This window comes from Hyla sarda, chromosome 4 (assembly GCF_029499605.1).
Source record: "Hyla sarda isolate aHylSar1 chromosome 4, aHylSar1.hap1, whole genome shotgun sequence".
Classification (NCBI taxonomy): domain Eukaryota; kingdom Metazoa; phylum Chordata; class Amphibia; order Anura; family Hylidae; genus Hyla; species Hyla sarda.
Window position 1 is genome coordinate 73,435,229 of NC_079192.1, and position 72,089 is coordinate 73,507,317.

Sequence of the window (72,089 nt, forward strand, 5' to 3'; positions counted from 1 at the left end):
GTCTTTTCACATTGTCCAAAACGGACAATGTTAACAGTGCTTCAGCCTTACCAGCCTGGATCCTGTCTGTAGCCCCGCCCCCTAATGACATCATCACTAGGGGGAGTAGCTACATGGACCCGGTGGGGACAGAAACGAGGGATGTAAGTGGACCTCGTTCTGTACACACTATATACAACTATCTATAGATAGTTATATATAGTGTATACTGCCCAAAGGGTTATAGGAGCAGGGAGTCCTGTCAGTCTGGTCACAGGATTCCCAGCTCCTGTATAGTATATATGGGTACACTATGCACCCCTGTATACTATACTGCCGGTGGGAGGTGAGTAGTGATGCTATACATCCCTCCTCATCTCCTTACACTCTGTGGACCGGGCGCTCAGCATCCGACCCACAGAGTGGTACCCAGAAAACTGCCACAGGGTACAAATTTGGCTGTTTCCACACACCAGGAAAAATGACAGAAAAAACACCAGAAAAACTGCCAATATGCAGGAAAAACCTGTGTCAGTTTTAATGGCGTTTTTGCTGGCGTTTTTTCAGGTGTACAAAAAAAAATAAAAAATAAAAAAAACAAGTAGAAACCTAGCCTACCTCTGTTTTTCAGAGTGATAAGGCTTATATAAATTCACAAATTCTCAATGTGTTTGATGATAAAGCCATTCACCCTTTTTTCTGCTATTGAAATTTCAAGTGTTGGAAAAAAAGGTTTCTAGTAAATATGACATTCGTCCTGATTCCCATGTTTTAAAATATCGGCAGAAAACTTAAAAAAATAAAAAAATTGGTGGCAGAAACAGCAGAAAGAATATATGTAAAAAATATTTTGCATATATCCGTAATAAAACTGTTTAAGAAATGTGTGGAATTTGTTATATCGACTGTATCGATTTAACCTGAGTCAAGTATAGGCAACATTTTGTTTTTTGTAACAAATTTATTAAGGTCTAAAGACAGTTTATTTCACTAGAAAGCTGTCATTCAAGTCGTGTAAATCTGGCAAAGACTTTGTAAACCTGTCAAAAGTGCAACATTTTGTCATAAATGTGACATATTTATCAACTTCTGTGCAACATTTTGAGGAATATCACACACTCAATGCCAAGCTATAAACAGTTTTCATTAGCAATAGCAAGAAAAAAATAGACAGATAAATCTGTGTCTCAATTTATCACTCCGTATTCTATACTCTATAATGATCTGTAATAAATGCTACTAGACATTCTGAAGGCATTGGGGTGTACAGTATAATAACAATAACTTGTTTTATCTATAAGTTAATAGAGATTTGTAATGCCACACTATTGGCATCCTGTCATTCTTCCACTTAGCTGCCACAGACACTGTTGCTTTCCTCTTCATGATCATATTACTTTCTTCTAGCCTCCTCAGAGGACATTTTGCCCATCATTCCTTCTATTTAGTGCCCACTAATTCCTGGCTTCTTAAAGCACCTTTGCCTGTCAAAGTTCTACATCCCCAACCAATGTCCCATAACACCATGCTACTCGAGGATCCATATCTGAGCAATAAGGTTCCTAGGTGCCTGTAAAGTGTTAAGACCTTCTACCGACCCAAGCCCAATCCAGCGAACCCGGATTTATTCTGAAATTTTGGATTTTTGCAGCTAGGCGAACACTCAAGCTTTTACCAATTTGGCTTGCACAAGCTGGTAAATAGCGCAAAAAACAGAAAGCTTTTTGGCGGAAGGGAGAAGCAGGGAGGACAGGGAGCAGTGATATTACATCAGTGACATCAGCATATCACATGATAACCCAGGTCTATCATGTGATGTGCTGCTTACTGTGTCAGAAAAAAGCCAATAGGACACAGCAAGGGGGGGGAGGGCATTTTTACACAGATAGAGGGCAGTGACATCACCCACTGCATACAGAGTGCCAAAACTGCTGGATAGATTATGACAGTGATAGAAGAACTAGGGGCAGTTAGTGATTAGAAAGATAGAGATACAGATTAGAAAGAGAGAGAAAGAAAGATAGATAAATAGATAGATAGGCAAATAGATACATATTAGAAAAAGGAGTCAATCCCGATGCAAGAAACCTATAGGGGCTCCTATACAGCAGATGAAGGGACATCCTTCTCACAGTGTTATATCGGCAAATACCTGAATTGAATAGTCTTCCCCAACCAGCTACAGTAGCCAGTGCCGTAATCTGCATCTAGCCTGTACAATATATCATCCACAATAAACAGGATATTTTTTGAGATGCTTGTAAAAATCCATACCATATTCTTCACTTGCTAGACTAAGAACCAGGTGCGACTCCCAAAAAAAGGGATCATTTTTGGAAAGCTTGTAAAAATCCATGTCGTCATCTTTACTTGCTAAACTAAGAACCTGTTGCTACTCCCAAAAAAGGAATAATTTTTGGGACGCTTAGAAAAATCCATATAATCTTTTTCCATTGCTAGACTATGAACCTGTTTCTACTCCCAAAAAGGAGTAATTTTTGTCATGCTGTGATAAAGCCATGCGTCTTCCCATGCCATTGTGTGCATATTAACACCAGCAGGCATCTCCTGACAACCAGGAATACTTCATGCCGTTTTATTTTGGTGTGCAATGGGCAAGCTGTAATTGTTACCATGGGTTACCGCAAGTCACCATAACTGAGCCTTAAAAACACTTTAAAGCTATTTGAATACACTTTTAACAATGTTAGACAGGGGTTTAGAGGTGTTAGGCATTGTTATGTTTAGGGGATTATTTAATTGCTGTTTGAGTCGAACCAAGCTGAACCAAACTGGCGATTTCCCCCAAAAATTTTTGAGTTTGGCGAATCAAACTTTTCAAAATTTTGCTTAACTCCATTCCTGACCTAACTTGTTTCCTCATCTCATCTGTCTGTCTATCACTCGTCCTGACCTCCAGACTGTGTACCATTATAAGAGAAATCCTTATGCTCTGATCTTCTGTCCATCCACTATATGCAAGAGAAATTTACTTGCCCTGACCTTCGGTCTCTATACCATTTGTGAGGGCACTCTACCTGCCTTGGTCTATCTGACTACACTTCTTGCCTTCTCCTTCGGTACCATGCTGAAATCACCTGGCGGTGCTAACATAGACCACTCTGATAGTACAAACCTGGGATTACTTGCAGCAAAGTCTAGATCAGTGTTTCCCAAACGCGGTCCTCAAGCACCCCCAACAGGTCGTGTTTTCTGGATTTCCTTAGTCTTTCACAGGTTATATAACTGTGGTGATGCCTGATTCACTGACCATAATTATATCACCTGTGAAAGACTAAGGAAATCCCGAAAACATGACCTGTTGGGGGTGCTTGAGGACCGCGTTTGGGAAACACTGGTCTAGATCCTTGTACAGGCTATTCGGTCTTGGATAATCACTGCTCAGACTGGGAAGTACAAAATTACAGTGTAGTTTCATATTCCGGGGAGCCGGGCGGCCTGCATCTACTACCGGCCGGCTCGCTACTGCAGCTACAACTCCCAGCATGTCCTCACTGAAAGGACATGCTGGGTGTTGTAGTCCTGTAACAGCTAGTGGCACGGCGGGAGATGACTGGGCAGGGTGGAGATGGGGGGGATGTGCCTCCAGCTGTTGCTAAACTACAAACAAATAAAATGGCTAACGAGGGCTTGTGAGGGAGTGTTTTTTGGAATAAAAGTTTTTAAAAAGTGTTTTTTTTTTTATATATTTTTTATTCCCTTTACAGGCTTAGTAGTGGAAGTTGTCTTATAGATGGAGTCCATTACTAAGCCAGGGCTTAACGTTAGCCCCAAAACAGCTAACACTAACCCTCAATTATTACCCTGATACCCATCGCCACAGGGGTGTCAGGAAGAGCCGGTACCAAAAGGCCCGGAGCATGAATAATGGTGCTCCTGGGCATAGGCGGTAACAGGCTGGCATTATTTCAGCTGGGGAGGGCCAGTAACAATGGTCCTCGCCCACCCTGGTAACGTCAGGCTGTTGCTGCTTAGTTTGTATCTGGCTGATATTGAATATACAAGGAACCCAATTTTTTCTTTTTTTTTTTTTAATAAACTAATAATAAAAAAACTAAAAACTTGTAGGGTTCCTTATTTTCATTCTCAGCCAGATACCAACCAAGCAGCAACAGTCTGACATTACCAGGGTGGGCTAGAATAATTGTTTCTGGCCCTTCCCAGCCTAAATAAGGCCAGCCTGTTACCGCCTAGGCCCAGGAGCACCATTTTGATGCTCTGAACCTGTTGGTAGTGGCTCTTCCTGGCACCCCTGTGGCGGTGAGTACCAGGGTAATAATTGGGGGTCAGCGCTAGCTGTTTTGGTGGCTAACGTAAGCCCTGGCTTAGTAATGGATTCTGTCTATAAGACAATTTCCACTACTAAGCCTGTAAAGTAAAGTAAAAAATAAAAATAAAACACAACACGTTTAAAAAACTTTTATTCCAATGCCAGTTCACACTGGGAAATTACATTCAGAAATTGCTGAGCAGAATCCGCTTGCAACAGCTTCCCATTTTATTTTGATTTAATTGCAAAGTTTAAACTATGGGAATTCTGCAGTGGAATTTCCTTTGTGAATTTGCATTTCACCAAAACAATGAACATGTTCATTCTTTTGGCAGAATTCTGGGTCAACCCCGGGGAATATGCCCTGAGGGATATATTCAGTGTAAATGTCCCATAGGAATACACTAGATTTTTTATCAGTGACTCAGGCTATTGTCTGAAGCTATGTTCATACACTGGAATTTCTGTGCGGAATTCCGCATTGGAATTCTACATGGAGATTCCTCAGCAGCAGAGTCCCTTTGAATTCATAATAATAATAATCATATCCAACCACTGTAAACGTTTAAAGAAATAATGCAGCAACATATGAACCTAATACTGTTTTATACGGAGCAAAAGCTCTAAAAATAGAAAAACAGCTCTAAAATAGAAAATTTTCAAAAAACAAATTGGGAATTTTTAGGATTGATTCATCTTTCTCCCTAAATCAGTGTTTCCCACCAGGCTGCTTCCAGCTGTTCCATAACTACAAAGGTTATCCGTAAATACTGGGAGTTGTAGTCTTACAACAGCTGGAGGCCCACTGGTTGGAAAATGCTGTCCTAAATAATACTTCTTCACCCCTATATCCTAACAGCAGTTACAGTTAGTGGATGATTACTCTAGATCTCTATGTTCTAGTTGAGACAGATGTGTTGTCCGGGCAGTGTGATGAGGTACTAGCGGCCTCTATTGAACGCTGCAATTTGGACAATCTCCATGCTCACTCACGTATGGCATTTCTTACATTTGTTACTGGATTCCATTACTCAAAGTGTTACACTATGGCAGATGAGGTTTAACACTGATAAATGTAAAGTTATTTACATGGGAAGGGAAAATCCAGGACAAGATTACTTACCAGGTAAAACTGACATGGAAAACAATTTAAGAATTTTAGTAGATAGTAAATTTACAATCAGTGTCAGGCTAGGACTCCACTGAGATTTTTGCCCTGCGATTTTTGTTGTTTAAAAACGCCAGAAAAACTGCCACGGTTCTTCCCTGCATTTTGGCATTTTTTCTGGTGTTTCTTCAGGCGTTTTTACCTTTGTGTGGAATTTGCAGTTTTTGGCCCCTTTTGCGTTTTTTTTACAAAATAGTTTGGGTATCAAAAAAAAAAAAAAAAAAAAAGGATACAGTAGGGATGTAAAAATGTATTTAACTAAATGTTTATTTTTTAAAACAAAATTTTTATAATTTTTTTTAATAAAGTGTGTGTGTGTTTAACTTTTTTTTTCTCTTTTGTTTTTCACATTTTTTGTGTAGTACTACTACTACCAGCATGGAACAAGACTGTTCCATGATGGAAGTAGTAGTACCTGTACTATAGACATATCGCCCCGGGTGTCAGTCTGACACCCGATGTGATCGTCCATAATATAGCAGTGATGTGGCTGTATACAGCACTCCCATCTCTGCTCTATTCACATCACTGGCCGTTCATATTTTCCGCCCAGAGCTGTGATTGGCCGGATGGTTGCAGCCAATCACAGCACTGAGGAAAAGATGAATGAATGAACGGCCGGCCCGTAGTACAGAGGAGAGCAGGGATGCAAGCTATGTGTACAGCCGCTCTGCATCTCTGCTATAGACAGGAAGATCATAGTGGGTGTCAGTAGTGACACCCGCTATGATGTGTCCTTTAGCAGGCCTTACTACTCCCAACATGGAGCACACTCTGCTCCATGCTGGGAGCTGTAGTACCTGCATTAATAGACAGATCGCAGCGAGTGTAATTTCTGACACTCGCTGCAATCTGTCTATTAATGCAGGTACTACAGCTCCCAGCATTAAGCAGAGTGTACTCCATGTTGGGAGTAGTAGTACTTGTAATTAAGGAAAGATCACTGCGGGTATCACTCCTGACACCCACTGTGATCCTCCGGTATAATGTATGGATGCAGCGGCCGGCGCTCTCCTATGGTCCCCTGCACGCCGTATATATACATATTCCGATTTCTCACAGAGAGCTGTGATTGGCTGGAACCATCTGGCCAATCACAGCTCTGCGGGAAATATGAATATGTGTATATATACTTGAGTGCAGGGACCATAGAAGAGCGGCCGCCGCATCTATACATTATACAGTAGGATCGCAATGGGCGATCTGTCAATAAGTACAGGTAACTACTACTCCCATCATGGAACAGTGTGTTCCATGCTGGGAGTAGTAGTACTACCTAAAAAATAAAAAATAAATAAAAAAGGAAAAACACACACACACTACATTTTTATTATTGTCGGCTACATTTTTAGCGCTTTACCCACTCACATAAATTGATCCGTGTTTAAAAATTAATAAACATTTCATAATAAAAAAGATACATTTCGTTAGGTACACATTTTTCCATCACTACTGTATCTTTTTTATAAATTTTTTTAATGGTACCCTACGAAATTTTAATAAAAAAGGTATCTCCATAATTTTTTTGGGATCACTAAAGTCCAAAAAAGAATAAAAAACGCCTGCAAAAATGCAAAATTTTCAACCAACATGGCGTTTTTCTTGGCGTTTTTGCTCTCCCATAGACTTCTATGGGACGAAAACACCACGATTTCAGGGCAAAAAAACGCCAAACTAGGTTTTGGCAGGCGTTTTGAAAATCAAGCCTCTGAGCCCGAAATTGCTGAAAAATGCCAAAAAGATTAAAAAAACGCCAAACTGAAAAACGCCAAGTGAATCTGGCATTTTGCAGTTTACTATTCACTTGCAGCTAACATCTGGACGCTGCATTTTTTCACAGAAAAAACGCCGTGCGGGAAAATTGGCGTAATTGACCGTGTTTTTGAAAAAAAAAAAAACCTCAGTGGAGTTCCAGCCTCAGGCAGCTGCTGTTAAGGCAAATAAAATCATGGTCAATATGATAGGAGAAGAAGTGATGGCACTCACAAACGTACAGTATCCAATCGTATATTCCACAGTCAGGTCAGTATACAGGCTGGCCAACGGGTCATTTCTCGCTCACAATAGCGCTTTCCCAAGACCTCTGACTTCCTTCCAAATCCCCACCCTTATATACAACAACTTTATTAACCCCTTACGATATATAACAAAATGTTAAAATCACATTAACTGGGTAGTGAGGATTTTATACCTGCATTTTTTTTCTTTATTCTTCTACTTCACACCATTCACCATTGTGGAGACGATCCGGCACCATCATTAGGCAAAGATGTATTAATACACTAGATGAGAGTTTTGAGACACAGGCTTCAGAATTGGCGGAACAAAGACCTATGTATGAAGAAGATCAAAAAACCTTTCCTTTTTTTTTTTTTCTCACTATAATCCTATGGAAAAAAAACCCTATAAAAACATCTATATATAACAACTGCCACTTAATACAGCAGGATGGGGTTCTGGGAAAATCTGCAACTATAAATAGACCACTTATTTCCTTTAGAAGAAGTAAAAACTTGAGGGATGTGCCTGTAGAAAAAGGAGAAAAAGGAGGATTGGATCCAACAACAATTAATAAGTGGAAACCACAAATGCGGGCAATGTAATTTTTGTTCAAATATGCTAAGTGTAAAATACATTAGGTTGGGGCCAGATATAGTGAGCATTAACCCCTTAAGGACCGAGCCCTTTTTCACCTTAAGGACCAGAGCGTTTTTTGCACATCTGACCACTGTCACTTTAAACATTAATAACTCTGGAATGCTTTTAGATATCATTCTGATTCCGAGATTGTTTTTTTGTGACATATTCTACTTTAAAATAGTGATAAAATTTTGTCGTAACTTGCATCCTTTCTTGGTGAAAAATCCCCAAATTTGATGAAAAAATTGAAAATTTTGCATTTTTCTAATTTTTAAGCTCTCTGCTTGTAAGGAAAATGGATATTCAAATTAAATTTCTTTTTGGGTCACATATACAATATGTCTACTTCATGTTTGCATCATAAAATTGATGAGTTTTTACTTTTGGAAGACATCAGAGGGCTTCAAAGTTCTGCAGCAAATTTCCAATTTTTCACAAAATTTTGAAATTCGATATTTTTCAGGGACCAGTTCAGTTTTGAAGTGGATTTGAAGGGTCATCATATTAGAAATACCCCATAAATGACCCCATTATAAAAACTACACCCCCAAAAGTATTCAAAATGACATTCAGTCAGGGTTTTAACCCTTTAGGTGTTTCACAGGAATAGCAGCAAAGTAAAGGAGAAAATTCAAAATCTTCATTTTTTACACTCGCATGTTCATGTAGACCCAATTTTTGAATTTTTGCAAGGGGTAAAAGGAGAAAATTTTTACAATTATTTGTAACCCAATTTCTCTCAAGTAAGCACATACCTCATATGTCTATGTAAAGTGTTCGGCGGGCGCAGTAGAGGGCTCAGAAGGGAAGGAGCGACAAGGGGATTTTGGAGAAAACATTTTTCTGAAATGGTTTTTGGGGGGTATGTCACCTTTAGGAAGCCCCTAGGGTGCCAAAACAGCAAAAAAAAAAAACACATGGCATACCATTTTGGAAACTAGACCCCTTGGGGAACGTAACAAGGGGTAAAGTGAACCTTAATACCCCACAGGTGTTTCATGACTTTTGCAAATGTAAAAAAAAATAAAAAAAAAATTACCTAAAATGCTTGTTTTCCCAAAAATTTTACATTTTTAAAAAGGGTAATAGCAGAAAATACCCCCCAAAATTTGAAGCCCAATTTCTCCCGATTCAGAAAACACCCCATTTGGGGGTGAAAAGTGCTCTGCTGGCGCACTACAGGTCTCAGAAGAGAAGGAGTCACATTTGGCTTTTTTGAAGGAAATTTTGCTCTGGGGGCATGCCGCATTTAGGAAGCCCTTATGGTGCCAGGACAGCAAAAAAACCTCACATGGCATACCATTTTGGAAACTAGACCCCTTGGGGAACGTAACAAGGGGTAAAGTGAACCTTAATACCCCACAGGGGTTTCACGACTTTTGCATAAGTAAAAAAAAAATAATAATTTTACCTAAAATGCTTGATTTTCCAAAAAAATTACATTTTTACAAAGGGTTAAAGCAGAAAATACCCCCCAAAATTCGAAGCCCAATCTCTCCCGATTCAGAAAACACCCCATATGGGGGTGAAAAGTGCTCTGCTGGCGCACTACAGGTCTCAGAAGAGAAGGAGTCACATTTGGCTTTTTTGAAGGAAATTTTGCTCTGGGTGCATGCCGCATTTAGGAAGCCCTTATGGTGCCAGGACAGCAAAAAAACCTCACATGGCATACCATTTTGGAAACTAGACCCCTTGGGGAACGTAACAAGGGGTGAAGTGAACCTTAATACCCCACAGGGGTTTCACGACTTTTGCATAAGTAAAAATAAAATAAAAAATTTTACCTAAAATGCTTGATTTTCCAAAAAAATTACATTTTTACAAAGGGTTAAAGCAGAAAATACCCCCCAAAATTTGAAGCCCAATCTCTCCCGATTCAGAAAACACCCCATATGGGGGTGAAAAGTGCTCTGCTGGCGCACTACAGGTCTCAGAAGAGAAGGAGTCACATTTGGCTTTTTTGAAGGAAATTTTGCTCTGGGTACATGCCGCATTTAGGAAGCCCTTATGGTGCCAGGACAGCAAAAAAACCTCACATGGCATACCATTTTGGAAACTAGACCCCTTGGGGAACGTAACAAGGGGTAAAGTGAACCTTAATACCCCACAGGGGTTTCATGACTTTTGCATAAGTAAAAATAAAATAAAAATTTTTACCTAAAATGCTTGATTTTCCAAAAAAATTACATTTTTACAAAGGGTTAAAGCAGAAAATACCCCCCAAAATTTGAAGCCCAATCTCTCCCGATTCAGAAAACACCCCATTTGGGGGTGAAAAGTGCTCTGCTGGCGCACTACAGGTCTCAGAAGAGAAGGAGTCACATTTGGCTTTTTTGAAGGAAATTTTGCTCTGGGGGCATGCCGCATTTAGGAAGCCCTTATGGTGCCAGGACAGCAAAAAAACCTCACATGGCATACCATTTTGGAAACTAGACCCCTTGGGGAACGTAACAAGGGGTAAAGTGAACCTTAATACCCCACAGGGGTTTCACGACTTTGCATAAGTAAAAAAAAAATAATAATTTTACCTAAAATGCTTGATTTTCCAAAAAAATTACATTTTTACAAAGGGTTAAAGCAGAAAATACCCCCCAAAATTTGAAGCCCAATCTCTCCCGATTCAGAAAACACCCCATTTGGGCGTGAAAAGTGCTCTGCTGGCGCACTACAGGTCTCAGAAGAGAAGGAGTCACATTTGGCTTTTTTGAAGGAAATTTTGCTCTGGGGGCATGCCGCATTTAGGAAGCCCTTATGGTGCCAGGACAGCAAAAAAACCTCACATGGCATACCATTTTGGAAACTAGACCCCTTGGGGAACGTAACAAGGGGTAAAGTGAACCTTAATACCCCACAAGGGTTTCACGACTTTTGCATAAGTAAAAATAAAATAAAAAATTTTACCTAAAATGCTTGATTTTCCAAAAAAATTACATTTTTACAAAGGGTTAAAGCAGAAAATACCCCCCAAAATTTGAAGCCCAATCTCTCCCGATTCAGAAAACACCCCATTTGGGGGTGAAAAGTGCTCTGCTGGCGCACTACAGGTCTCAGAAGAGAAGGAGTCACATTTGGCTTTTTTGAAGGAAATTTTGCTCTGGGGGCATGCCGCATTTAGGAAGCCCTTATGGTGCCAGGACAGCAAAAAAACCTCACATGGCATACCATTTTGGAAACTAGACCCCTTGGGGAACGTAACAAGGGGTAAAGTGAACCTTAATACCCCACAGGGGTTTCACGACTTTTGCATAAGTAAAAAAAAAATAATAATTTTACCTAAAATGCTTGATTTTCCAAAAAAATTACATTTTTACAAAGGGTTAAAGCAGAAAATACCCCCCAAAATTTGAAGCCCAATCTCTCCCGATTCAGAAAACACCTCATATGGGGGTGAAAAGTGCTCTGCTGGCGTACTACAGGTCTCAGAAGAGAAGGAGTCACATTTGGCTTTTTTGAAGGAAATTTTGCTCTGGGGGCATGCCGCATTTAGGAAGCCCTTATGGTGCCAGGACAGCAAAAAAAACCTCACATGGCATACCATTTTGGAAACTAGACCCCTTGGGGAACGTAACAAGGGGTAAAGTGAACCTTAATACCCCACAGGGGTTTCACGACTTTTGCATAAGTAAAAATAAAATAAAAATTTTTGCCTAAAATGCTTGATTTTCCCAAAAAATTACATTTTTACAAAGGGTTAAAGCAGAAAATACCCCCCAAAATTTGAAGCCCAATCTCTCCCGATTCAGAAAACACCCCATATGGGGGTGAAAAGTGCTCTGCTGGCACACTACAGGTCTCAGAAGAGAAGTAGTCACATTTGGCTTTTTTGAAGGAAATTTTGCTCTGGGGGCATGCCGCATTTAGGAAGCCCGTATGGTGCCAGGACAGCAAAAAAAAAACACATGGCATCACATTTTGGAATCTAGACCCCTCCGGGAAAGTAACAGTTATACAGTGAGTACTTACACCTCACAGGTTTTTTGAACAGTGGGCCGTAAAAGTGAAAAATTTTATTTTTTTTGCACTATATTGATAGTGTTACCCCAAATGTTTCATTTTCACATTGGGTAATAGGGCAAAAGGCCCCCAAAATTTGTAGAACAATTTTGTCTGAGAAAAAAAAATACCCCATATGTGGATGTAAATTGCTCTGTGGACGCACTGCAATCCTCAGAATAGAAGGAGTGAAAATTTTGTTGAAATTGAAGTCGGGGGTCCCGTGCATTTATAAAGCCCCCAAAAGCAAAAATAAACCCACATGTGACACCATTTTAGAAACTACACCCCTCAATGAACGTAACAAGGGGTACAGTGGGAAATAACACCTCACAGGTTTTTTGAAAAGTGGTCCATAAATTGGAAAATTTGATTTTTTTACACTAAAATGCTGGCGTTATCCAATTTTTTACATTTTCACAAGGGTTAATATGAGATATTGGGTTACAAATTTTTGAGGGCTTTTCCACCTGACTATAAAAATACATCCACATATGGGGTAACATGCTGGGCGGGCGCACAACAAGGCTCAGAAGTCATAGAGGTCACTTTGTATTTGTGGCCTATGGCATATCAGTAGCTGACGGTTACATACATTCCGAGGAAAATACAAAAATGAATCACCCACATGTGACACTATTACAGAAAGTACCCACCCTGAGGAATGGGTATAGGGGTAAAGAGGACATTTTTAACGCACAGGTGTTTCCTAAATTTATTTTCCAGGAATGAATGAAGGGTAGCTTTTGAAAATTGCAATTTTCAACCTATGCTCTGCTTCATCTTTCTGGGAACAACTAACATGTGACTCCGAATTGTCGCCTGGAAATACGACAGAGCTCAGCGAGAACTCTTCACATTTGAGGTGGATGTTTGTTACGGACCTAACAGTTACATACATTCAGAGGAGAATACAAGAAAGGAACACCCACATGTGAGAATACTACAAACAGTACACCCCTAGGGAAGGTGTATAGGGTGAAGTGGAGATTTGGAACAGACGGGTGTTCCCTTCATTTATTTTCCAGGAATGGATGAAGAGTACTATGGGGGGAAGAAAATTGCAATTTTAGAACTGATGTGCCAATTATTTTCCCAGAATGATGACCCAGAGTACAGCCAAAAGTAAAAATGATGCCCGCCCCAAATCCTATACTCTGAATCATCATTCTGGGAAGGGAATGTGTGGGGCCGTCCCTATTCTGTTACCTCAAATGCGCAACCCGCTCAGGTGGGGAGAGAGAGCGTTGCACATTTGAGGCAACTGCAAACCTCCAATGCCGTTGACTCTGTGTCCCATAACCCATTTTTTGGGGGACAAAGATGTTATGAGGGGCATTGGGAAAGAGGTTTTGGGTTTGATTTTTTTGTGGGTAGGGTATTTTGGTATAAAATTTGGAAGTCAATGTACCCTGGACTGGTACATTGGAGCCGAATTCTGGGGAATTAAAATCAGGGAAAAGGATTAAAAATTTAGTACTCCATGGAAGTGTGATACTCCCTGAAGCAGTTTTTAACGCAGAGGCCCGGATGATCGGGGCAAGTGTCACATTGAGTGGTGGTGTCCTTCCGAATCCCCCTCCTGTGACACACTCTGCATTTTTTCTGAGATCGTCCCTTCTTTCCAGTGTGGGGGACCTCACCTGGAAAGTGTTGGCCGGGGACGATCCGGGGCACTGAAGTTCCAGAGGTGCTCTGACCCGCTCTTTGGCGGTCACCAAAGATGAGGGCCCTTAGAACTACCTCTTGAAACTCCAGGTATGTCCCTGTGTTGCCAGCGTTCTGGTACAGTATAAAAGAGTTGTACATGGCAACCTGTACCATGTAGACCGCAACCTTTTTATACCATACACGTGTTTTCCGCATGGCATTATATGGCTTGAGGACTTGATCAGCAAGATCAACTCCCCCCATATACCGATTGTAGTCCAGAATACAATCGGGCTTGAGGACCGGTCCCACGGTACCTCGCACAGGGGCAGGGGTGCTGCCATTCCCATGAATTGTGGTGAGCATAAGGACATCCTTCTTGTCCTTATACCGGACCAACAACAGGTTCTCATGGGAAAAGGCACGGGACTCACCCCGGGGGATAGGAGCATGTAGGGGATGGGGCGGAAGGCCTCTTTGATTCTTCCGGACTGTCCCACAAGCGACCGTGGATCTGGCGGCGAGGGATGTGAAAAGAGGGATACTAGTATAAAAGTTATCCACGTAAAGGTGGTAACCTTTATCTAGCAATGGGTGCAAAAGGCCCCAAACGATTTTCCCGCTAACACCCAGAGTGGGGGGGAAATTCTGGGGGTTCAAAACGGGAATCTCGTCCCTCATACACTATAAACTTGCAAGTGTACCCGGAGGTACTCTCGCAAAGTTTATACATCTTCACGCCATACCGCGCTCGCTTGGTCGGGATGTATTGCCGGAAGCTGAGTCTCCCCTTGAAGCTGATGAGCGACTCATCAATAGAGACCTCCCGCCCCGGGACATAGGCCTCCCAAAATCTGGCCCCGAAGTGATTGATGACCGGCCTGATTTTATACAGGCGGTCATACGCGGGATCAGTTCGGGGGGGACATGCCGCATTATCAGCATAATGCAAACATCTCCGAATGGCCTCGAACCGGGAGCGTGCCATGGCCATACTGTAGAGGGGTGTCTGGTAAAAGACGTCCCCAGTCCAATATTGCCTGACACAGGGTTTTTTAACTATACCCATATGCAGCGCGAGGCCCCAAAAGGTCCTCATTTCGGCTGCATCGACTGGAGTCCAGCCGCCGGGTCTAGCTAAAAGTGAGCCCGGGTTAGCGGCGACGAACTGTTGGGCGTACAGATTCGTCTGTGTAACCATTAGATTAACAAAGTCGTCACTGAAAAAATGACCGGAAAAGTCCTTTTCAGTGAACCCGGCGATGTTAATTTTGATTCCTGAGTCGCCAACAAACTCAGGAATCATGGGCTCGTGGTCCGCTGGCTCAGCCCAGTCAAGTTCTCCGGTACGATGTACCAGTGATCTTGGCAGGGGGGCTTCACTAGTATGAGCGCCAGGGGGACTCATACTAGCATGGGGCACAGGGTCAAGGGCAGAGGAGGTTTGCGGCACCGCACGGCGGCGTCTCCGCCGCCTTGGTGGCTCATCATCAGAACTAGATGATGAGGAGGACGATGAAATAAGGAAGGTGGGGTCTTCATCGTCCTCTGAGCCGCTCTCGGTGTCGGAGGCAATTATGGCATATGCCTCCTCCGCCGAAAACGCTCTGCGGGCCATTTCCCTACTCTAATGGGGATACGGGTATGTGTGTGTGTGGGGGGGGAAACTTTATTGGTGTGTGTGCTGCGTGTGGTGTGGTGCGATACTACCTCCCTAACCCGCCCTAACCCGCCCTAGCCTAACCTAACCTAACCTAGCCCGCCCTAACAAAAAAAATATATAAAATAAAAAGGGGATTTTTTTTTTTAAAAAGGGGACTTCTAGCGCAAAAAAGCCCTGCGCCAAAAAAAAGCGTTTATCTATTCAGTGGTGTGCGCACTGATTAGCGCTTGTGGCGGCAGGGGGCGCAGAAGTCAGTGGGGGGTCCAGCCACTCAGCCCAGAACAGTGGCTGGTGGCTTGTTCACAGACCCCCACACAAAAAACCCGAAAAATAAAATAAAAAAACGCTTTACCCCGAAAAAAAATGCACCCACCTGAACCCCAAAAAAACGCTGATCAGTGATAAATCACCGACAGCGGTGGGACAGGCTGCACACACAGGTACGGTCCGTCCACACAGTACACTCCTGCTACTGGTGGCACGGATCGCCTATGGGTGCAAAAAAAAAATACGCGTTAACCGAAAAAAGTGCCTTTACCACAAAAAAAAACGCTGATCAGTGATAAATCACTGACAGCGGTGAGGCACGCCGCACACACAGGTACGGTCCGGCCACACAGTACACGTCTGCTACTGGTGGCACGGACCGCCTATGGGTGCAAAAAAAGCGCTAGAAAACGCGAAAAAAAGCGCCGGCACCACAAAAAAAACGCTGATCAGTACTACGGGACTGATCAGCGGCGGGTGGGCTTTAACAAACGGTGGCGGACCGCTCTTTTATAACTAAGAGGGTCCGCACACACGCTTAGGGAAAAAAAAAAAAAAAAAGATCTGCGCCCAAAAAAAAAGGCTGGCGGCAGACCGCAGCGACCCAGCAGGGCCGGGGTCACGCAGCTAAAGGTGCTACGGACCCACGGACACCCACTGAGGTACGCCGAAAAAAAAATGAAAAAAAAAGGCTTTTTTTTTTTTAACCCTAACCTGTCCCTACCTAATCTAAAGCTAACCCTGTGTGATTTCTGTGCCAAGGGGCCACAGAAAAGGGGGCAAGGGGCACTTTTTTCAACTGAGGGGATGGTGGGCAGCACGGGGCTCCGTCCTGCACACCAGATCTAAGTGGAATGGTGGGCAGAACGGAGCAACGTGCTCCTAGCCCCCACCATCCCCTCCTATTACATTGTGATTGGTGTGGCCACTTTGGCCACCCAATCACAACTGTACTGAGGGGGGTGGCCACAATGCCAGCCCCCAGTACAGTACTGATGGTGATTGGTGGTGTATACTACACCACCAGTCACCATCTATATCCAGGTCACAGGGTCACACGTGACCCTGATGACCCGGAACCGCTGCAGAACGCCGGTAAGTAGTTACCGGCGTCCTGCAGCGATCGCCGGTATAGGAGGTCCTCCGGACCTCCTCCGGCACACTGCCGGGATGTCTGCTGATAGAAATCAGCAGACATCCGGCTCCGATCCCCGCCCGGCGAGCGGCGGGGAACGGAATCGCAGCGCATCGCTCATCTGAATTGATGAGCGATGTGCTGCGATCGCCGACATGGGGGGACATAATGACCCCCCTGGGCGATATGCCGGGATGCCTGCTGAACGATTTCAGCAGGCATCCGGCTCCGGCGCCCCTCCGGCTAGCGGCGGGGGCCGGAAATGCTCAGGGCGTATCCATACGCCCTCGGTCCTTAAGGACTTGGAAACGGGGGCGTATGGATACGCCCTATGTCCTTAAGGGGTTAAAGGGGTACTCTGGTGGAAAACTTTTTTTTTTTTTTTTTTTTTTATCAACTGGTGCCAGAAAGTTAAACAGATTTGTAAATTACTTATTTTAAAAAATCTTAATCTTTCCAGTACTTATTAGCTGCTGAATACTACAGAAGAAATGCTTTTTCCTTTTGGAACACAGAGCTCTCTGCTGACATCATGACCACAGTGTTCTCTGCTGACATATCTGTCCATTTAAAAACTGTCCAGAGTAAGAGAAAATCCCCATAGAAAACATATGCTGCTCTGGATAGTTCCTAAAATGGACAGATATGTCAGCCGAGAGCACTGTGGTCATGAAGTCAGCAGAAAGCACTGTGTTCCAAAAAGAAAACAATTTCCTCTGTAGTATTCAGCAGCTAATAAGTACTGGAAGAATTAAGATTTTTTAATAGAAGTAATTTACAAATCTGTTTAACTTTCTGGCACCAGTTGATTTAAAAAAAAAAAAAAAAAGTTTTCCACTGGAGTACTCCTTTAAGGATTTGATCACATGCAGAACGAAATTTGTGTTTTATACACTGGTCTGTAGCTGTGGATACCATTATATTGGGAAGACGATTCAGCCACTATTCACACAATTAGAGAACACTTGAGATCACTGAGGACAGGAGTAGGCTGTCCTCGAGGGATAGAACACATGAGGATATTTCACAATAATGATGTTAAACAATCAATATTTCTAGGTCTTGCTGTGGTAAGACAACTTGAGATGGGAGAAACAGACACAAAAAATTGCTGCAAAAAGAAACAGAATTGATATTGAAGACGGAAGCACTCGGACCGCTTGGTCTGAATGAGAGGAAAGATTTAGGCGTCTTTCCTTTGGATCCGTAATAGTGATTTGTTAGTAATATGTTAGTAATATAATTGTAACAGCGTGCGCTCCGGATGATTCTCCTGGCCGCGAGCACACTGTCCCTCTCTCCCCTGTTGCTGGCGGGGCTGGGATTCACATCGCGGGATGCGCCCGCATGCGAGTCCCAGCCTGTCACTTACCCCGCTCTCCTGCTTCAGTAACTCAGCTCCGCCGCGGTCGTCCCCGTCTCCTAGGGCGCGCGCCGGAGCTGTGAGATTTAAAGGGCCAGTGCGCCCATAATTAGTATCTGCAACTAACACAACATTTTAAGTTCCTGCACCTCCCACACACCCCTACCGGATCTTCAGTGCCTATTGCCTGAGAGAAAGCGTACCCTTTTGCCAGTTTGCCATACCCATGTACCCAGACCTTCCCTCTACGTTTCTTGACTACAAACTTTTGCCGCCTGCCTTGACCTTCTGCTACGTTGACTACACCACAGCCTCATCCTTCTGTACCTCGCCTTGCCCAGTTACCTGTGTGGTCGAGCCGTGTCAGGGGTAGTGACCTTGTTGTTGCCTGTCGCAGCAAGCCCATCCTGCCTTGCGGGGGGCTCTGGTGAAGATCAGCGGTACCTTAGACTCCGCTTCCCGATACGGTCCGAGTCATCGCCACACAGGTAGAGGATCCACAACCTGTTCCAGACGGCCCGCATTCAAGTGCGTAACAATAATTATAAGGAATCAGCATTACATGTGGTGCTGAATCGACTCCCCAATGGTGAACGGTGTGAAGTAGAAGAAGAAAGAAAAAAATGCAGGTATAAAATATTTACTACCCGATTAATGTGATTTTAGCATTTTGTTATATATCGTAAGGAGTTAATAAAGTTGTTGTATATAAGAGTGGGAATTTGTAAGGAAGTCATAGGTCTTGAGAAAGCGCTATTGTGAGCAAGAAGCGGCCCGTTGGCCAGCCTGTATACTGACCTGACTGTGGAATAAACAATTGGATACTGTACATTCGTGAGTGCATTCACTTCTTTTCCTATCATATTGGACATTGTTGCTTCTTGGATTAAGCACCACGATATAGCAGTGAAGCTGGGATTGAAGGTGTGGAGCTATGAGGTAGGTTCACATTGCATTAAGGCAGTGCCGACTCACTATTTTCCTTTTGGATATTAAATAAAATCATGGGGTGCATCCACAGGGGCATAGATGTCCACGACAAGGAAATAATCCTACCAGAGTACAAATCACTAGTCAGACCACACATGGAACACTGTGTACAGTACTGGGCACCAGTGTACAAGAAATACATAGTGGATCTGGAGAGGGTTCAAAGACGGCAACCAGGACAATACGGGGAATGGGAGGACTACAGTATCCAGAAAGACTATCAGACTTAGGGTTATTTAGTTTAGAAGAAAGGAGGCTTAGGGGCGACCTAATTACTATACATAAATATATCAGGGGGCAGTACAGATATGTCTCCCATCTATTTATCTCTCCCATGATCTATTTATACCCAGAACTGTATATATAACAAGGGGGCATCCACTATGTCTAGAGGAAAGAAGGTTTCTACACCAGCACAGACGGGGGTTCTTTACTGTAACAGCAGTGAGACTATGGAATGCTCTGCCAGAGGAAGTGGTCATGGTGAACACAATACAAGAGTTCAAAAGTGGATGTGTTTCTGGAGAATAATAACAATTCAGGTTAAAGTCACTAGATTTTGCCAAAAGGTTGTTAATCCAGGGATTATTAAAAATTGTCAGATTTGGATTAGGGGAGGATTTTTTTTCCTCTAATTTGTGAAAATGACCTCATGAGATTTATTATAATTTTTTTTGTCATTCTCTGGAACACGCTGTAGGATAACAAACTGAACTGGATGGATACAATTCTTTTGTTAGCTTTATTGTCTTTGTTACTATGTCATCTGACGGTGTTGGTCAACCCACTGCAATTACATTTCATCTGTGAAACACTAATGCGACCTAAGGAGTTTCAGATTGCCTGGGAGAAATCTTAAACCATTACCCAGCTGCCAAACCTCTCCCAAGTTCCAGCTGTACTGTTTCCTCTTGTATACGGAGCAGGAGTTGTTTGCCAGCCTGATTATGCCCCTTAACATTGAATCCCAGCGTCCATGTCTCTCTAAGGATGGCTGTTTTTCTCCACTCACTCCAGTGTTACTTGCCTGGAATATTGAATCCTTCCTTGTTACCGGTTTTGTGATTGTATTTCCGTATTTACCTGCATTTATTCTTGGCTTGTTCCCTGACTACTCTTTTGCTTACACTTTCTGTACTGCGTCACTATCCCTGTTACCATCCGAGCTAGTCTGACATTGCTTATATGTTTAGTTCGTGCTCCACTGTGTATCTCCGGCACTCCATTAGACAGTTCAAAGAGCCTGTTCGATCTCAGGTTCCATGTAGCGGGGAGAGCCACTGCCCTGTTTTAGAGATGAGAGTTGTCCCAGAGGTTGAGCCCTTTAGAGTCATCTTTACTATGGCATTTTGTGGCACTGCACAGTAAACTTTTGTTTGTATTATATGTGGTGGTGGCAAAATAAAACATATTATTAAGACAACTGTGCATAAGTTTTTTAATACAGTTAACCTGTATGACATAGGAAGCTTTATTTTATAGCCTTAATATTTAGACACTGTTTGGGAGGGTTATGTATACACCAGCTGGTCTATTGAACCAAATTCTGTTAAACAGTCCTTATTTATCTTAAAAAAAATATTGATAAATAAACACATTCGTTCAGGTTGAAATTCAGACTCACTCTGCTACAACAGATGTACAAGATAGATTTTTCAGAAATGTAATTTTTTGCTTGAATTTTTGGATGGAAACCAGATGAAATGTTAGTACAGTATACATACTATATACAGGTGTCAGGGGCCCAAGAGCCTAGTTTAATCAAATAGAGACATATACGATCTTTATCATGGATGGATCTATTCGGGGATACAATATAAATATTGTAGCTTATGGAAACAATTAATTTTGTAAAAATGATAAAACGTATGTATTTGCATTGCAACAAATTATGACAAATAGAAAAAAAAAAAGAAAAGAAACAGTAGCCCATTTACTATGATAAACAATATATCATAATCACAACATATCACATCTAATTTGCTAAACTGTAAAGATCAACCGAACACTTTGTAACCATAAAACCGCCACAATATCATTGCTTGTTAGGAGATGTGATAGTCCCATTAAAACTGACCCCATATTAAAATGTTAATAGAGGGGAAAGTGAAACAGCAGCAGTTTCTGATTTTCAATTAGTCTTCTAGGAGCAGTAAAACGAGAAAAAAAAAATATAATAATACATGAAAAGAGTCAATACACTGGAAGAAATTTAGTAAGCAAAATACACCAGAACTGCAATGCAAATGCATATTTATATTGGTAACAAGTACGGTACTTCAACAGTTTTAGAAAAAGTTTGTAGAAAATGGGCACGGCTCGAAAGAATAATACAATTTACTTATTTTATTATTTTATTTTTCCTGTGAAATTTTAACAATTTTCCAACAAGCGAAAAGACATAGAGGAAAGCAAAACATAACAGAACAATATATATATACAGAATATATATACAGAATATATATATATATATATATATATATATATATATATATATATATGTATAAAAAGGATACAGACATAATATATTACTGTATATAACACATCATAGCTGACCAATGAAAATAGAGATTTAGATCACTGTTAAATATTATAAGCATATTTAAAATTATATTATGGAATATAATCCTTAGATAACATATTATCTGAAGTCTTGACATATTATTTCAGAGTCAGTTACGAATAACAAATATATGGAGAAATATAAAAAAACATTATGATAAGGATATGACACGGTCAAAATAGGTATAGAAACAATAAAGAAATGTAAAGGAAAAAGAAAAACAGGTTCGTTACCTAATTTTTTAACCCCTTCAGGGCGCAGCTATTTATGGTCTTTCATTTTAACACCCATAACTTAATATATATATATATATATATTTTTTTTTTTTGTATTGTTGTATTTTTTTATTGCCACCATTTTGTGAGCACATATGACCTATAGCAGTCTTTCCCAATCCATGTGCCTCCAGCTGATGCAAAACAACAACTCCCAGCTGGCTGTCCGGGCATACTGGGAGTTGTAGTTTTGCAACAACAGGAGGCACCCTGGTGAGGAAACACTATCCTAGAGGTATAAATGACATGTAGCTGAGTACAGGGGCTACTATAGAGGTAGCAGTCACACCGGGGCCTTGTTGTATATTTTGCATCGGGGCCCTGAAGCTTCGCCTCTGACTGAGTAGGATTCCAGTGATACATTGTGGGGTATATTCTACATTTTGATCACATTTTTATTTTAATTATATACTTTGTAAGCCATGATGAACTAAAAACATTAATTCTGGTATTAGTTTTTATTGTATTTTTTAGATTTCAGGAGTTGGCGGATGCTTTAGTTGGCGGATGCTTTAGACCTCATCAGGAGCATGCCCAGGCATTGTAGGGAGTAGTGATGAGCGGCATTTGCCATATTCCAATTCACGATATTTTGCGAATATATGGCCGAATATTTGTCCTATATTTGTGAAATTTGCATATTCGATATATTTGCAGTTATTTTCACGTGCCCGTATGTGGATAACTATCTATATTATCTATCTATCCATCTATCCATCTCCTAATATTCGATATTCGTGAATATGAGGATATTCACGAATATTCGCATATTCACATATTCTCATATTTGCGAAAATTTGTTCTCCAGTCTAATACAGTAAATAGTATAGGAGCCTTTTTTAGACCCCAAGCTGGAAGCAGGGAGGGATGAGATCACTGTGATGTGTTCTGTGGGGGGGGGGGGGGGGGGAAATTACGAAAATTCGTAATTGAGAATATATAGTGCTATATCTGCCATATTCACGAATATGCAAAATGTGCAATAAATATTTGAATTGCGAATATTCGCGCTCTACATTAGTAGGGAGGTCATACGGGCACGTGGAGGCCACACACACTACTGAGACTCATTTTTACTTGTTTTAAGGACATTACATAAAGTTGGATCAGCCTGTAGTCTGGTTTTCCACTATGATTTTCAGTTTGACTCCATATCCAGACCTCCATGGGTTGATAAATTTGATTTCCATTGATTATTTTTGTGTGATTTTTGTTGTCAGCACATTCTACTATGTAAAGATGAAAGTATTTCATGCGATTGGTTCATTCATTCAGATCTAGGATGTGTTATCTTAGTGTTACCTTTATTTTTTTTGAACAGTGTATTTATCACAAAGCATTTAAAAAAAAAACTTATTCTTGATGGATATGCAGTATGTTCATACATCATGTAGCGTAAAGTGGTTGAGGGCATGCAGATTTTTTATGCAAATTATGCACATCCGTAGATATGAATGCTCAACATAAATGTCAGAAATATAGATGATTGACAGAAGCATAAGAGCATGTAAACTCTTGTCTGCTCTTCTATCATTTCCTTCTCAATTTCATCTTAAAATGGATATATGTTTACTCCAGATATATTTACATTCACTTACTGTGGATTTTTGTCTTTAATCTGCTAAGCTTTAATATAATGTTTTCTGAGTAGGACTGACTACTACTGTGCTCACTGTGTAACAGCAGAAAGTGTGAGCAGCTGAAAGGTTAAATTGCTGTTTTTTTTTACGTTTCAGTAAAGAATACTGGGGAAGCGGCAAGTGTCAACAACTCATGAAGTGTTTAATTTGCTCCAAGATATAATCATTAAGGGCTCAGCTAGGTGCCTGCCCTAGGAATGGGAAAACAATTTGCTTTTGATGTATTTGTTAGCAGATGTGCATTGACAAGCAAAATAAAAAAGGAGAGTTTTCCATTAGATGTATCATGTCCAAGATGACCATTGTTAGCTATAGGAACCATTATTTATGACCGGCATGGTACAAGGATATAAAATAAGCAAAAGATAATGATACATATAAATAAAACCACCTATGTAGAGTCCAGTCATTGGGAGTTGGTCAAAGCAATAAGAAGATAGAGTAAACTAACACTGCCACCAATAGTTCATACTGTGTCAATGTTGATTTGGTTCGAAAGATACAATTTGTATCCGCAGAAAAAAAAAGACAAAAAGTAATTGTAGCCACTTTTTCCTAAGAAAAGGAAATTGAAAGATAGGGGAACTGTAAATCTATTACTGTAAAAATCCAGTCTAAAAGAGGTTTTTGGCTTCTACAGCCAAGTTTGCATGTTTGTTCAAATAGGAAAATATTTAGGTCAGTGGCTTATGTAGTGGTGGAGAAAAAACTGGTAATGTTGAGATTCTTAAAGAATGTGCCCAATATTTCTCACTGGACTACTGAATTGTTGACTGATACCAAAATTATATTGTGTATTACCAGCTCAAAGTGTACCTGTCATTAGCTAAAACTTTTTATACAGTGTAAACAATACCATTATATACATACACATATATATATATATATATATATATATATATATATATATATACACATACATATATGTGGTAAAGGGTGTGATGCAGCAAAGGGCAGATGGAATTACCCTAGGGATAGATGGCATTAACCCTTTATATTTGTGGTGCCAGGGCAGGTTTATCCTAGATACCACCCGAAGGTATACCGCTGGATACTGGGATAGGCACGGGGATAATAATGACTCCGATGGCAAGTTACAGATAACGGTTACTTTACTGAGGGTAGACAGATGGTTAAGTGTATACAGTTCAGCCAAGGCCCACGGAGGTGACCAGTGACTCAGAGACCTTAAGGGCTTGCTGGGACTTGTAGTAGATGGGGTCAATTGTATGCAGGCCACGTTGACATGACAAATGATGACTGTGACTGACTTGACTGATGACTGACAATACTGAGATTTTGGCTTACTTGTAGCTGCTTGTGGCTGCGGACTGGATTTGAAGCCTCCTATGACTCTTGACACTCTCTAGGACTTTCCTTGACATCAGCAAAGACTTGTAAGGAAAGAGAAAGAGCTAGCTCCACCCAGAGCTTATGTGGGGAAGACTAGCAGGGAGCCCATAGGTCACCCCTGGGATAACCTAGTCACTGGTACCTCCTGGGTAACAATCACATGACAAGTCACATTGTAAACAGTCATAAAGTGACAACGCTTTCTGAACACATTACATGGTATAATACATGAGAAACATATTTACATGGGGGGACAGATGGCAGGGGGCTCAGGGGACACTGTAGGAAGGCTGCCTGACAGGGCAGCAGGAGTACGGGGAAACAACTCCCATACTTGGCCACCACAAACTACCCCTCTTGAATATAGCCATCCTCGGCACCCAGTCCTGGAGTGCAGACGACTAGCAGTGGCCACTGAGGTCTAGTGACAATTCCTGGGGTATATTTGTATAAAATGTCCTTCACAGGTCTGGATAGTTAATAACAACTGGAGATGAGTCCATGTAGCACTTTAAATGACCATACATGCTCCTTTGGGAAATAAATTGGTAGACACATGGGATTCATTACACTCTAGACACTCAAACACATAATTTGCGGATTGGGCTGATGGGGGCTATTTACCCAATGCCTTAGCTACTGGGGCCCTTCGGTACTAAAACACTTCTCCCCAGAACTCTATACATATTTTATACAACACACCATTGTTACCTCTATATACAGCATTTCTGTCACTTTACATGCTTTACTTAAGTTGCAGGGGGATCCTCTGGCCAGGAGAGCACCCTGTACATGGGGACAGGAAAAATGTTAGATACATATAAACATTTCGACAATATGGACTGGTAATGGACACATTAGATACAGTCCTGACTAGACATTTTGACTAACTCATATATACATTATATAGACTGAATAAATTAGTTGGACTATGTGTGATACTGTTTTTACTCCCATTCTCTAGCGGGAAGCTATCAAGGCAGTGAGGTAGTGGCTACGCTTCTTCTAATCCAGTCAGGATACCTCTGATATTAATTGCCATGAACAAAAGACACTGTACACCTTGACATTTTTGTACAAACATATTATATACATTTTATTACAGCACACCATAAACATTATAGTACACTTATATGAATACACACTCGCACAAAGATAATAGCAAACTATATTACTCTAACGGTATATACATATATTCTTTTTGTTCCTAGTACCCCTCCACAGTTCTGGTACACTTCTAGTACAGAATCATGGCTAAAAGCTGGGCACATGCTTATGTATATGGTAGCAAATAAGCTTTTTGACAAGTTCATCAGGCGCTTCTTCTTAAACGTTGCATAACCTGTAAATATAAATAACAAAAGTACTTTACAAAGCAAAGTTAGTGACAAATAGCAGAATTATCACTTGTAGACTCTTCAGTCTGGGTATTTGTCATCCCAGCCTCGCCTGTCGGACTACTTCAGAGGCTGGGTCATATAATGGTGTACACGGGACTGTGCCCCCTCTAATGGACTTACTCGAGTGTTCCAGTTCACCTGGGACAAGGTAGACTTGTTAATGGTGGGGCTGATGGTGGCCACCATTTGCACCTCAGCAGCTTGCGCCACTGGGGGAACAGCAGTTGGTGCCTGTTGGGCCGGCCAAACCTCCTCTGCGGGAGTAGGCTGAGGCACTTTGGTTGGTGCCCGCTGGTTAGGCCAAACCTCCTTCAACCACAGGAGTAGGCCTGGGCACATTCACAGAGGACTTTGGTAGCTCTCTTCCTTCTGGATGGTACCTCTGACTTTAGGTGGCAGCAAACCTAAGGGATCTGCCTCCCAGTCTTCCAATGGGAAGTAGGAAAATGGAATCTGAGCTGGATTCTTTGGACGGGTCACCGCAGCCGCCCATTCTCCTCTCATACTCTGGACAGGAGTATACTCTACGATCTCCCTGCTCTCTAGAGAATGCAATGATGTGGAGAGATAGTCTCTCTGCACTGCCCGACGATTGACCAAGATGGTCCCACCATGATGGCAGTCCATAAGGGTGCCATACCCCGCTTTGTTGAATTTTACGACCGAGGCTCTGCGGCATTCGAGGGGTGGTGCTCCCTCTCGGGGATGTTCCAGCTTTCTTATGTACAGGGCCTCTAATGCTTTAGTGTCCTGTTGCTGCACCTGTCGGACCTCATATGGCAGCAACTTTGGCCCATATCTTTCCAATCTTTGGGCCCTCAGCACCTCTACAATCTCGACCACCTGGGCTTCTCTTCTGTCCCTCTCGGACTGTGTCATTTGAATGGGGGAGGAGACTTCCCTGGCAGGTGAAGAAGGTGCTCCCTCATATATTGTATCAGTCCAGGCTCATTGCCAAACAACCACTTAGGTAATGGTGGTGACCAGGGATGTTCAGCAGACTTCTGGACCTGAGGGGTTTGCTCTGGGCTAGCAGTAGAAGGAGGGGTAGAGAAAGCAGCCTCAGCTGGGGTACTCACTTCCGACTCCTCGTGTGGATTTCGTCCCAGGACCCCCAGGTCCTGTGGTGAGGGGACAGCCTCACCGGTGATGGTCCTCTTGAAGATCTCGGTGTACCATCCACCGGGGTTGCCGGCCAGTCTCCATTGTCCTCAGGCAGCGGGACTTGGTAGCAGGCCTCCTCGACCCCAATGGAGATCCTCTGGAGATGGCCAGCTAACTCTTAAAACATGTGCGCCATGACCCGCGACAACTTTCTGGGCCTCCAGCTCCATCTTGGGACTCTCCGACCTCGTGCTTGCCTGTTCCGCCATGTTGCTCCACTTGCAGACTTCCGGCAAATTGTGAGGATTAGGCGGCGCAGCTCCTTTTATGCAGGGCATCGGGAAAATGGCCGCCGGACGGAAGTGCATCAGTGGTGCAGCACTTATTTCTGCTCCCCCGGCAACAAGGGGCAGATCTTAACTGTTCCACTTTGGCATCAAAACAGCAACATGGTTTCCACGCCCAGGAGTGGGTCGCTGACCAGCGCGGCACATTTTTGCACACTTCTCTGACACATCTTTAACTCTTACAGGTACAGGCAAGACTTTGTAACACAACATAGCTTCAGACCTGATCTTGTACATGGTTGACACAGTACTTGAACGTTTCACAATGGCGGACAACAGTCTTTTCTTCACCTCCCCCTCAATTTCACAAGCACCTCGGGTAAAACACTTTCCACTGACAAAATCCCGTACACTTTCTGGCGCAAATTTTATTTGCATCGACATGCAATTTTCTGACAATACTAAAACCAGTTCAGACTGGGGGAGGACTTTTTCGCATAAGGTGCACACCCGTATCCTGTTCGTAGGACGCAAGAAGTTGTGGTAGAGGGTGTGATGCAAAGGGTAGATAGAATTACCCTAGGGACAGATGGCATTAACCCCTTTTATTTGTGACACCACCCGAAGGTATACCACTAGATCCTGGGCTAGGCATGGGGCAATAATGACTCCAATGCCAAGTTATGGATAACAGTAGCTTTACTGAGGGTTGACAGATGGTAAAGTCTATACAGTTCAGCCAGGGCTCACGGAGGTGACCAGTGACTCAGAGACCTTAAGGGCTTGCTGGGACTTGCAGTAGATGGGGTCAATTTTATGCAGGCCACGTTGACTTGACAAATGATGACTGTGATTGACTTGACTGATGACTGACAATACTGAGACTGTAGTTACTTGTAGCTGCTTTTGGCTGCAGACTTGACTTGAGGCCTCCTATAACTCTGGGCACTCTCTAGGACTCAGCTTGACCTCCGCAAAGACTTGTAAGGAAAGAGAAAGAGCTAGCTCCACCCGGGGCTTATATGGGGGAGACTAGCAGGGAGTCCATAGGTCACCCCTGGGATCACCTAGTCACTGGTACCTCCTGGGTAACAATCACATGACAAGTCACATGGTACACATGACAGAACACATTACATGGTATAATACATAAGAAACATATTTACATGGGGTACAGATGAAAGGGGGCTCAGGGGACACTGTAGGGAGGCTGCCTGACAGGGCAGAAGGAGTACGGGGTAACACTTCCTATACTGGGCCACCACACATATATATCTTTGTAATATACATTGGTTAAAAACTTGTATATTTTTGTCCCTGCAGCTATTGCCTGTGTGTCTCTGACCCTTTTCCTGGCAAGGTACAAAAGTATCTAAAGCACATCTAATATGTGCTAGTGATGTAAGCCATTTTCTTTTTGTTTTGCCCCACACAGCTTTATTCCTCTCCTCCAGCATTTTTATATATTGGTTTAACCACCTAATACACATGATTTGTTGTAATTCATACCCGTTCCGATCTGCAGATAACAGAAGCTGTTATGGGGCTATCATTTGCTGTGATTAAGTAATTAGGAGGTCTTTGGTAGATGCATTAGGAGAAAATTGGGAGAAAATTGGATGGCACATAACATTTGATGGATAGATAGATATGAGATAAATAGATTGATAGTTAGATATGCGATAGATAGATAGATATGAGATAGATAGATGATAGATAGGAAATAGATAGATAGATAGATAGATATGAGATAAATAGATTGATAGTTAGATATGTGATAGATAGATAGATAGATAGATAGATAGATAGATAGATATGAGATAAATAGATTGATAGTTAGATATGCAATAGATAGATAGATAGATAGATAGATAGATATGAGATAAATAGATTGATAGTTAGATATGCAATAGATAGATAGATAGATAGATATGAGATAAATAGATTGATAGAGAGATATGAGAGAGATTGATAGATAGATATATGAGATAAATAAATTGATAGTTAGATATGCAATAGATAGATATAAGATAGATAGATATGAGATAGATAGATAGATAGATAGATATGAGATAAATAGATTGATAGAGAGATATGAGATAGAAAGATATGCAATAGACATGAGATATGAAATAGATAGATAGATAGATACAGTAGACTTTTCAATGAATAAAAGTAGCATGCAAATGTTTCAATAATAAATAGTAGATGAGTACAGGCTAGGTAAGAGGAGAAAGCCAATTCTCAGCATGTAACTTGGGAATGAAAAATAGAAAACTCCATTTGTTTAAGTCAATAATGAAGTGTTTTTATATAAAGCCAAATAGCAGCCACTTAGTGCTAACAGTATTTACAAGAGTTTGGAATGGACAGTTTATTTGATACATTGGGATGCAGAGCTCCTAAAAAGCAGCAAGTACTGGAATCCAGCGCGTGGTGGTGACAGTGCACTATTGTTATAAATCATGATGGGTCAGAAACTTTCAATCCTCCCAGACAGTCAGCAGTTTCTTCTTACTGCACTGTAAGTAAATGCTTTTTTTCTAGAAATATAGTGAAACTTTAACAGCTGAGATTCAGCGGTAGATGAAGGATAATAAATAATATTTTTTTCAGCTCTCTCACTAAAAGTACAATAGTGTACAGTATAATATGAGAGACAATAATGCATCTAAAAATGTGACATAGTCTTAATATACAATCTTTTATAATTTTGTAATTACAACTCCTAGGAAGAGGTGCTGGTTTCTATAGAAAAATACTACAAATTACTTGTAGTTTGAAGGTCCTGACACAGCATTAATTTGGGTTGAGGTCTGGACTTGACTGGGCCATTGCAACACCTTGATTCCTTTCTTTTTTAGTAATTATGTTGTAGATGTTCTTGTGTGTTTGGGATCCTTGTCCTGTTGCAAGATCCAGTTTCGGCCAATCCTTAGCCGTGATATGAATAGACTCAACATTCACTCTAGAACACTTTAGTGTCAATAACTATGGTGGGACTTCCTCCCTCATCACATGTGATTTTCTGAATGGGGCCTGACCCTTACAGCCCAACTATCGAGCTTGTGCTGATCAGCAGTGATGGCTTGCTCGGTCATAACCCTTTGGCTTTATAACCTTTCCCAGGTTGATGGACAACAGCATTTCCTTCTCTAAGATTATTGTTTATATCTTTCCTTCCTGTCATTATGTTAAAGAGGCACTGTCATTGTTGAAAACTTTTTATATGTTATAGAACTAACCATATGATGGCTTTTTGCAATATAAATTTATTTTAAAAAATGTCAATTTTCCCCCAGAAATTAAATTTAAAAATAGCCAGCACTAGGGGTCATCTGTCTTTAGCCAGACAGACTAGTGTTGATTTTGCAGCATACCAGATACCAGCCTTAAAGCGTGTCGGTATCCAGTATAGGAGATTTCTGCTGTATGCCAAGCAGCTTGTGCGCGGGCACGCACTGCCTGTGGACGAGTGCAGGGAGCGCGCACACATAGACAGTGCGGGATACAAGCAGATCCTCTAACTAACCCCCCCCCACCCCCCGGTTTTCAGCTTCCCCTGATCCTATCAAAGCACCAACCTTCCCCCCTGGTTTTCAGCTGCACCTGATCCTGTGTCTCTCCACCTCACCCGGTTTTCAGCTGCGCCCGTTCCGGTACACAACCCCCCCATTCTCTCTGCTGCATCGGATAATGTTCCCAGCAACCCCCCTGCCCCCTCTCCTTCGCAGAGTTCCGGTGTTCCACGGCACCAGTGGATGGCCAGTGCAAGAGGACGTCAGTGACATCACTTGCCAGGCAGCCGCCGGAGAGATGAAGCACAGTGCAGGACAGGTGAGTGTGTCTCTGTGTGTGTCTGTATGTGTGTTTCTCTGTGTGTGTCTCTGTGTATGTCTCTGTGTGTTTCTGTGTGTTAGGGGGTTGGGGAATTGCTAATGTGGGGGAACTGCTACCTAATGTGGGGGAACTGCTAATGTGGGGGAACTGCTACCTAATATGGTGGAACTGCTAATGTGGTGGAACTGCTACCTAATGTGGTGGAACTGCTACCTAATGTGGGGGAACTGCTACCTAATTTGGTGGAACTGCTGCCTAATGTGGGGGAAACTATGCTTATGTGGGGGAACTGCTACCTAATGTGGTGGAACTGCTACCTAATGTGGGTAAACTTTGCTACTGTGGGGGAACTCTGATGCCTGTAGCTGCTGTGGGGGAACTCCGATGCCTCTACCTACTGTGGGGGAACTCCGATGCCTGTAGCTGCTGTGGGGGAACTACAATGCCTCTAGCTGCTGTGGGGGAACTCTGATGCCTGTACCTACTGTGGGGGAACTCTGATGCCTTTAGCTACTGTGGGGGAACTCGGGTGTCTGTGCCTACTGTGGGGGAACTCAGGTGCCTGTGCCTACGGTGGGAGAACTCTGGTCCCTTGACCTACTGTGGGGAACTCTGATGCCTGTAGCTACTGTGGGGGAACTGAGATGCCTGTTCCTACTGTGGAGTAACTCCAATGCCTGTACCTACTGTGGGGGATTTCTGCTGTGAGGGAACTCTGATGCCTGAAGGTACTGTGGGGGAAATCCGATGCCTGAAGCAGCTGTGGGGGAACTCCGATGCCTGTAGCTGCTGTGGGGGGACTCAGGTGTCTGTGTCTATGTTGGGGGAACTCTAATGTCTTTAGCTCCTGTGAGGGAACTCTGATGCCTTTAGCTACTGTGGGGGGAACTCGGGTGCCTGTAACTACTGTCGGGAAACTCCGATGCCTGTAACTACTGTGGGGAAACTCTGATGCCTTAAGCTGCTGTGGGGGAACTCAGGTGCCTGTGCATACTGTGGGGGAAATCTGATGCCTGTAGCGGCTGTGGGGAACTCCGATGCCTGTGCTTTACTGTGGAGTACACCAATGCCTGTAGCTACTGTGGGGGAACTCTGATGCCTGTAGCTATTGTGGGGGAACTCTAATGCCAGTAGCTGCTGTGGGGAAACTCAGGTGCCTGTGCCTACGGTGGGGGAACTCCAGTGCCTGTAGCTACTGTGGGGGAACCCGGGTGCCTGAAGCTACTGTGGGGGAACTCGGGTGCCTGTAGCTACTGTGAGGGAACTCCCCTGCCTGTCCCTCTTGTGGGGGAAAGAGAGGGAAGTCGGCACTACTAAATAATACAGCAGGAGTCGCTCACAGTGCTTCAGAGGCGTCAGTCCCATGTAACAGTTAAAAGGGTACTCCGTCCCTAAGACATCTTATCCCCTATCCAAAGGATAGGGGATGCGATGTCTGATCGCGGGGATCCACCGCTGGGGACCCTCGCTATCTCACATGCAGCACTCACCTCTGGGTGCCGCACGCATCACTGCAGCCTCGGAGTCTGCCGGGCCACTACTACGTGGCCAGAGTATTGTGACGTCATGACTCTGCCCCCCTGCGATGTCACGCCCCGCCCCCGCAATGCAAGTCTATGGGAGGAGGCGTTCGTCAGCCCCAGTCAAAGTCTGCTTGAAAATTGGTAATCTCCCTAAGTTTATGTTTCAGTTACCTAGTGTATTGTAAAGAGATGCCATAGGAAGAGACTGGGATAAGAGGCAGCCTGTTCTGATTCTACCCTCCAGCACTGATTATTTGGTTTATAGGAGGGTGTTATTCTGTAGCTCTAAGAGAACAAGAAAGTGCTTTACTGAAAGAGTGGTAGATGCTTGGAAAGCACATACCTGTGATAAACATATTATCCTAAAATAAAAAGATATTAATGGTGTTAGCCAAGATTTGAAAAACATATTTGAGAAACAGCACCGTACCAGATCCCTGTTAGAGAGGGAAATTGTAGCACAGTTCCTTTGAAGTGAATGGAACCGGGTTGCATTACCACAGACAACCTGAAGACAGGTGTGGCACAGTTTCTGTGAGAAATCAGTTCCATATTTCTAAACCTGGGAAACCTCTTTATTGTAAAGAAATACTGGATGGACCATATGGTCCTTTCCTGCTGTCAGTTGTCTATATACATTGTACCAGCTCCTATTCTGTAACATAGACCCTGCCCTTCCAGGACCTTTTTCTCCACATCTGCATTTTCAATCTCCCTGTAAGCCCCACACATGTCAATGGGAGGAGGAATGAGCTATACATTTGGAAAATGTGCACCACATTAGTTAAAGGGGTTATCCAGGAAAAAACGTTTTTTTCATATATCAACTGGCTCCAGAAAGTTAAACAGATTTTTAAATTACTTCTATTAAAAAATCTTAATCCTTTCAGTACTTATGAGCTTCTGAAGTTAAGATTGTTCTTTTCTGTCTAAATCCTCTCTGATGACACCTGTCTCGGGAATCGCCCAGTTTAGAAGCAAATCCCCATAGTAAACCTCTTCGAAACTGGGCGTTTCCCGAGATAGGTGTCATCAGAGAGGATTTAGACAGAAAAGAACAACCTTAACTTCAGAAGCTCATAAGTACTGAAAGGATTAAGATTTTTTAATACAAGTAATTTACAAATCTGTTCAACTTTCTGGAGCCAGTTGATATATATAAAAAAGTTTTTTCCTGGAATACCCCTTTAATGCCTATATTACAATATATTACACTACAATACTTTATATTTTAGCCTACATCCCATATTCATATCATGAATGATCATGATGGACGGGACAAGTGCAAGGATGAAAAAAATAATAATAATGTGTATTATGTAACTATCTTTTTCTTTCTTTGAAAGAGGTTCCGGGCATTTCATCTAAGTCGCATAGTGAAAATGAAGGAAACGACATAATTTTTTGAACATCCTTGTGACCAGAAATGAAATATTGTCTATGCAATGTGTAACACTGATGAGCATATGGAATCGGATACAGAGGACAGATGTAGCATTCATCAAGATGTCATTTAGTGCTAGACATTTTCATTTATTTCCTGCATTGTGACACATCAAGGAAATACATCAACAAGTGTATGGATACTGTAGGACAGTGGTCTTCAACTTGCAGACCTCCAGATGTTGCAAAACTACACCTCCCAGCATGCCCGGACAGCCAACGGCTGTCCGGTCATGCTGGGAGTTGTAGTTTTGCAACATCTGGAGGTCCGCAGGTCGGAGACAACTGCTGTAGGACAAAGATTCCTTGTTATAGTACAAGTCATCAAAGACCATCAGTGGTCCCTCAACATACGATGGTAATTCGTTCCAAACGACCCATCGTTTGTCGAATCCATCGTATGTTGAGGGATCTGTGCAATGTAAAGTATAGGAAGCTGTACTCACCTGTCCCCGCCGCTCCCTACCAGGTCCTCACCACTCCCGATGCTGTCCCAGGGGCTCCCGATGCTGTCCCGCTGCTCCGGTGTCTTCTTCGCGATCCTCCGGCTTCTTCCACATCTTCTGCAGGGTCCGGGCCTCGCTTTCTGGTGACGTTATTACACTGCTGCGCCGGCGCCGACACAACGCCGGAAAGCGAGGCCCGGACCCTGGAGAAGATGGGCAGAGGATCGCAAAGTGGACCTGGAGCAGCGGGAATAGGTAAGCGAACCTGTCCGGGATGCTTAAACTGCTATCCGACAGCAGCTTAAGCATTTTGTGCTGTCGGATAGCAGTTATTGCGATGGCCCCGACATATAAAAGCATCGTATGTCGATACTGACATCGACATGCGATGGCCTCTGAGAGGCCATCGTATGTCGATTTTATCACATGTCGGGGCCATCGCATGTCGGGGGGTTACTGTATATGGGATATAGTGATGGGAACAAAAATCAATGACTGGCATGGGGGGGTCATCGTTGTGTCAGAAAACATCAGTACTGTAAGGGTGCATTCGCACTGAGTAAAGTTCGAGGAATTGGAGCATAAAAATTTGGTACGAAATTTTTTTTCGCGTGTAATTCTTGCATAATTCTGGTGTAATTTGAGCAAAATTCGCACGTATTACATGCCAATTACGCCAGAATTACATTAGCATTTCGAACTGATTTTGCGCCCATTTAGGTGCGGAAAACCTAGCGGAAAGAAGGGGAGGAGATATATAATTTTTTTTTCTCCTCTTAGATTTTCGCTTGATTTCCGCATTATATCCGCTTGATTTCCGTGTACCTTCTGTTCATTTTACGCTACAATACGCTTATTTTCCGCACGTATTACGCTCGAAATCAGCGCAAATTACGCACGAAATATTTTAGACCTGAAAATTATTTTTCCCATTGACTTCAATGCAACTCTGCTCACGGATTCCGCATGAAGAATGAACATGTCCTTTCTTCAAGCGGAAAGGGTAATTTCCGCAGTGTGAACTGAAGAGGGTAAAATACATTAAAGTCAATGTAAGGGGAAGATGTTCAATTGTCACTAGCGGACAAATCAAGAGGAATTTCACGAGAAAATTACTCTTGAATTACTCAGTGTGAATGCACCCTAAGTGGGAGACGAGTCTATGTCATGATAATTTTACAGTAATGTCATGAGGCAGAGCAGAGGTAAATGTAGTCCACTATGTCTTGAATGCCTGATTTTTATATTGCACATAAAACGCATGCAACAAGATCCCGACATATAAGAAGTCATTGCCAGTCTGTCAAGGTAGAGCATGAACCTAGTAGATAGTAATGTGATGTAAAAATACTGATAGAGAGTAAAAGCTGGTTATGCTGTAAATTCCACTGACCATCAGGGATAGGATCCTGTAAGTGAATGTGAACAGCAGCTGAGTAGGATATTGGCCCTCATTTACTATTCTAAACCCGACTTGTTTTGTCGTTTTTTTTTTTGGCGCATCTTTGTCTGCGACATGTCGCTGACATCGTGCGCCAGTCTGCGACACGATGCAACATTTTTTCCCGACGGACCCGATGTGGATTCTCCCAAACCCGAAAAAGGGGCGTAACCCGACATTTCTGAGCTTTCCCACGTATTTATAAAGGTTTCCAACCCGACTTTGTTGAATTGTTGTGGATTTTTTCCCGACAACTCAGAGGAGTTGGAAACCAAAATCAACAAAACCCACGTGCGACAAACAGGATGCGACATAATAATAAATACCAGGGGGAAAAAGCAGTCGGGTAAGAAAGCAAGATAGACTTACAACCCGATTTTCTAAGTAAATGAGGGCCATTGAGTAGAACTGTCAGACCGTGCCTCATTCACTATTAATATTATACTCCGGGGGCTCCCTACTGGTGGCTGCAGGCAAAACTGAATTTTGTACTGTAATTCTGTTATGACTGAAATGTGAACATAGGATTTTGAGTTCTATGTAAAAACACAAAGATATTGCTCCTATGAAACATTTAGACATATAAAAATTAATCAGAATCAAAGTATTGGCACTTCAAATATCCAAGGAATTCTTTGGTTGACCAAGGTTACAAAATGTTTGTCAATTCCTGGATAATCTGTATATTTCTAATGCTTCTAATTCCTGGCCTGTTCCTGCTGTTTGCCTATGCCTCACTCCCCAGACTATGGGGGAGATTTATCAAAACCCGTCCAGAAGAAAAGTTGCTGAGTTGCCCATAGCGAGCAGATCGCTTCTTTCATTTTTCACATGGCCTCTGCAAAATGAAAGAAGTGATCTGATTGGTTGCTATGGGCAACTGGGTAACTTTTCCTTTGCACAAGTTTTGAAAAATCTCCCCCTATGCTTCCATACTGTGCTGTCCATTTTCTGACATTTTCAGTCTAGTAAGTTATCATGTTTTCATCCTGTTATCTCATTTCTGTGGTGGCTTTGTGTTTCTGTCCTGTTATCACATTTCAGTTATGCCCATACCCTTTTATTACTGCTTACTCTGGCTACCAAGCAGTATTCCGGGAACTGTGATATGGGAAATCACCCTGTACAAAAAATGATACCCCCTTGCAGGGCTAAAGTGGGCTGAAATTTATTTTTAAAAGGCCCCAAGGTGCTGCAAAAAAAAAAAAAATTAAGTATACCCTGGCCTGTCAATGGCTTCTGTTTCCCAGAGCTCTCTGCTTCTTCCTGCTTCCAATGATGTGCTGACCCTAAAGGATTTGCCCACTTATTCACTGGCCACAGTGAAGACCCACCTTAGTTATTTATTGGCTAAGTGGGCATTTCCTGCAGGGTTAGCATGTCATCAAAGGTAGGAGAAGAACAATGGGAATCAGGAACTGTCAGAAGACCAGGGCAGTGAATTGGGGGAATGAGTATGCTTCATTTCATTTCTTTTCTTTTTTTTTATTTCTGCAGCTCCTGTGGTCATAAAAAGATGTCCAACCTAATATTTTTATCAGGGGCCTGCACCGATGTTAATCCATTCTGTTTGCTTTATACAAATGGTAAAGTGAAGGGGGAGGAAAGGTTAGGGGTATTAAGATGACTATGTTTTAGGTATATCATAAAAGGGACATTATCTAAACTGCATTTATACCATTGCTTAAACAAAGAGAAAGCCTTAGTTAAGATGCACCTGTCATCAAGAAAAAATTAAGAAAACGCCCAAGGATGTTACTTACACTGTAATTAGGATCATGTGCCTGTAACTGGCCAGATAACAGCCTCATTGTGCTGCTCAGGTTTCCTGCATTCCTCTCCCTAGCAGGGGAATGTCCCTGAGCAAGCTGTGTTAGCCTTCACTTCCTGATTCTATGTCTCTCAGTACCTGCTGCAGAGATCCAAATGACGAGCTGTTAGAACATGACTCAAGAACTGAATCACATTAACCTATTTGGCCACATCTACTGGAAATATAAAAGACATTCATTTGAGACATTTTTAGAATTAATATATCGGCAACCCATCAATATTTTATGTTGATGACAATACCTGTTTAAGTATTCTTATTGCCTATTGCTCAGATATACCGTATATACTCGAGTATAAGCCGACCCGAGTATAAGCCGAGACCCCTAATTTCAACCCAAAATCCCAGGAAAAGTTATTGACTCGAGTATAAGCCTAGGGTGGGAAATACCTCATCCCCCCCTGTCATCATCCAGACCCGTCATTAACATCCTCATCATCCCCTTGTCATCATCCCACACATCCCCCCTTCATCATCCCCTTGTCATCATCCCACACATCCCCTTATCATCCCACACATCCCCCCTTCATCATCCCCTTGTCATCATCCCACACATCCCCTTATCATCCCACACATCCCCCCTTCATCATCCCCTTGTCATCATCCCACACATCCCCCCTTCATCATCCCCTTGTCATCATCCCACACATCCCCTTATCCCACACATCCCCCCTTCATCATCCCCTTGTCATCATCCCACACATCCCCTTATCCCACACATCCCCCCTTCATCATCCCCTTGTCATCATCCCACACATCCCCCCTTCATCATCCCCTTGTCATCATCCCACACATCCCCTTATCATCCCACACATCCCCCCTTCATCATCCCCTTGTAATCATCCCACACCCCCCCTTCATCATCCCCACCCCCCTTCATCATCCCCACACCCCCCCCCCTTCATCATCCTCTTCTCATCATTCGCCCTCAGTGGTCTTCAACCTGCGGACCTCCAGAGGTTTCAAAACTACAACTCCCAGCAAGCCCGGGCAGCCATCGGCTGTCCGGGCTTGCTGGGAGTTGTAGTTTTGAAACCTCCGGAGGTCCGCAGGTTGAAGACCACTGCGGCCTTCAACATGCGGACCTCCAGAGGTTTCAAAACTACAACTCCCAGCAAGCCCGGGCAGCCATCGGCTGTCCGGGCTTGCTGGGAGTTGTAGTTTTGAAACCTCCGGAGGTCCGCAGGTTGAAGACCACTGCGGCCTTCAACATCATCCAGCCCCCTCTCACCCCCTTTAGTTCTGAGTACTCACCTCCGCTCGGCGCTGGTCCGGTCCTGCAGGGCTGTCCGGTAAGGAGGTGGTCCGGTGAGGAGGTGGTCCGGGCTGCTACCTTCACCGGGGGCGCCTCTTCTCCGCGCTTCCGGCCCGGAATAGAGCCGTTGCCTTGACAACGACGTATCTGCGTCGTTGTCAAGGCAACGTGACTATTCTGAGGCCGGGCCCGAAGCGCTTAGAAGAGGCCTCCCCGGTGAAGATAGCAGCCCGGACCACCTCCTCACCGGACCACCTCCTTACCGGACAGCCCTGCAGGACCGGACCAGCGCCGAGCGGAGGTGAGTACTCAGAACTAAAGGGGGTGAGAGGGGGCTGGATGATGTTGAAGGCCGCAGTGGTCTTCAACCTGCGGACCTCCGGAGGTTTCAAAACTACAACTCCCAGCAAGCCCGGACAGCCGATGGCTGCCCTGGCTTGCTGGGAGTTGTAGTTTTGAAACCTCTGGAAGTCCGCAGGTTGAAGACCACTGCGGGTGGGGGAGTTCACTCGAGTATAAGCCGAGGGGGGTGTTTTCAGCACGAAAAATCGTGCTGAAAAACTCGGCTTATACTCGAGTATATACGGTAGTTTTTTTTACATATGTTTAGTTAATAAAGTAGTTATTTCATAACATGTTGTACTGCATGTTGTACTAAATGTAAAATATAAATCTAATAGGAGAACATCTTCATCTTCTTGTAAATGCTGCCTTGTGTTAATTACTTGAGGACTCATCTCACATGATATAGATGAGAAGGTCTAAAATGGACCTGGTTATCTCTTTTTTAGCAGAGTGACCTCAAGCAAGGCCTTCGTGTAAGTAATTTACAATCCTGTCTGGGACAAGCTGCTAGCCTCTCTGTCTGTAATAGAACAATAGATTGTGTGCCTTTCGAAGGCATTAACTTCTGTGAGAACTTTGTCATTAATTGCATTCTTGGTAGGATAGAAAAAAAGTGACATTCTCATGGTGTGCACATCCAAAAAGCATGGTAAATGGCTTTAGGGGATAGCTTGCAGCATCCAGGACCTGGTGAATGGGAGGCAATATTAGAGATGGTGCAGAGACTTTGTGGTGTTTCACAATAATTGTATAGTACAAGTAACATTTGCAAATCAGGGGTTTCACCTTCGGGGTTCACATCTCATCCCCCAGCAGTGATCACATTTAGGGCTCACATACTAACCCCCCCCAGCAGTAATCACATTCAGGGCACACATCTAAACCCCCCATCAGTGATCACATTTAGGGCTCACATATTAACCCCCACAGCAGTAATCACATTCAGGGCATACATCACATCTTCCTAGCAGCAATCTCGTTTAGAGCTTGCATCTTACCCCATTAGTAATCACATTCAGGCATTGCATACACATCCCAGCACTAATCAGTTTCCTCTCAAGTACATGTATCTGCTCATACAGCAATAAAGAGACAGCATATGCAGAATTTCCCTCCTATGCAGTAACCTTCCTATGTACATGTACATGCTCAAGCAGCAGTGGACTAATCACTTGCCATCCTACTAAGGCTGATTTCCCAGTCTACATCCTGGCAGGAAGTGTTCTGTGTAGCAGGAGCTACTTCAACTAGACATGTGGCATATTAGCTTGAAATATCAGCTTGTTGTTTGCCATCTTAACTGTGGGAATGCTGTGGCACCCCTGGTGAGCTCTCATGGCAACCCAGAGTGCCACGGCTCCCTGGTTAGGAATAATTTTTCTACACTGCACCAACAGGAGTACAGGAGACCTAACTCATAGAAAGAAAGTACTAAGTGAATTTATATAAGCACATGGCAATCTATTTTCAGAACATAGAGAGGTGATGGATTTTAGTGAAAAAATTTTTGGGGGGGGATTACCCCTGTAAAGCCACAAAAACATTTTTTTCTGTACTGAATTAAATTTTGGACAATTAAATATTTGAAAGTATCTTTGCATCATATGATTTTTACTTGCGTGGAAACTGGTTATAAGTCAAAATGTGTTTTTGGCTAAGCAAATTTTCTTTGGGATGGAGTCAAAAAGTTATATAGGACAGTTACATAGAACTGGAAACTCTTAACAGAAAATCTTAAGGCAGACACAAAGTTCACTTCAGATACTTCAGATACTCTAATAATTTTTACCATTATCTAGGAGACAAGTGACTATGAGCAAACAAGAGTCTGGAAGGTACAAATAACAAGTAAAATCTTCAGCACTTCAGCAAGTTAGTTGCTCTGGTGACTAGAGAGGAGACAAACAATTCTGCTTACGTTGTTGCTCTCATTTCACAAATGTATGAACAATAGGGGTAATTTACTGATCACATTTATTGTGTCAGAGCTGACGACAGCAGTTTATTCTTCATGCAAAAGTTACAGAAAATATACCCAATGCAAATTCCACTCGTGTTCAGAAAGCAATGAGGACTCCAATTTAGAACTTCTGTAGCTTCTGTGTCTAGCAACACGTTGTAATGCTTAAAGGAGTACTGCAGCTAAACGTAACTTATCCCCTATCCACAGGATTGAGGATAAATGTCTGATTGTGGGGAGGTCCGATCGCTGGTACCCCTGCAATCTCATGACTGGACCCTGGCTCTCTAAGGGTAGTGCATGCTGGGGTCAGCACGTGCTCCATTCATTTATATTGGAGTTCTGGAGATGCCAGAGTACTGCATTCAAGTCTCATTGTCGCTGAGGGTCCTTTGACCACCTCTAGGCATGGGCCCAAATGTTAGTGTTACCTCTGTACTTCATATAGCTACCTCAGTCCTTTTTTTTTTTTTCTCCTTGATCCTTCTAGGTCATATAAAGTATGTATTATTTTATTCTAGATATGCATTTTCTGCATAGCTGTAGGATACTTTTATTTTTCAAAATAAACTGCACATTATTTCAGTAACACTTTTAAAATAGATAAAATATTGTATATAATTTTGTTTGACATTTTCAGAGAATCCAAATCAATTTACACAAGCCGTTGCCACAATGAATACAAATGTAAGGTACAGGTTACTGTAGTGAGAATGGCACCAAGTATGTGTATGTTATTCGCAGTAATCTACCTTATGTGTTGTGTTTGTAGATTTATTTAACTCTCTTTCTTTTATAGAAATATAAAATGGCTAACAAGGGTTGTGCAGGGGTGTATTTTTGTAATAAATATTTTTAGGTGTTAGATTTTTTCTTTATACTTTATAGACCTACTGGCTGATTACCCAACTTTGCCTGGTTTTTCCTTCCTAATCCTTGTTGGGGAGGAAAATCAACAAAGGAGGAAGCTTTTGACTTCATATCCCATCCTCATATATTGTGGACATATCCCAACCCCATATCCTGTCCCATATCCTGTCCCATATCCTGTCCTCGTATCTCAACCCCAGATCTCGATCTCATATCCCAACCTCCTATCTCGACCTCCTATCCTGACCTCCTATTTCGACCTCATATTCTGTCCTCATAGCCTGACTCCATATCCTGTCACCATATCCCGTCACCATATCTTGTTCTCATATCCCTACCTCATATCCCGTCCTCATATGCTGTCCTCCTATATCATCCTTATGTCCCATCCTCATATCCTGTCCTCAGGTGGGACTGATTTGTGATGAATATATTGCAAGCTGAAAATAGAAGGGGACGTGGCTTTGTGGGACTGGGCATGATTTCCAAGCCAAACCGATGCACAAAAAGGGTTGATAATAAAAGGGGTTGGGCTTAAACAGGGGGAGTGCCTTTGGTATATGGGGTGTGGCTTGCAAGCCAGACTGACACATTCACCAGGAGATGCAGAGCGGAGCTTGTGGAGTAAGGTACTGGAAGTTCCATATACTTGCATGGGACTTAAAACAAAAAAACATTTTTTTATATAAGGGTGTAGGTAAGGGTTAATTTAACTATCATATAATTTTTATTTGACAAATAAGTAATATGTGTACCAGGTATTATTGAAATATCTCCAGCCGTGTGGAAGTTGTGTCGGAACAGACATTTCACATAGATTTGCATGGGACTTTAAACAAATACCACGACCCTCACAAATGGGGGTAGTTAAGGGTCAAATTAACTATCCTATATTTTAAATGGACATATAAGTAACATGGGACCAAGTATTATCGAAATATCTCAAGACGTTTGGAAGTTATGCAGTAACATATATTTCCAATACACTTGTATGGGACTTTAAACAAAAACCCAGACCCTGGAACATACTTTAAACAAAAACCCATACCCTGTAACATGGGGGTGAGTAACGCTTAAATTACCTATCCTATGTGTGTTGTTGACATATAAGTAACATGTGTATCACGTTTCATGTTAATATCTTTAGCCGTTTGGATTTGATGCTGGAACATACACCTACAGACATTGGGGGATATTTATCAAAGTTTTCTATGGCCCGCATCAATATAGACCAAACTACAGAGCTTTAGGCCGGTCTATTGTGAGCCCAATTTATTAAAAGGTGCACGGCTCTTGATAAATTCTGTGCACGGACTTCAGGATCTATGCTTTAGACTGTATTTAAACCTGCTCCAAAATGGTCTGACATTTCGGCATACTTTCAGTCGATGCGACTTGTCGCGGAAAAGTCGCTTTTGATAAATTCAGCACCAATGCATTTTCCAATGCATTTCTGTCTAAAATAGACTAGAATGCATCATGTTCTAAAAATCCTCTAGAGCAAAAGTCGCAAAAAAGTCGCACATATTTGACTGCAACTTTCTGTGCGACAAATTAAGGCAGGAAAATCCAATCTAAATCTTTTGATAAATATCCCCCATTGAGTTTTGTATATAGACTAGCTGAGTACCCGGCGTTGCACGGTTTTCCCTTCCTAATCCTTGTTGGGAAGGAAAATCAACAAAGGAGGAAGCTTTTGACTTCATATCCCATCCTCATATATTGTTGCCATATTCCAACCCCATATCCCATCCCCACATCCCATCCTCATATCTCAACCTCATGTCCCGTCCTCATATCCCATCCTTATATCCCAACCTCATATCTCAACCTCATATCCTGTCCTCTTGTCCCGTCCTCATATCCCAACCTCATGTCCTGACCTCATATCCCAACCTCATGTCCCGTCCTCATATCCCGACCTCATATCCCATCCTCATATTCTGACCTCATATGCTGTCCTCATATCCTGTCCTTATGTCCCATCCTCATATCTTGTCCTTAGGTGGTACTGATTTGTGATGTAGATATTGTAAGCTGAACATAGAAGGGGACATGGCTTTGTGGGACTGGGTGTGATTTGCAAGCCAGTCCGATGCACAAAAGGGTTAGAGAATAAAAAGGGTGGGGCTTAAACAGTGGGCGTATCTTTGTGAAATGGGGTGTGACACATTCACTAGGAGATGCAGAGCGGAGCTTGTGGAGTAAGGTACTGGAAGTCCCATATACTTGTATGGGACCTGAAACAAAAACCCATCATTTATATAAGGGTGTAGGTAAGGGTTAATTTAACTATCATATATTTTTATTTGACATATAAGTAATATGTGTACCATGTATTATTTAAATATCTCCAGTCGCACGGAAGTTATGTGGGAACACACAGGAGCCAGTATGTACATACATTGCTGGTTACTGTATGTCCCCACAGAGTTAGGTAGTGATGTTATGCTGGAAATGTTTGTGAATTTGAAATTTCTATCCCAAACCAAAAGTGGAAATAAATAATTTTATATCTAAGGCTATGTTCTCACACACTATTTTGGCACTGTGGCACTGTGTGGCCTAACAACTTTATAAGGAATTCTATAAACTATATAGGACCTTCATTATTACAAATGTTATGGATCCAAATGCAGTCAAAAAATTGTCAGTGGAAAGTGAAAGCTTTTAGAACTATATGATCCTTTAGAAGCCCAGTCAGTGCATTTAAATATTTGGCTTTCTGTGTCAGCACTTACAGTATACTGTATACAAATGTAATTATTAGCAAATTGCTATAAACGCCTTATACTATTAATTAGAGATAAAAGGAGCTCCACGCGTAAATACACTTAATAGCTATTTCGTTTCCGCTGATGAAAACATTAGAGGATCAAAGTTTTTTTTTTATATATACGTTAATATTTTTCCTATATTAAAAAAAAAAAAATATGCTACAAATTTCTCATCTTGCGGGTTCAATAGCTGTGACCCTCACCTATCACTTAAATGAATGGGCTGCAACACTCCAAATTAAGTGTCCTTTGGTACCTTTTTGCCCATGTTTGACTTCACTCTAGAGATAGAATGATATTAAATAAAAAAAAAATGAAAAAAATGTTTGGAGTGTGTGAGTAAAATAGAGGGCAACGGGAACATGCAGTACAGGAGGAACTTTATAAAGATGGCATCCTGGTCAGATTAACTGCTCATGCACGCAGTATCATTTTTTTCGTCCTTGCCTTCTAATAGCCATAATGCTTTCAATTTCCCACCTACAAACCCATATGAGGATCACCCAGGTATGCATCATGCCCAGGTCCTTAAAGGGGTACTTCACTGCTAGACATCTTATCTGATGTCTGATCATAGAAGTCCGTCATGCCCCCTCCCATAGACATGAATTGAGGGGATGTGGCGGGACGTCACGAGGGGCGTGTCTGTTACGTCACGACCACTGCCCCTCAAACCCAGCATTTGTTTATAACACCAGTGCTGTAGGAGATCGGGAAGAACATGCTTCATAGACTGGGAGTGGGCTCAGGGTGTACTTTTATGCCCTGAGTCTCTAGGAATTATTAGGTGTTATACGAAAATAGAAGGCTTACAGAGATTACTGCAAGTTTGACAACTATATGACTATATATACTATTGTGGAACAAAACCAAAACAAAATGAGTCAGAACAGGTGCAGAGTAGTTTTGTTATAAAAGCAGAGATCATTACTGTGTTAAAGACTAACAAAATGTGGTTTGATTGGCATTTACCGTATTTTTCGCCCTATAGGACGCACCGGCGTATAGACGCACCCAATTTATAGGTGCAAAATCAAAAAAAATAAAGATTTTGAACCCAATAGCGGTCTTCAACCTGCGGACCTCCAGATGTTGCAAAACAACAACTCCCAGCATGCCCGGACAGCCGTTGGCTGTCCGGGCATGCTGGGAGTTGTAGTTTTACAACATCTGGAGGTCCGCAGATTGAAGACCACTGCATAGGAGGTAATACTCACGTGTCCCCGCCGCTCCGGACCCGTCACCGCTGCCCTGGATGTCGCTCCATCGCTGTCGCCGTGTCCCCGTCGCTCCGGAACGTCTCTGCTGCCGGCCGGGTATCCTCTCTCTCCATCGCCGCCATCACGTCGTTACGCACGCCGAAGCACGTTCGTGACGACGTGATGACGAGGAAGGAGAGCGCCTGCCATACAGGGGATCCCTGAACGGAGAAGACACCGAGGAGGCAGGTAAGGTCCCTCCCGGTGTCCTGTAAGCACTAACCCGGCTATTCAGTCGGGCTGTTCGGGACCGCCGGGGTGAAATCGCGGCTGGCCTGAACAGCCCGACTGAACAGCCGGGTTAGTGTCACTTTCCCTTCAGATGCGGCGGTCAGCTTTGATTGCGGCATTTGAAGGGTTAATATAGGGCCTCACCGCGATCGGTGATGTCCTGTATTAGCCGCGGGTCCCGGCCGTTGATGGCCACAGGGACCGCCGCGATAGGGGTGTATTCGCCGTACAAGATGCACCGACTTTTCCCCCCCCAGTTTTGGGGAAGAAAAAGTGCGTCTTATACGGCGAAAAATACGGTAAATCACAATTATATACACAATCTAACTAAACTAAGTTAACTAATTGTACTGTTTATATCTTTTATTCAGCATATTTAGTAAATATCAACAGTGCAAGGAGAAAAAGGAAGTGAGCACTAAAGTTTAATAACCCCTCCCACATACAACTTACTTAAATGACTAATACAACTTTGGTTTAACCCCTTAATGACCAGGCCCATTTTGGCCTTAAGGACCAGACCATTTTTATTTTTGCATTTTCGTTTTTTTCCTCCTCTCCTTCTAAAAATGATAACTCTTTTATATTTCCATCTACAGATCCATATAAGGGCTTGTTTTTTGCGTCACCAATTGTACTTTGTAATTACATAACTTATTTTACATTAAAATGTATGGCACAACCAAATAAATATTATATATGTGGGAAAATTTAAAAGAAAAATTTAGCAAATTTTGGAAGGTTTTGTTTTCACACTGTACACTTTCCGGTAAAAATTACATGTTTTCTTTATTCTGTGGGTCAATACGATTAAAAGGATATCCATGTTATATGCTTTTCTATAATTGTTAAAAGGAAAATTGAGGCTCAGGATCTTGAATACTGGATAGACATGTATTAATTAAAGGGTACCTCTCCAAAAAGGCTATTAACAAAGCAGACTGGCAGCTCTGAGTGTTCTCCTTTGTGTACAAAGCAGACTGGCAGCTCGTAGTGTTTAGGACTCCAGCATGAGTCTGAAATGCTTGCGGCCAGGACTGGTAGGGAGACCCCTAGTGGTCATTTCTTCAAAGTGGAAAATTAAATAGAAATAAGCATATTTTTTAATAACATGCAATTGTAAAGTTATTCTGCATACATTAATCTATACCATATCAAAAGTTTTTTTGATAAGAGGTACCCTTTAATTGTTTCAAATATGTAATGTGCTTCGTGACGCACAGGGCCCTTGTGGGTCAGCGGGGACACAAAATACAATCTATTAAATTATAAAATTACATAGATAGCATAGAATACATTATAATATAAAAATATAAAAATATGTAATAAAATACAATCAATATAAAAGCCACACGTCTGTGGACATTCCAGCCTGTAAGAATAAAATAGTGGTGCACGTGTCTTTTGAACAGAAACAAGTATGTAAAGTGCAAAATTGTACTGTTCAATGCGCTGTTTGTAGAATGAGTGGTTTCTGTTGGCAACAATGTAACAATTATTGCATGGTAACAATGTAGCAATGTCTGGTATACTAGCAGTGTTTCTGAGAAAACAGTAGCAATGTTAAGTATACTTGCAGTACTGAAGACCTGAAGGATAGATCGCCGCTTAGAGACTCGGCCGTCTCATATGGATAGCAGTGATAGTGGGCTTCAATGATGGGGACTGCAGCACTTCAATGAGCCGTGAATTTGTCCAAATCGCGTAGAAAGCGCGGAGAGAATGTTCAAATTCACAGTCCTATTATGTGTGGCATATGTTGATAGAGACTTGGTCGTCTCAGAAGTTACAGCAATAATTTAAGATCCAGTTTTTTTGATGCTGTACAGGTAATCCCTGATGCGGTCAGAGGGTATGTGGTGTCCTCATGGCCGTGGCAATGCGCATAAGTACCTGGGGCTTAGCGGATGCCATATAAGCGCAATAGCTGTATTCCAATATAGAGGCTGGATATATGTGGCGTTAGTAGCGGAGCTGGACGCTTTTCAAGTCCTCAATAGGACTTTTCTTCAGCAGCTTTAAGATGTGTTACAAGGTGTGTACTGTGAGCTATATATATATATATATATATATATATATATATATATATATAATATATATATATATATATATATATATATATATATATATGTAGCTCCTCCTTTAATAGGAGGGTTTAAATTCAGTTAGATAACACAAAAAAATGGGAGGGTTTAAGATTCAGTTAGATAATATAGAAAAAAATGGGAAGGTGTAGAAAACATGGAAAAGGTGTCACTGTTGTCTACCTTTTCTATAATTTTACAGCTTAAAAAAAATCTCAAACCATTTTAACAAAATGAGTATGTTTGAAATTGCACTACTTTGACCACCAATTACTTTCTAATTTTTCAGTAAATGGGGCGGTATGAGGCTCAATTTTTGCGCCATGATCTGTAGTTTTTATCAGTACCATTTTTGCTTAGGTTTTACTTTTTCAAAATTTTTTGTACATTTTTTTTCAATAAAATGTGACAAAAAGCAGCAATTTAGGACTTTAAAAAAAAAAAAAAAAATGTTTACGCCGCTCACCGAATGGGAAAATTAACAATATATTTTAATAGTTCAGACTTTTACGCATGCGGCGATACCAAATATGTGTATTACATTTGTTTACACTTTTTGGGGGGTAAAATGTATTGTTCACGGCATCTGAAAGGTTAATGGCAGACATCCGCGCGATCACGGATGTCCGCCATTACCGGCGGGTCCCTGGCTGCTGATAGTGCTCACGGTCATGGCAGTGTGTAAATGTATGTTATGGTGCGTTAAGTACCATGGCACCATGACGTACATTTACGTCCATTGTCATTAAGGGGTTAAAGATGAAGTGTCTCACAATAACAATCATGCAGACTGGACTTGCAAAATTGTACAAACGTGCAAATATTATGGCAACACAAATCATATAAATAAAAGTTTGCACATAGTGCATTCACTGTTTGTTGTGTTATTCCTGTCATATCCCACTCCATGACAACCAATATTACACTCTGTTCCAAATTATTTTGCATATGATATTTACAGTAAGTGTCACAAAGATTAAATATTTAGCTTTTCAGTTTAACTCATGGATGGCATTGTGTCTCGGGGCTTTTTTGATCACTGAAAACAATCTCGGACACCTGTGATAATTAGATTGCCAGGTGAGCCCAATTTAAACAGGCACTGTCATTGTTACTTTTCATATATTGCAGGACTCATTATAATATGACATTTCACAATATACATCTGTTAAAAAAAATAAAAAAAAAATTCACCTGAAATTCAAGCTCAAAATAGCCACCACTAGTGGTCGCCTGTCTTTTAGCCAGACAGACTAGTCTAGATTTTACAGCATACTGGATACCAGCCGTAAAGCATACCGGTATCCAGTATAGGAGATTTCTATTGTGTATACAAAACTACAGATAAAGGATGTGTGGACATGCTGGGAGCTACAGTTTTAAAACAGCTGGAGGCAACACTGCTCTAACACAGTTATTTACAAACATTGCAGCTTCAGTTGTTACTAAACTATAACTCCCAGCATGCTGAAAAAGTCAAAGCTTTATCGGACTCCTGAATGACAAAGAAGTTTATCAGACATTCAGGAGTCTGTGAAAGATGAATGACACACATAGTGCCAGCTATGCTGATTAGCATCCAGCTTTACTAGGAGAAGATCAAACAGATCATGTATTCATAAAAATGCTGTACTTTTATCTAAAAAATCCTTGCACTTATTTTATAAAGATCTATTCTTATATTTATACATTTTATCCTGTTATGAATTCGCCATAAAGTCTTTTGTTTACTGCAGGCAAGCTCCAAGTATCTTCCTTTGACACATGACACAGCATAAAACCAAAGAGGAAAGGGTTACAGAGTAGAGAGTGCTGATTGGCTGACTGCCCAGGCTTGCTCCTGTGAGGGAGACAGACTGACACGCCCCCTCCAGCCTGCACAATGAAAAAGTAACTCACCAGCAGATAAATGCTTATATCTCGGGATATATAGGTCCGAGACACATACAAATTATATGCACATGATCAGGATCCTGAGTAACATATCACTTTTTTTTCTTTTCTTTGCACTATGACAGGTACGCTTTAAGGAAAAACTACTAAAGGGGAGTGTTCCACCTTATTAAGCAGATCACCATTTTCAAGAACTATGGAGAAGAAAAAGTATCTTTCTGCTGCTGAAAAGAGTGAAATAGTTCAATGTCTGGGGCGATGTATGAAAACATTAGATGTTTCATGAAAACTTATGAGTGATCATCGCACTATTAAGATATTTGTGGCTGATTCAGAGCACAGACGGGTTCGTGCAGATAGAGGCACATTAAGGACGATTTCTGTAAGATCCATGCATCAGATCAAGAGAGCAGCTGCTAAAATACCATTACATAGCAGCAAACAGATATTTGAAGCTGCTGGTGCCTCTGAAGTCCCACGGACATCAAGGTGTAGAGTCTTGCAACTGTGCATAAACCTTCTATTCGACCACCACTAACCAATACTCACAAGCAGAAATTGTTGCATTGGCCAGAAAAATACATGAAGGCTAACTTTCAAACAGTCCTGTTCACTGATGAGTGCTGTGCAACGATGGATTGTCCGGATGGATGGAGTAGTGTATGATTGGTGGATGGCCACACTATTCCAACAACGCTGTGACGTCAACAAGGCAGTTGGGGAGTCATGTTTTGGGCCAGAATCATGGGAAGAGATCTGTTCGCCCCACCTAGGGTCCCCAAAGGTGTAAAGATGATCTCTGCAAAGTATGTAGAGTTACTGATTGACCACTTTCTTTCCTGGTACAGAAGGAAGAACTATGCTTTTCATAATAAAATCATCTTCATGCATGCCAATGCACCATCTCATGCTGCAAAGAATTCCTCTGCATCAAAGGCTTCTATGGGGATAAAAGGAGAGAAAGTCATGATTTGGCCCATCCTCCCCTGACCTCAATCATATTGAGAACCTTTGGAGCATCCTCAAGCAAAAGATCTATGAGGTTGGGAGGCAGTTTACATCCAAACAGAGGCACTGGGAGGCTATTCTGACATCTTGCAAACTAATTCAAGCAGAAACTGTCAAAAAACTCACAAGTTCAATGGATGCAAGACTTGTGAAGCTGCTATCAAATAAGGGGTCCTATGTTAAAATGTAACGTGACCTGTTAAAATGTTGTTAAAAGTTTGATTGAAATAGCTTTTGATTTCAGTAAATATGCTGCAAACACAACAAATGTCAATTTTCAGTTTTTTACAACCTATAAAGTGTTTTGAAACTTACTTAGCGTAATAATTTAGAACAGTGCATTGTAAGTTTTTCATGTTTAAAAAAATACTGTTATCATTAGAAGGTTTGTTCAATAAAATTTGAATTGTACTCTTAAAGGGGTACTCCGCCCCTGGCATCTTATCCCCTATCCAAAGGATAGGGGATAAGATGTTAGATCGCCGCGGTCCCGCTGCTGGGGACCCCGGGGATCGCCGGTGCGGCACCCCGTCATCATTACTGCACAGAGCGAGTTCGCTCTGTGCGTAATGACGGGCGATACAGGGGCTGGAGCAGCATGACGTCATGGCCGGTCCCCTTAATGCAAGTCTATGGCAGGGGTCGTGATGACCCCCACGCCCCCTCCCATAGACTTGTATTGACGGTGGCGGGCTGTGACGTCACGAGGAGCAAAGCCGTGACGTAACGATGCTCCGGCCCCTGTATTGCCCATCATTACGTGCAGAGCGATCTCGCTCTGCGCAGTAATGATAGCGGGGTGCTACAGCAGTGATCCCCGGGGTCCCCAGCAGCGGGACCCCGGTGATGTTACATCTTATCCCCTATCCTTTGGATAGGGGATAAGATGTCTAGGGGAAGAGTACCCCTTTATTAGTTAATCACATGAGAATTATGCTGACTGTTATTTACATCAATTATTTGGGTAAATGAGAAAAATATCATTTGCATAATAATTTGGAACAGAGTGTATACACTTGTGGCTGGCTTAGTCTGATGAATCTGTTTTTTTTTTTTTTTTTTACATTCCATGTATGACGGGATATTTGTGCACCCATTTGTGCACCCATTTGTGCCACCATCAGAGCAGTACTGGTGTACTACCATCAGAGGCCCAGGTCAAATGAAATATAAAAATAAGTCCCTTGCTGTTTGTTTTGCCCACGTTCTCTGCACTGTCTGGGTGCCCAGACAGTTCGGCAGTATGGCCCCCCAAAATTTCTTATGGCAGTCCTGTATGCCCACTTTACCTAGGATAGATATGGAATCAGGATGTACTAAAGGGAAAAGAAAAGTCGGCAGTGTGATGCCCTGGGCAAACCACTGCTGGGAAATTTTACCTCTCAACACTGAATTTTACTTTGTCACGTACCACATTTTTTTTGATCAAGTCCTCCCTGATGGCAACAGTACACTTTTATGAAATTGGCCTCCTCAGAAGGATAATACACCTGCAATAAACTCCAAACCCCAGGGCCAAGGCCTGGGGTAAAACCCCCACTATGCAAACCCTTAAAAATTAACTTTTATTGGTTATATACAAAAAATATATATCCCCAAAGTGAAGGTTTAAAACCAATACATGACAGGGTTATGTATAGACGGTGATATTGGAGAAATTCCACTCCGACTGTATTTGGTATGGCGGCGCTGCAGACTACCGCACTCAACTCCTGTCTATGTAGTAATTAAAAACTAACATAACATGCCGACCTCCACATGTTTCGCCGTTACAACGGCGTTATCAAGAGGAATATTATAATACACCTGGCAACACAGCTAAAAATTGTGAAAAACGTGTTGATTTGGCTGGCAAGGTTTCCTAGATCCCAATATGGTTGGACATCTGTTGGATCTATGGAAACCACCCCTCAAAACTTACAGGACTATAAGTATCTGCTGCTAAAGTATTGGTGCCAGATACCATAGAAGACCTCCAGAGGTCGAGTCCAGGCCCTAATAGGTCATAGCTATTATGGCGGTATGAAGGAAACAGACACAATATTAGGAGGACAATGTCAATGTTATGGCTGTGGGAGTACTGTACACACTGTACACATCCGAGCAAGCACATTAGGACACCTCTAAAATGGTAATTTTGGAAATAAATAAATAAATGCATGATGTTGCTGCTCTATTTTTTATGTCTTTTTTCTGTTCGAGCATCCTGGTTTCGAGATTAAGTTGTTTCTTGGAATATCTCCATACAGCAGTTATACGGTCTGCAACCCATTAAATACCTTTCTTTATAGGCTATAAAACAGCATTTTTTATATTTAATATGAATAAATTGCCTGGGGAATATATTGCTTGAAGTGATATCACACAACCTCTAGACAACTCATATCATAGGTTCGGTGATCATACAAGGACAAAGGTTACAGCAGATAAAGCTAGGGTAAGGATGCCGTTAGTGCAGAGAGCTCTATGCTGCTGTGAAATTCAATGTTCCTGCGGTGAATGGGTTCGGTATATGCATTTGGCACTCTAAAACTGATATTCCGAGGCATTGCAGCTGTTTAGAAAGTGTTTTTTTGCCTATATAAAGTCTCATTTTCCGAGCACTCAACACTGCAATCAGAAACTAAAGCAGTCGCTCAAAACTACTCCCATGGTGCTTTCCGCAAGCTATTATTGCTCAACAAATTTGCGCTCCTCTTCATCCCGTATGATCCGTACATGGAGTGAAATCACCCCTGTCTTCCTTTATATGGCTGGCCCACTACATTAAATTGCACCTGTGCTTAGAAATGAGCTGCTAAAACGGCAACGCAAAATAGCAGAGCTCTTCTTCAATACAAGACTGCAGGAGGGCTGAGCCCAGGATGGAAAATTCATGGTGTGCCCGGCAGACTGCTGTGTTTTTAGTAGTTAGGAATTATTATAGTATTCTGTTTCCAAGCCCTTTATGATTTTTGGGTTGGAGGATTTCAGGGATGACTTATGTATTAGAGGAGCTATATTTGATATTATTTATTAAATAAATTATACTAAAACAGTGGTTTCCAAACAGTGGATCGCCAGATTTAGCAAAACTACAACTCCCACCATGCCCATCTGGAGGTTCATAGTTTGGAGACCACTGTACTAAAAAGTAGCAACCTATAACGGTGATTAAATGCTCCAAAATGGTTCATTAGGAGCATATATATATATATATATATATATATATATATATATATATATAGACATAGAATAAGTCAGCCAGCACTTTGTCGCCGGCGGAGACAAATTTGCGAGCTAAGTGCCTCACTATCTCATAGTTTCACATTTGTATCTATTACACCATAGCTGTAGAGCTCTCCATGTTTTATCAACATGTTCATGTTTCACCTATATCCTTGTGCTGGCAGTGTGCTGCTGCATTCTTCTGTTGCTGTATATATAAATATATATAAATATATATATATATATATATATATATATATATATATATAAAGCCAAAATGAACAGTGGCACACCAAGTGACAAAAAAGAAAGGTGGTTTATTCAAAAAAACGAGTTAGGCAACGTTTCAGCTGGCTCACCCAGCCAGCCTTTCAAGGGCTTGAAAATGGCTGGGTGAGCCAGCTGAAACGTTGCCTAACACATTTTTTGAATAAACCACCTTTCTTTTTTGTCACTTGGTGTGCCACTGTTCATTTTGGCTTTGGTTTTGGAGGGGTCCCCAACCTGGACCTGATACAGTAGGCACCCGTGCACCCCTTTTTTCTCCTGGAGTGCTGCTTTCCTGCTATATATATATATATATATATATTACCCATATAACATTATAAGGCCCTATCTTCATAAGCCGCTGATTTAAAGGGAACCTGTCAAGAAAAATGCTATGGAATTGTCACGATGCCGGCTGGCAGGAGGTGGATCCTCTGTGCCAGAGAGGGATTGGCGTGGACCGTGCTAGTGGACCGGTTCTAAGTCACTACTGATGTTCACCAGAGCCCCCCGCCGCAAAGCGGGATGGTCTTGCTGCGGCGGTAGTGACCAGGTCGTATCCACTAGCAACGGCTCAACCTCTCTGACTGCTGAAGATAGGCGCGGTACAAGGGAGTAGACAGAAGCAAGGTCGGACGTAGCAGAAGGTCGGGGCAGGCAGCAAGGATCGTAGTCAGGGGCAACGGCAGGAGGTCTGGAACACAGGCTAGGAACACACAAGGGAACGCTTTCACTAGGAACAAGGGCAACAAGATCCGGCGAGGGAGTGCAGGGGAAGTGAGGTATACATAGGGAGTGCACAGGTGAAAACACTAATTGGAACCACTGCGCCAATCAGTGGCGCAGTGGCCCTTTAAATCGCAGAGACCCGGCGCGCGCGCGCCCTAGGGAGCGGGGCCGCGCGCGCCGGGACAGGAACGAGGGAGAGCGAGTCAGGTACGGAAGCCGGGGTGCGCATCGCGAGCGGGCGCCACCCGCATCGCGAATCGCATCCCGGCTGGAGGCGGTATCGCAGCGCACCCGGTCAGTGGATCTGACCGGGGCGCTGCCGTAGCGAAGATGTTGCGAGCGCTCCGGGGAGGAGCGGGGACCCGGAGCGCTCGGCGTAACAGTACCCCCCCCCCTTGGGTCTCCCCCTCTTCTTAGAGCCTGAGAACCTGAGAACCCAGGATCTCTCTTCAGGACCACAGCCCTCCCAGTCCACTAAAAAAAAAGTTTTACCTCTGACCTTTTTGGAGGCCAGTATCTCCTTTACGGTGAAGATATCAGAAGAACCGGAGACAGGAGTAGGAGAAATGAGTTTGGGAGAGAAGCGGTTGATGATGAGTGGTTTAAGAAGAGAAACGTGAAAGGCATTAGGAATACGAAGAGAAGGAGGAAGAAGAAATTTGTAAGAGACAGGATTAATCTGGCACAAAACTTTGAAAGGACCAAGATAGCGTGGTCCCAATTTGTAGCTGGGAACACGGAAGCGGACATATTTAGCGGAGAGCCATACCTTGTCTCCGGGAGAAAAAATGGGGGGAGCTCTTCTTTTCTTATCAGCAAACTTCTTCATGCGTGATGAAGCCTGTAAGAGAGAATTTTGGGTCTCTTTCCATATGGTGGAAAGATCACGAGTTATTTCATCCACAGCGGGCAAACCAGAGGGCAAGGGAGTAGGGAGGGGGGGAAGAGGGTGACGGCCGTACACCACGAAAAATGGGGATTTGGAAGAAGATTCAGAGACTCTGAAGTTGTACGAGAATTCGGCCCATGGTAGAAGATCTGCCCAGTCATCCTGGCGGGAGGAAACAAAATGCCGTAAATAATCACCCAGGACCTGGTTAATTCTTTCTACTTGCCCATTGGATTGAGGATGATAAGCAGAAGAAAAGTTTAATTTGATCTTGAGTTGTTTACAGAGAGCCCTCCAGAATTTTGACACGAATTGGACGCCTCTATCCGAGACGATCTGCGTGGGCAACCCGTGAAGACGAAAAATGTGTACAAAAAATTGTTTTGCCAACTGAGGCGCTGAAGGAAGACCAGGAAGAGGAATAAAATGTGCCATCTTGGAAAATCGATCAACGACCACCCAAACAACAGTGTTGCCACGGGATGGGGGTAAGTCTGTAATAAAGTCCATACCAATCAGAGACCAAGGCTGTTCAGGGACAGGCAGAGGATGAAGAAGACCAGCGGGCTTCTGGCGAGGAGTCTTATCCCGGGCACAGACAGTGCAGGCCCGCACAAAATCAGCAACATCCGTCTCCAGAGTCGGCCACCAATAGAAACGAGAGATGAGTTGCACAGATTTCTTGATGCCCGCATGGCCTGCGAGATGGGAGGAGTGACCCCATTTGAGGATTCCGAGGCGTTGGCGTGGAGAGACGAAGGTCTTCCCTGGAGGAGTTTGCCTGATGGAGGCTGGAGAAGTGGAGATCAGGCAGTCAGGAGGAATGATGTGTTGCGGAGAGAGCTCTACTTCCGAGGCATCCGAGGAATGAGAGAGAGCATCGGTCCTAATGTTCTTATCGGCAGGGCGAAAGTGAATTTCAAAATTAAACCGGGCAAAGAATAGAGACCACCTGGCCTGGCGAGGATTCAGCCGTTGGGCAGACTGGAGATAGGAGAGATTCTTGTGATCGGTGTAAATAATAACTGGAAATTTAGATCCCTCCAGCAGATGCCTCCATTCCTCAAGTGCTAATTTAATGGCCAGTAGCTCTCGATCCCCGATGGAGTAGTTCCTCTCCGCCGGAGAGAAGGTCCTAGAAAAAAAAACACAGGTAACAGCATGCCCGGAAGAATTTTTTTGTAGAAGAACCGCTCCAGCTCCTACTGAGGAGGCATCAACCTCCAATAGGAAGGGTTTAGATGGGTCAGGTCTGGAGAGCACGGGAGCAGAAGAAAAGGCAGTCTTGAGCCGTTTAAAGGCGTCTTACGCTTGAGGAGGCCATGACTTAGGATTGGCATTCTTTTTGGTTAAAGCCACAATAGGAGCCACAATGGTGGAAAAATGTGGAATAAATTGTCTGTAATAATTGGCGAACCCCAAAAAACGTTGGATAGCACGGAGTCCGGAGGGGCGTGGCCAATCTAAGACGGCAGAGAGTTTGTCTGGATCCATTTGTAGTCCCTGGCCAGAGACCAAGTATCCTAGGAAAGGAAGAGATTGACATTCAAACAGACATTTCTCCATCTTGGCATAAAGTTGATTGTCACGAAGTCTCTGAAGAACCATGCGGACATGCTGGCGGTGTTCTTCTAGGTTGGCAGAAAAAATCAGAATATCGTCCAGATACACAACAACACAGGAATATAAGAGATCACGAAAAATTTCATTAACAAAGTCTTGGAAGACGGCAGGGGCGTTGCACAGGCCAAAGGGCATGACCAGATGCTCAAAGTGTCCATCTCTAGTGTTAAATGCCGTCTTCCATTCATCCCCCTCCCTGATGCGGATGAGATTATAAGCACCTCTTAAGTCCAGTTTGGTAAAGATGTGGGCACCTTGGAGGCGATCAAAGAGTTCAGAGATAAGAGGTAGAGGGTAGCGGTTCTTTACCGTGATTTTATTAAGACCGCGGTAGTCAATGAAAGGACGTAGGGAGCCATCTTTTTTGGACACAAAGAAAAATCCAGCTCCGGCAGGAGAGGAGGATTTGCGGATAAACCCCTTTTTTAAATTTTCCTGGATGTACTCAGACATAGCAAGAGTCTCTGGGGCGGACAGAGGATAAATTCTGCCCCGGGGTGGAGTAGTGCCCGGGAGGAGGTCAATAGGACAGTCATAAGGCCTGTGAGGAGGTAGAGTCTCAGCTTGTTTTTTGCAAAACACATCAGCAAAGTCCATATAGGCCTTAGGGAGACCGGTTACAGGGGGAACCACAGGGTGACGGCAGGGAGTACTGGGAACCGGTTTAAGGCAGTCCTTGAAACAAGAGGTACTCCAGCTCTTGATCTCCCCTGTGGACCAATCCAGGGTTGGGGAATGGCGTTGGAGCCACGGTAGTCCAAGGAGAATTTCGGAAGTGCAATTGGGGAGGACCAAGAACTCAATTTTTTCTTGATGAGGTCCGATGCACATTAGAAGGGGCTCCGTGTGGTAACGTATGGTACAGTCCAATCTTTCATTGTTAACACAATTGATGTAGAGGGGTCTGGCGAGACTGGTTACCGGGATGTTGAACCTGTTGATGAGAGAGGCCAAAATAAAGTTTCCTGCAGATCCGGAATCCAAGAAGGCCATAGTAGAGAAGGAGAAGGTAGATGCAGATATCCGCACAGGCACAGTAAGACGTGGAGAAGCAGAGTTGACATCAAGGACTGTCTCACTTTTGTGCGGAGTCTGCGTGCGTCTTTCCAGGCGGGGAGGACGGATAGGACAATCCTTCAGGAAGTGTTCGGTACCGGCACAGTACAGGCAGAGATTCTCCATGCGGCGTCGTGTCCTCTCTTGAGGTGTCAGGCGAGACCGGTCAACTTGCATAGCCTCCACGGCGGGAGGCACAGGAACGGATTGCAGAGGACCAGAGGAGAGAGGAGCCGGGGAGAAAAAACGCCTCGTGCGAACAAAGTCCATATCCTGGCGGAGCTCCTGACGCCTTTCGGAAAAACGCATGTCAATGCGAGTGGCAAGATGAATGAGTTCATGTAGATTAGCAGGAATTTCTCGTGCGGCCAGAACATCTTTAATGTTGCTGGATAGACCTTTTTTAAAGGTCGCGCAGAGGGCCTCATTATTCCAGGATAGTTCAGAAGCAAGAGTACGGAATTGTATGGCGTACTCGCCAACGGAAGAATTACCCTGGACCAGGTTCAGCAGGGCAGTCTCAGCAGAAGAGGCTCGGGCAGGTTCCTCAAAGACACTACGAATTTCCGAGAAGAAGGAGTGTACAGAGGCAGTGACGGGGTCATTGCGGTCCCAGAGCGGTGTGGCCCATGACAGAGCTTTTCCAGACAGAAGGCTGACTACGAAAGCCACCTTAGACCTTTCAGTAGGAAACTGGTCCGACATCATCTCCAAGTGCAGGGAACATTGTGAAAGAAAGCCACGGCAAAACTTAGAGTCCCCATCAAATTTATCCGGCAAGGATAGTCGTAGGCCTGAAGCGGCCACTCGCTGCGGAGGAGGTGCAGGAGCTGGCGGAGGAGATGATTGCTGAAGCTGTGGTAGTAGCTGCTGTAGCATCACGGTCAGTTGAGACAGCTGGTGGCCTTGTTGCGCTATCTGTTGTGACTGCTGGGCGACCACCGTGGTGAGGTCAGCGACAACTGGCAGAGGTACTTCAGCGGGATCCATGGCCGGATCTACTGTCACGATGCCGGCTGGCAGGAGGTGGATCCTCTGTGCCAGAGAGGGATTGGCGTGGACCGTGCTAGTGGACCGGTTCTAAGTCACTACTGGTGTTCACCAGAGCCCGCCGCAAAGCGGGATGGTCTTGTTGCGGCGGTAGTGACCAGGTCGTATCCACTAGCAACGGCTCAACCTCTCTGACTGCTGAAGATAGGCGCGGTACAAGGGAGTAGACAGAAGCAAGGTCGGACGTAGCAGAAGGTCGGGGCAGGCAGCAAGGATCGTAGTCAGGGGCAATGGCAGGAGGTCTGGAACACAGGCTAGGAACACACAAGGGAACGCTTTCACTAGGCACAAGGGCAACAAGATCCGGCGAGGGAGTGCAGGGGAAGTGAGGTATACATAGGGAGTGCACAGGTGAAAACACTAATTGGAACCACTGCGCCAATCAGTGGCGCAGTGGCCCTTTAAATCGCAGAGACCCGGCGCGCGCGCGCGCCCTAGGGAGCGGGGCCGCGCGCGCCGGGACAGGAACGAGGGAGAGCGAGTCAGGTACGGAAGCCGGGGTGCGCATCGCGAGCGGGCGCCACCCGCATCGCGAATCGCATCCCGGCTGGAGGCGGTATCGCAGCGCACCCGGTCAGTGGATCTGACCGGGGCGCTGCCGTAGCGAAGATGTTGCGAGCGCTCCGGGGAGGAGCGGGGACCCGGAGCGCTCGGCGTAACAGGAATCTATCATCATCATGTTATAGAGCAGGAGGAGCTGAACAGCTTGATATATATGTTTGTGGAAAAAGATTGAGTATCACAACTTATTGATCTCTGATCTGTCTATTGTGCTATTGCTGGGAGTCCAGTGGACAGTGTCACTTATTGATAGGACCACCCACTGGACTAACCTGGAAAGATGTTATTCTGACTCTAAATCTGAATCTTTTTCCACAAACATATACATCAATCGGCTCAGCTCCTCCTGCGTTAACATGATGCCAATAGATTAGATTAGAATTTGATTATAACAGATTCCCTTTAAAGGAGATATCCAGTACTGAATAACTTATCCCCTATCCTAAGGATAGAGGATAAGTTTCAGATTGCGGGGGTGCAACCACTGGCCCCGCCGCGATCTCCTGTATAGGATAGGGGATACGTTTTCCACACTGGACTACCCCTTTAAACATAGCTTAATAGGCAGATACCATTGACAGACTTTGGGGTCTTTGTTACACCACATGATGTGGTGACCATTGGCATAACACGATCGTGTCACAGGGTTCAGATGGTAGGACAAAGGATGCTCTGTTAAACACTTTGGAAGCCATGATCAATAGCTAAAACGGGTTACATTGCCAGGATTGAAGTCAACCCTTGAACCATCATGATTCTGGAACTAGCACCTGCTAATGACAGTCTCTTTAAAAGACTTCTGACATGTCATAGCCATAAGTCAGAATGTTTTTTTAATCAGTGGTGGCCCTTTTACAAAGACCCCAACAATATCTGGAGTGTTGTACACAGTGTACTGATTCACACAAGAAATCAATTTTTTTTAATAAAGAGCCAGGTACCGTTTAGAATCTATGGTCTCTTCCAAAAATTTACAGTTCACAAAATACTTGTCGTGCTCCACTGATTCCAGACTTTTTTTTTCAGCAACATCCCTCCCCATCTGGGCCCCGATGCAACATCTGCAACAGGGACCTATGTGGAATTTATAATACTGCTCTCTTATGGGGTAGATGTGCCTTGGGGCCCATTAGACACCAGGGCTCCAATGCGACCACTACCACTGCACCCCCTTTAGTTACACATTTGCTCCCCATTCCCATTGGTTTCAGCACCCAATAAACTAAAAGCCCATAGATTGCCAACATTTCCTAAAGAGAGTGCTCAAGTTCATGTCCCATTGAGAGAATTGTTAACCACTCCATTGGCGAGCCGTAGACTGCAACAATGCCCGTAGACTGCCAAGGAGAGGTAACTATTTCTTTCAACTGGGCATAAACTTTAGTGTTTTCCTCTGTAAACTAATATATAAATCAGAAATAAAAAGCATAGTACAGCCATTGAATGCTTTATTGCATACAGTAGCTATTCTCCCCAGTTGAACACATGTGACACAGCTGCAGTAGCAAATTTTATCTGACCACAGAAAGGGAGGACATTTTTGAATAAGCATCATAGTAAAAACTTCCATAATCTTTAAGAATAAGAGAGCTATATGAACCAAAGATATATGTCATACAACCTCTAAAGTCTATTTCAGAGTACTTTTGTAGAAGCATGTTTATTTATTTGACTTCCTTATAAGGGGTAGCTTAAAGTGCAAGTCCAGTTTATCTCTGGCAGCAGGATATGTGTTTGAATTTTCACGCCACTTGCATATACTCATATAGGACTTCTGCCAAATTCGTATCTTGAATGCCATAGTCTCACACAACAAAATTCAATCAATATCCTGCCCCCAGAGAAAAACTGAACCTGCACTTTAAGACAATTAGTTGTGCAATTTGAAGATAAGCACAAGTTCCTTTTCAACTTTTATTTTTATTTTTTTATTTTTTTTTACAAAGCATTGTCATTATAGTGGTCCCTCAACATACGATGGTAATTCATTCCAAACGAGCCATCATTTGTCGAATCCATCGTATGTTGAGGGATTCGTGCAATGTAAAGTATAGGAAGCTGTACTCACCTGTCCCCGCCACTCGCGATGGTGTCCCCGCCGCTCCCGATGGTGAACCCGGGCCTCCGCTGGGCTCTCCGCTGTCTTCTCCGGTCCTCTGCTGTCTTCTCCGATCCTCTGCTGTCTTCCGCAAGGCCTTACTGGGCCTGCGTAGCGACGTCATTACACCGCTGCGTACGCCATTCCTATTGGATGACGTGCGCAGCAGCGTATTGACGTCATCGGAGAAGGCCGAGAAGACACCGGAAGACCAGCGCTGGACCCGGAGGGCACCCCGGAGCATCGTGGAGGGGTAAGTAATACTTACCGCACCACACGGGGAACATTAAGCTGCTATCCGTCAGCAGCTTAAGCATTTTGCGCTGCCGGATAGCACTTAATGCGATGGCCCCGACATGAAAAAGCATCGTATGTCGATGCTGACATCGACATGCGATTGCCTCTGAGAGGCCATCATTTGTTGATTTGATCATATGTCGGGGCCATAGTAGGTCGGGGGGTCACTGTATTATTTTACATAATCTGCCCCTATACCTTAAAACTAAATATGTATTTAAAATGTTCAGGGTCCCATAGGTATAAAGGTATAGAAGGTCCCAGTTAGATGTGTTGGACAGTCACAGAAACATCTGCATTAGAGATGAGCAAACTTTTGAAAAATTTGATTTGGCTGATTCGCCGAATTTTCCTAAAAGATTTGGTTCTATCCTAATTTATTTGCGGCAAATCTATATTAAAAACAGCTATTTCTAGCCTACAGACAGCCTCAATAGGGGTGTAGAACACTTTGCTTTGTTCTAACACGCATATAGAGTGTGCTGGGGTAGTGAAATAATACTGTTATTCAGTATGACATGCAAATTACAGACATCACTTTTAGAATCACTTTTAGAGGCACAATGAAAGAGCCTGGAGGTGGCACCAGTATGAGGAGATCACATAGTGGCTGAATGACACAGCATGGAGGTGTTGGCAGCATGAGGAGACCATATAGTGGCTGAATGACACAGAGTGGAGATGTTGGCAGCATGAGTAGACACTAGGGCTTCAAAATCCCCAAGATTAAAAGATGAATTTTGAAATTTAAATTGAAGATTTATGGTAGCTAGTGCTACCATATTTTTTTTTAGGCCCAGGCCCAGCAGCATCCGTAAACCATATATTGGCTAAATGACACAGCCTGGAGGTGGCTGAAGCATGAGTAGACCATATAGTGACTAAATGACACAGCCTGGAGTTGGCTGAAGCATGAGGAGACCATATAGTGTCTGAAGGGCATGGCAGAAGCATGAGGAGACATTGAGAAATTGAGAATTTTGAGATTGAAATTTTAACTCCCAAGTTTTAGTGCCCCTTGCTCTTGTGTGTAGGTACAAAGAATCAAATTTAATCAGGAGTCACATGTCACATGGCGGCACAACGACAGAGCCTGGAGATGGCATCAGTATGAGGAGACCATATAGTGGCTGAATGACTGCCTGGAGTTTGTGGCAGCATGGGGAGACCATATAGTGTCTGAATGGCACAGCGTGGAGTTGGCTGAAGCATGAATAGACCACATAGGGGGAGATTTATCAAATCCTGTGCAGAGGAAAAGTTGCTCATAGCAACCAATCAGATCGCTTCTGTCATTTTTAACAAGACCTCTGCAAAATGAAAGAAGCAATCTGATTGGTTGCTATGGGCGACTGGACAACTTTTCCTTTGCACAGGTTTTGATAAATCTCCCCCATAGTGTTTGAATGGCACAACCTGGAGGTGGCTGAAACATGAGGAGACTATTAAAATGAAAGATTTTTAAATTTAAAGATTTTTAAATTTAAAAGAAAGATTTTTTAATTTATGATTTTTAAATTTAAATTGAGGATTTTTAAATTTAAATTTTAACTCCCAAATTTTAGTGCCCTGGGGCCCGGCGTGTGGGTACAAAGGACCAAATTTAACAAGGAGTAACATGGCGGCACAATGACAGAGCCTTAGTATGAGGTGACCATATAGTTGCTGAATGACTGCCTGGAGTTTGTGGCAGCATGGGGAGACCATATAGTGTCTGAATGGCACAGCCTGGATTTGGCTGAAGTATGAGGAGACCATATAGTGGCTGATTGGCACAGCCTGGAGGTGGCTGAAGCATGAGGAGACCATATAGTGTCTGAATGGCACAGCCTGGAGGTGGCTGAAGCATGAGGAGACCATATAGTGGCTGAATGGCACAGTCTGGAGTTGGCTGAAGCATGAGAAGAGACCATATAGTGGCTGAATGAGACAGCCGGGAGGTGGCAGCAGCAGCAACATCAGGAGTCCTGAAATTGACTTGGTGACAGTGTGGTGGGTGGCAATACCAGTACCCAGTGACGAAGGTGGGTAAAAAAAGGTCTGATGTGGAGGAATGTTTGTAACTGGGGAGCAATACCTTAACAACTTAGGGACCAAGCGTTTTTCTGTTTTTTGCACTTTAGTTTACTTACCTTTTAAAAATCATAACCCTTTCAATTTTGCACCTAAAAATACACGAGGGCTTATTTTTCGCGCCACCAATTCACAAACTGTGCGACAAAACTGAAGAAAAAACACAATTTTATAAATTTTGGGGCTTCCGTTTCTACGTCGTAAATTTTTCGGTAATGACACTTTATAAAGTCCATACGGTTAAAATGACACCCTACTTATATAGGTTTGATTTTGTCGTACTTTTGGGAAAAAAATCACTACATGCACGAAAATTTATATATTTAAAATTGTCCTCTTTTGACCCCTATAACTTTATTATTTTTCCTCATATGGGGTTATATAGGGCTAATTTTTTGCGCCATGATCTGAAGTCTTAATCGGTACCATGTTTGTTTTGATTGGACTTTTTAATCGCTTTATATTCCTTTTTTATTGTGTAAAAAGTGACCAAAAATACACCATTTTGGACTTTGGAGTTTTTTTGTGCATACACCATTGACCGTGTGGTTTAGTTAATGATATATTTTTATAGTTCGGAAATTTACGCACGTGGCAATACCACATATGTTTATTTTTATTATGTTTATATATTTTTTATATGGAATTTGGGAAAAGGGGGGTGATTTAAACTTTTAATAAGGAAGGGGTTAATGTGTGTGTTTTAAAACTTTTTTTAAAACTTCTTTTTTTACCACAGAAAGAGAGGTAAGCCCTCAGGCTACCTCCACAGTTGATCGTCACCCGCGATCGCGCTGCGGGGGGGGCGATCCACCCCACTGGACCACCAAGAACAGGATAAAGGCACCTTTAGACGCCACTGTCAGCTTTGACAGCTGCAATCTAAAGGGTTAACAGCCGGCCACGGCGATCGCTGCATGTCGGCTATTAACTCCGGCCCCCAGCTACAGGAATCAGCCGGTATGATGCGGGCTCGAGTCGGGAACCCGTGTCATACCCCTTCAGTGGCACATGGATGAGCATAGACGTCCATGGTCGTTAACGGGTTAAATCTTTTTAGCACTATCCATATTTATAAAGTGTTCGTGTGGCACCATGGTCAATCTAGTCTGATGCATCAGGCATTGGTGGTTAGAAATGGCTCATCCATGCCTGATTCATCTTCACAAAGGTCAGTCTCTCTAAATTTTTCGTGGACAGACGAGTTCTCCTTAGGGTGACTATGGCCCCTGCCGCACTAAACACCCGCTCTGATGCCACATTACTGGTCGGGCAGGACAGCTTTTTCAGGGAAAACTCATCTAGTTACAACCACAAATCAAGTTTGGCTGCCCAGAAGTCCAGCGGATCTTCAAGGTGTGTTGGCATGGGCATGTTAAGGTATGCTACCTGCTGGTTCAGGTCCTGCTCCAAGTCTACCTGCTGCTGATGAGTTGCTTCACTATGCAGGTGAAGAATGCTACTCATCAGCGACTGTAGACTCAGGCTGCTGCTGATGGAGCTGGTACTGCTTCTGACACTCTACCCCTCCCCAGCAGCCATGGCAGTGAAAGGTGTGCGCAGGGGGCCCCCCCATTCATACCTTCGAGAGTACGGAAGATGGCGCCGATAGGCATTGGCCAACTGACTGCATAGGATGCCTCTGTAGTAGTCAGTTTGTTCTGCCTTTCAGTGGGTGTAATAAAGGCCCCTATTTTGTGGCAGTAGTGAGGGTCCAATAAGGTGGAGATCCAGAAGTCATCCCACTGCCGAATGGTGACAATTCGTCTGTCACTATGCAAGCAAGTGAGCATGCATCGTACCATTTGTGCAAGTGACTCGGAGGGACTCCCTGCCTCCAGTGGCGTTGCTAGGGTTGGTGTCACCCTGTGCGGTAGAAAATGGTGTCAGCCCCATACCTACCCCCTACCCCCAGTAAGTTTTTAGCCTGTTGTGACAACCAGTTGATTATTATTTTTTTTTTCCAGTAGAGTACCCTTTTGAGCTGTGGTGAGGTTATGCTGGGAGTTGTAGTTTCACTTACCATAACTGTAGAACTGACAAGCGACTACAGCTCTAATAGGACATAGAGAGGAGAATGTACAATGATATCAGTGACTGCAGGTGACGTCTTCTCTATAGTGAGGAGAATACACAATGATATCAGTGATTACAGGTGACATCTTCTCTATAGTGAGGAGAATATACAATGATATCAGTGACTACAGGTGACGTCTTCTCTATAGTGAGGAGGATACACAATGATATCAGTGATTACAGGTGACCTCATCTCTATAGTGAGGAGAATACACAATAATATCAGTGACTACAGGTGATGTCTTCTCTATAGTGAGGAGAATACACAATGATATCAGTGACTACAGATGACGTCTTCTCTATAGTGAGGAGAATACACAATGATATCAGTGATTACAGGTGATGTCTTCTCTATAGTGAGGAAAATACACAATGATATCAGTGACTACAGGTGACGTGTTCTCTATAGTGAGGAGAATGTACAATGATATCAGTGACTACAGGTGACATCTTCTCTATAGTCTTCCCTTATCTAATTCAGATGGTACATACCGCCAGGACTTGTTCCAGCTAAAACTTTTCTCTGCAGAATGTGATGCCCAGACATCTCCTCACTATGTCAGCACATTCTTATCCTCTATATGAAAACAAGTATTATTATAAACCTGCCAGACACTGTATCCTCTAAATATAATACTACTATACACTATACTCTTTGATTATAAACCTTCCAAACACCATACCCACTGAATATAATACTACCACACACTGTATATTCTGAATATAATACCAACACATACTGTGCACTCTGAATATAAATCTGCCACATACTGTACCCCTGAATATATAACCACCACACATTGTATCCTCTGAATATAACACTACCACCCTCTACGCCCTCTGAATATAATACTACCACAAAATGCGCCCTCTGAATATAACGTTGCCATACAGTGCACCCTCTGAATATAATACCACAACCGCAGTAACACCCCTCAACATCCGTTAGCTTATGCTATTACCACGGGAGGGGGGTATTGGTGGTGTTGCTAGTGGATGATGGGGGTGCTACTACTGGGGGGGTGTTGCTGGAGGATGATGAGGGTGCTACTGGCCATCCCCCCTGGCAGTATCACCCCCATCATCCATCGGCAGGATCATCCTCCTGGCAGGAGCACCGCCATCATCCACCATCAGGATCTGCTGATGGAGGTGCTACTGCTGGGGGGGGGGGGGGGGGTGTTGCTGGTGGTTGATTAGGGTGCTACTGCCAGGGGGGGAGCATTAGGTAGGCAGCAGTTCCCCCACATTAGGTAGGTAGCAGTTTCCCCACATTAGGTAGCATATTTTCCCCACATTAGGCAGCATAGATTCCCCACATTAGGTAGCAATTTCCCCACGTTAGGTAGCACAGATTCCCCACATTAGGTAGCAGTTTCCACACATTAGGTAGCATAGATTCCCCACATTCGGTAGCACAGATTCCCCACATTAGGTAGCATAGACTCCCCACATTTGGTAGCACAGATTCCCCACATTAGGTAGCAGTTTCCCCACATTAGGCAGCATTGACTCTCCATATTATGTAGCATAGACTCCGCACATTTGGTAGTCGGTTCCCCACAATGGGTCAAAGTCTCCCCACATTAGATCGCTGGTTCAAACCCCCCCCCACAAAAAAAAACCCACATACAACACAGAGAGACACACACACAAACACACACACACACAGTCAGAGAGACACACACTCACAGACAGACACACAGAGTCACACAGTCACACACACAGAGTCACACACAGAGTCACACACAGAGTCACACAGAGTCGCACAAACACACACACAGTCACACAAACACAAACACACAGAGTCACACAAACACACACACAGAGTCACACACATACACAGAGTCACATACACACACACAGAGTCACACACACAAACACACACAGACAGTCACACACAGACAGAGATAGAGACAGACAGAGAGACAGACACACACACACTCACCCATCCAGAGCAGCGATCCTTCTCTACAGGCGCCCAGCGAGTGACGTCACTCGTCCTCCTGCGCGGCCATGCGGTGTGACATCAGGCTGGTGCAGCCGAAGATGTGGGAGTGGAGGCCGGGCACAGTGCTGGTGAAGGCGAGGGGGGGTGATGACGCACAGGGGCACAGTGCAGGTGAAGGCCGGGGGGGATGGGAGAGGAGGGGTGCTGACGGACGGGCGCACCACACAGCGCTTGTGAAGGCGGGAGGGAGGGGGGTGCTGATGGACGGGAGGCCGGTCGGGCACAGATGGGGGGTGCTGCGGAGCGTCTTCGTGTCACCCCATTAGTTTGGTGCCACCCTGTGCGAGCCGCACCCCCCGCACATGGGTCGCAACGACACTGCCTACCTCCATATCCACTGCATGCCGCCACTGTGTGTCTAGGTCCTCTGTCTTACCTTCCTCATAACCCTCCAGCTCCCCAGGATGACTTTGCTCCTCCTCTCCTGTCAGATTACTTGAAAAACAGCCCATTTGGCGAAACCTAACTGTGCTCTACTGTGCTCCTCCCCATCCTCCTCCTCCAGTTCAGCCCCCACAGGGTTCATGTGGCCATGTGATGTAGGCGCCACATCTCCAGTGCCCTGACCAGCCATTTTTTCCAACACGTGTTGTAAGAAATGAAGCAGTGGAAGGAAGTCCTTCATCCCGTAATCCTGGCGCCTTACTAATAATGTGACTTCCTCAAAGGGCCTAAGCAAACGGCAGGTGCCACTCAGGAGTAGCCACTGGTTCACATTGAAGATACACAGGGGAGTACCCCTATCCACTTAGATCATCAAGAAATTCTCTGTTTGCACAGTTGGTCCAACATATGGAGGGTGGAATTCCAACGTGTGGCAACGTCACAAATCAGACTGTGTTGGGGGATACTATTTTGATGCTGCAGCTCAAGGAGGGTGTGCTTTGCGGTGTACGAGTGGCTGAAGTGCATACAGAGTTTCCTTCCCATTGCTAGGATATCTTGCAAATGGGGGGGACACTTCAGGAACTGCTTCACAACCAGATTGAACATGTTTGCCATGCAGGGCTCATGGCTCAACCTTCCCAGTCACAGCGCATGCAAGATGTTCTTCCCGTTGTCAGTCACCATGGTTCCCATTTCTTGTTTTCGTGGAGTAAGCCATGCTCCGATTTCTTTCCGAATGACTTTTAGCAGTTCCTCCCCTGTGTGACTCAGTTCACCAAGGCAAACCATGTTAAGAACAGCGTGACACGGCCGTGCCCTGCACACATGGTATGTTGATGGACCACCGAGTCTTGTCTGGGCAGTGGAGGCTGAGGACACGGTGGAGGATGAGGAGGCGGAGCCGCACAATGTCACAATACCAACAGCTTGAGAGCATGGAGGACGGCACAAACCATCAGTTCTCTGAAAGGTGCAGAGTCCATCATTTGAAAAGGGAGGGACTGCAGCACCAGCAACTTCGACGGGAGCACATTCAGCTTCTGCGCCATTGGATGAGTGGGCGCATACTGTTGTCTCTTGGACATGGCTTCGCTGATGGATTATTGTCGGAATGGCTGACTAAAAGTAGGAGGAGCAGGAACATCTGAAGGAGAGTATGACACACAGCTCCCTTTGGCTGAGGTGGTGGAGCCTTGGCTGGCTGAAAGAGGAAGCAGCATGCCACTGGCTGATGCAGCAGGCTGGAACACTACATCGGAGCCACAGTTCTCCCAGGCCGCTTTATGTTGGCGAAGCATAAGTTGACGCAGAGCCATGGTGCCAACATTTGGACCCTGGCCACGCTTCACCTTCTTCCGACATTTCTTGCATGTGGCTATGTGAAGCTCCTCCGGATGCTTGATGAAAAACTGCAACACCGCCAACAGTCCGCACTAATTGACTGCTACTGCCGCCATCTCCAGGAACCCCTGTTCCACTACCTCTCGGGAAGGTAGGCTGCTGTGAAGCAGGTGGTCTCCCCTGGGCACGTTTGGCTACAGAATTTCCACTTCTGCCACCATGCTGACTGCCGACCATGCTACCACCTTGCTGGCTCAGCTGCTGCCTCACGGGCAACCTGCAACTCTCTTCTCCTGATGAAACCCCTTCTGCACTTGGCTCCCAATTGCAATCGGCTTCATCATCATCAACAAGTGTCTGCACGTCACTGATGTCCCCCTCCAGTTCCTCAACAGTGTCTGCTTCAGGTCCCTGAACCCTGGCAACACCGCCTCCCACATCACTACTTGCCCACCTA